The sequence below is a fragment of the Dermacentor variabilis genome, chromosome 10 (assembly GCF_050947875.1).
Source record: "Dermacentor variabilis isolate Ectoservices chromosome 10, ASM5094787v1, whole genome shotgun sequence".
NCBI classification, from domain to species: domain Eukaryota; kingdom Metazoa; phylum Arthropoda; class Arachnida; order Ixodida; family Ixodidae; genus Dermacentor; species Dermacentor variabilis.
This window is the reverse complement of record NC_134577.1, coordinates 51,090,678-51,162,766: the sequence shown is the minus strand read 5'-3', so window position 1 is coordinate 51,162,766 and position 72,089 is coordinate 51,090,678. Positions and strand designations below refer to the sequence as shown.

The 72,089-nt window shown below is 43.9% G+C and overlaps 2 protein-coding genes across 5 annotated transcripts in view; one reads left to right on the top strand and one right to left on the bottom strand.

Annotated features, from left to right (window-relative positions):
* LOC142560535 (histone acetyltransferase KAT6B-like) overlaps positions 1 to 26,669 on the top strand; it is a 35,830-nt gene extending 9,161 nt beyond the window's left edge. The window contains exons 2-8 of the mRNA XM_075672711.1: positions 10,660 to 10,834; positions 12,554 to 12,666; positions 15,363 to 15,444; positions 17,321 to 17,386; positions 17,737 to 17,827; positions 19,149 to 19,281; positions 21,675 to 26,669. Coding sequence (XP_075528826.1) covers positions 10,660 to 10,834; positions 12,554 to 12,666; positions 15,363 to 15,444; positions 17,321 to 17,386; positions 17,737 to 17,827; positions 19,149 to 19,281; positions 21,675 to 21,815 — 801 coding nt within the window. The 3' untranslated portion in view covers positions 21,816 to 26,669. The remainder of the gene's footprint in view (positions 1 to 10,659; positions 10,835 to 12,553; positions 12,667 to 15,362; positions 15,445 to 17,320; positions 17,387 to 17,736; positions 17,828 to 19,148; positions 19,282 to 21,674) is intronic.
* A 7,607-nt stretch (positions 26,670 to 34,276) lies between these two features.
* LOC142560536 (uncharacterized) lies at positions 34,277 to 71,096 on the bottom strand. Of its 4 annotated transcripts, none has more exons than XR_012823390.1 (8): positions 70,250 to 71,096; positions 67,224 to 67,429; positions 63,581 to 63,931; positions 61,517 to 61,601; positions 60,513 to 60,577; positions 59,696 to 60,043; positions 37,391 to 37,510; positions 34,277 to 36,419 (listed from the first exon to the last, which is right to left on the bottom strand). XR_012823390.1 is itself a non-coding variant. In XM_075672713.1 (7 exons), the coding sequence occupies exons 1-7, from the start codon at positions 70,626 to 70,628 to the stop codon at positions 37,454 to 37,456; spliced, it is 1,491 nt and encodes a 496-aa protein (XP_075528828.1). In that variant the 5' UTR covers positions 70,629 to 71,096; the 3' UTR covers positions 34,277 to 37,453. The 4 variants fall into 4 exon arrangements, 2 of the variants coding, with proteins under 2 accessions (XP_075528828.1, XP_075528827.1); XR_012823389.1 differs by having other exon boundaries at positions 34,277 to 36,416; XM_075672713.1 differs by having other exon boundaries at positions 34,277 to 37,510.
* Between the last annotated feature and the right edge of the window lie 993 nt (positions 71,097 to 72,089).

Genomic DNA, 72,089 nt, shown 5'->3' with positions numbered 1-72,089 from the left:
TTTTGGTACACATTAAAGAACGTCCCTGTGACAAAATTAATCCGGAATCCGCCACTACGACTTGCCTCACAATCCGAATGTGGTTTTGACACGTACAGCCCCATAGTCCAAGTTCAATACTTCTGCCACAACGCGATGTGCCATGTGAGGAAATGACAACGCTCAGCCCTCTGAGAGGTTATGAAATGTGGCGCACAACAACGCCTCATGCAAACACCTCTGCCTCTGTGTTTTCTGTACTACGCAGACAAACAGCAGTGGTGCACGCAAGGTAACGTTTAACATCAACTCACCACTCTCGTGTTAGCCTAAACGTTGAAGAAATTAAACTTTAGCCGTCAACATCACCGCTAATTATCGTCAATCAAAAAATGCAGCACGGAAAGCTCCGCTTACGTCGATTCCCACTGTGCGTGGGATCTGCATATTTTTTTCACCCGGGAGATACTGTTTAACGTCGTAAATGCCACTTGTAACAATGACTGATCAAATAATACCTTTACATGTGATTGCAAACCGTGGCACTAAATTGCCAAGTTCGTATTATAACCGCGATTACTCCCACAACAAGTTTAAATAATCATATTCGCGGTGGGCTTTGGTGTTTGCACTACTGCGCCGAAAGTCGCGGTACTCGCAAGCGCTCGTGCACTGTGTCTTGGATGTAGTTATTGTTATGATCGGGCGTTGACCCTATGGAGCCGACGCCCGCGTGAGAGCCATAGTCAGAGTTAGACACGGCCAAATGAGTTTGTCCAATACATTCCTTCAAACGACCTCGTGGTGCCTTTATCTCCCGTCGATGACCTGTGTGCCTTTCTCTTTTTCCATCCCATCTCGGGGTGACTATACATTACCCCTTATGGCTATTATGACTATTATATATTACCCTTACGGAAGGGCAAATATCCCAGCGCCTTGATTGGCCTAAAGGGGGGTAACCATGGGACGCAACTCATCACCAACACAAGCGGGACGAAACACAGTGGTGCCTAAAAATTTTAGCGCTTGTAAGATCCATTTTTTTAGGTAGCACTGAAGCAATATGACCGTATGCGCTATCTTCTGTTAACGTTTCGTCAGTTTCAATAGAAAAAGGCTTGCTCCATATGCCTGTTCTGTGGCTGCATTGATCACTGAAAACTTACAAAAAGACGGCGCCGCACCATGTGTCAGCGGCGAAACGCTGATAAGGTGTACTTCGGCGTAAAAAAAGAAAAGTGGTACGCGACCCTAATCTTTGACTTGGGTGTCTCTTAGTGGCGCTCGTACCCCTGGCACGATATGCGGGCGAATAGCGAGGAAGGACGAAGCGCAGTGAGCGCTACCTGGCGGGGCGTAGCCCCCAGCGAGCGGCGCACGAAGCGCACCTCTCCAGTGCTGACGTCAGAGAACGAGCGCGCGCAGCTAGGGTGGCTAGCGCAGCTTCTTGCGGGCGAGTGAGCCGGGAGAGGAGAAGCGAGAGAGGAGGGAGTGACGTCACATCCGCTCTGCTAGGCATATGCTCAGTCTATGCCAAGCAACTGTTTTCCATTAATTAGCCGGTTAGGTATTCCTTCTTCTTGCGTGCGACGTCATTACTTCCGGGTTTCCAGGAATTTCGCCAAAGTCGTGCTCACGTGGTGGGTCTCTAAAAGCTACGATTCTGGGCTTTAGTGTGTGCTAATCGGTAATTTCTAAGTAACTCTAATTATTCCAGACATTTCAGTAACTAAAGTTATGCTCGGATATCAAATCTACAATGAAACCCGTGAATTTTGTACTGTACTATTTTCTAATTTCGTTTTTTTTCATTTTTATTTATTTTGAATTTCGTCCCTGGTCGTCTCGGAGGTGAACCGGAAGTGCTGCGCAAGAAACAGGAGTGTCGCTCTATGCTCGTGCCACTAAAAAGAGCGGTTTATTTCACAGGACTTTAGGTCCGTGTGTCATGGGTATGAGAAAAGAACGAACCGGACGCATACGGCCCTTCATCATCATCAGCCTGTTTTATGTCCACTGCAGGACGAAGGCCTTCCCCTGTGATCCCCGATTACCCCTGTCCTGCGCCAACCGAATCCAGCTAGCGCCCGCGAATTTCCTAATTTCATCACCCCGCCTAGTCTTCTGCCGTCCTCGATTACGTGTTCCTTCTCTTGGTACCCATTCTGTAACCCTAATGCTCCAACGGTTATCTAACCGGCGCATTACATGACCTGCCCAGCTCCATTTTTTTCTCTTGATGTCTCGAGAAGTCAATTAGAATATCGTCTGTACCCGTTTGCTCTCTGATCCAAACCGCTCCCTTTCTGTCTCTTAACGGTTCCTTCAACGCGCCCAAACTGCCACGTCCATGTCCTGGAGACGAGGCCAGTGTGTGCTTCCCTCTTTCCCGGTTCATGCACAGTGACGTGCGTATTTTGGCCAAGCTCTTCTCGGAGGAAAAACGCTGCGAACCTCCGGATTGACCGAATACGATGTCACGCATCACACCGGATTGGGGGAAGGTGACGTGACCGCGGAACGAAGGAACGGTTAGTTACGTACTCTTTGTGATCATAATCGGCAGCTTGAACTTGAAGTGAACTTTTTCTCTGCACCGTTTCTCATCTTTTGTACAAAATTTAAATACAAGTGTGTGTGTGTTCTGAAACGTCCTGAATGTCGGGCCAATAATACCTTACTCCACCATGGTGCAGACCATGGTGACATCATCGGACTGCCGGCCGCGTCGTTAGTCAGAATTATAAGTCCCTCCACTATGAGCGTCCCTCGTAACTCGGCCATTGCGCAGTTTCGGGACGTTAAAGCCCAATATTTAACAGCAACACAACGAGAATAGTAATAATGCTTTTTGTGACCAAGTGGCTCAAAAGAAACCAAGCCACTTTACTGCTCCGCATTCGCACGTGCTCTGCTCGTACCCCTGCGTGGATGTATTAGACTGGCCTGGCGTTGTCTCCATTATGTTCAACGTGTGGTGTGTGCGGTGACATAGAACATTACCTTATGTGCTGTACTCTGTATAACGCGGAGTGTGTTATTCGGGCCCCTCAAGAAGACAGGAGTTCCTCACATTTCTCTTCAGGACATTGTTTTCCCGCGCGGGAACCAGTTAGATAGGAAGGAGGTTTCTCGCCTTCTCTTAAATTACCTGCAGGACACGGATTTGGCCTCCACATGGTGACCTTAGGAGTGACTATGTGTAGTTGTGAGGTCTGTGTCTGATTTATATGATTTATGTATTTTAAGTGTCGCTACGGTGGAGTAATTGCCAGCAGCAACTGCAAGGCTAATCCCACCAGTAGCCTACAACCGCTCAACTCAACAACTATCCCATTTCAGTAGCTGGGGTGCCTCGATGCCCCCTCCGCCGTAACTCTAGTTCGCCACGACAACTTCCACGCGGCGGTGGAGTGAATCGCTGATTCGCTCGACCGTCCGAACAATACTTGTGGGGCTGTGCTTATGTGAATCCGACAAAGTCGAGTCGGCTTGGCGGGTCAAAATTCGTTCGCCGGTTCATTGAAACGCTATAGCGGTTCGTGTCGGGCCGCGGAAGCGTCGGGGCAGATTGAGTCAGCTCTATTGCGAAGCCTGTGTCGACTGCAGGGTCAGTCGTGTCAGCCCAACATCTTACTCACCCGCTGGCGTGTCGAGTCAGAAACGAAGCTGCGTGCAGAAGCGTGCTTGCAACTTTTTTATGGCGTGAAAAGAATGATAGCAACGGAGGTGCTCAATTTGTATAATAACAAACATATGAAGCCGTAACAACCATATGAAGATTTTTTATATTATTGAATTGTAGAGTTATGAATGAGAGTTAAATTTACGATTAATTCTGCCCCACCAATCGTTGAAGGCGGTAATGAATATTTTAGCACTTTGCCTCAGGTACTAATCTTGTGTTCTAGAAAACTCGCACTATGTGCAATAGAATTGGCCACTTTGGCGGCTACTTGTCTCCGTGACGTCACGTTATAAACTTCAGAAGAACAGACTGGCGGCCCAATTAGTACTGGCACGCAGGACAGGGGAGACGAATACAAAGCGCTTTTGTCTCCTCTGTCATCCTGCGTGCCCTTTTGCGCCATACCTCGTTATCAACTTGTCAATCACCCGAAGCAAAGTGGTATGATATGAGAGGTATCTACTTCAATCATTAACACTGCCTCGCATCTCTAAATACACACCCGCGCGGATGGATTGCATCGCCATCTTTTGAAGGTTGCAACTGCTCCCAATACGATATGATGGATGTTAACAAACGTCGCCCAGTAAACACCGGCGATTCGCGAGAGCCAAACAGTGGAGCGAAGGCTCTGGCAAGAAGCCAAGCAAATATCGATGGACAACGAAGTCCGTACGGCGCCGATAGTGATTTTTGAACGCTCCCTCTTGCGGAGGTGCTGCGCGTGGCAGCAAATTTTGAACCTGGTACAGGAATGATGATAGAAGGAGATGCGCGGGACTCTACTGGTTGCAACGACTGGTGTTCAAGCGAGACGCATTTTCAACGCTTTGGCGACGCACTGTGGATGCTGCCGCTACAGCGGTCATCGGTGCGGTCTCAAATCGTAATTCGAGCAAAAGCCTAAGCGGGGCATACAGCAGGAGCAAGGGTCTTGTTCAAATGGAAAAGCAACGATCGAAAAGGACTGGTCCCGCCCTCTGTCGCAAGCCTATGAAGTCAACAAGGGCCTCAGTGATTCCGGCGCCCGTATTTTACTTCAGCTTTGCTCTCGCGCGGCGCTGTCGTTCTTCCCGAAACTACCGTGATATCTCCAGCTGTTTCTCCCCTGACGTCGTTAATCCACCGCTTTCTCTCCTCCCTTTTTTTCTCTCTCTTCCGATCTCCTCAGTTCGAGAGAAAGGAGAATGCGCTCCTTATTTTTTTGCTCCTCCTCGCTCGTCTCTCGTACCGCAACAAACGGTGAGCGAGGAAGCGAGTAAAAAAGAAAGGGAGGAAGATCGCAGACGTCCGTGGTCTCATCTGAGCCAGGCGTGTGCGGAATACCGTTCAGATTTGGTTGCCGAGAGGCCGTTCCGCGATGCTCAAGGGAAAGCCACCAGCGCCGAGGTAAATTTCCGACATGCTTTGAACGGCGAAACTCGGTACGGCGCTTGCACCTTACCAACACCGTCGCCACCCTTTCGCGCTAGCTGCCGTTAAAAGTGGTTTTTCTTTTTTTATATATACGTCTCCTACTTGCGATCTCTCCGCGAGCAAACGCGGACTATGGAGACGTTCGTGGCGATGTCATCGCTGGTTGGTCGCTGGCCGACGAGACACTTTTCGAGTCCGCGATCGGTTCTGGTTGTTTCGCATGGACGGTGCCAGCGTAGGGCAGTCTAGTTTCTCGTCGCGCTCTATAAATGGCCTTGGTCGAGTCCCGCACTCCTAGCTATTTTTTGTTTCATTCGCCTGTCGCTGTATGTCGGAGTCTACTCGCGCTCTTCGTCTCGCCGCAAGTGATTGCGACGTGCGAAGCTGTTGTATATCTCTCGGGTCAGCTGCGCCGCCCCTTGGTTTAGAGGCTTGTGTCTCGCGTTTGTGTTTCCTCCCGCGTACGTAAACAAATCGAACGTCCAAGCTAACCGGAGTCTGCGCACTGTAGCCCGACGCTGTGCCGGAACGAGGTCACGGATATTTATTTGCTTTGCTTGCTTTCCCATTGGTTGCGTACGACCCAAGTCAGCTGTTCCGCGGCTCTCGCGTGTCCCAAGTGCAGTTTGTTGACAACACTGGTGCACTTATGTGCTGACTGCACATTTTGCCACGCCTTCACATCCGTATAGTTACAAATTGATAAATAGGTCGTCTCGAAGAAAATGTTTTCGTGCGTTGCATTTGCCGCGTAAGCTAATTTTCATCAGCGCATACGCGTTCAATTGTGCATAGGCGCCAGCACTGGCACGCGATGGGGCGGGCGAGGAGGTGAAGGTGGGGGAGGGGTTTTTTGCACAACCGTAACAGTTTGTGCATCCGCTTCGTGTGTATTTTGCAAATATCTACGACACTTGGCATCATTTGAGAAAAATGCTGAAGAAATGTAATTATTCGATCACCTGTTTTATTGATTAGTGAGCCACTAATCAATTGAATGTTTTGAGGTGAATGCATTTCGATAGGGGCGAAATTCAAAAACACTTGTGTACTTAAATTTAGGTGCACAGTTAATCGAGAGTCCCTTACTACGGCACGCCTCATAATTAGACCGTGGTTTTGGTACTTAGTGCTTCAAGACTAAATTTTTAATTATTTTTGTTTTGAGACTATTGAAATCATGAGGGCTGGCTTGGCACAGGAAATAAAGTCCCGATTGTATTGGCCTGAAAAGCCACTACACTCTGCCTGCCTGAATCACTCTTTACAGAGGGCCAATGATCTACTGCTGCGTTCCTTTTTGCCGATCATCCAAAAACAAAAAACAGCCTGGTGTGATCTTCCACGAGTTCCCGTCTGACCCCGTGACTCGGCAAAGATGGCTGAAAGCAGTGGCTAGAGAAAATGTCTGTCCCAAAGGGGCTTCGGCCACTAGCGTCGTATGCTGCCTGCACTTCACGGCAGAGGACTATGCCGATGGGCCTGTCGTCTGCCACAACTTGAAGCCAGGAGCTGTGCCATCTGTCTTTCCTGGAAGACCACCATGTGACCCTCCTCCTGTACAGCGGGCTACCAGTGGACGAGTGGTCTGCTTCAGCCTTCTACTCTTGACTTTCTTTTTTCCTTTTTTTTCTTTCTTTGCTCGTTTGATTAGTGGCGTCATTTAAGAGACATTTTGCTTCTCTTTGCTCTTGAAACAGCTCGCGAGCAGTGACTTCCTACTGATTACATGCATGGCCGGCTGATGCAGATCAGTGCTGATGCATTTGAGAAAGTCATAATTCGGCAATAGCTTGTATGAGCCTGTTGAGAAATCGGTGTCGTAAGGTACTTTGCATAGTCCAGGTTGAACCAAACTTGATCACGACAGAGTCATCATGTCCCATGACTTGCCGTCAGAAGTTAGGCTTGCACGTTTTACAAGTGTATTGCAAATCAGCTATAGTTTCTTGGAAGAAAAACTATTGTCTTCTGCACTGTGTACGTGCCCGTCATGGCTGCTAGAAAGGCACTGTCTTGCCTGTCTTGGCGTAATGTTTGGTTCTAGTTGTCATTCATGTGTATTGTGAAAACCTGCTCAACATGCACCTTTTATAAGCTAAAGCAATCTTATTACTTCAGTTTATGCATCAATTTCTGTGTGACTTGCGAAGGTGGTACATGCAATCAATTCAGTGGCTTCCTTACACGCTAAGTCGGTAGCTATGGCCACATGTTGTGTACCGAAGCTTTCAAATATGCCTTTCTTCTTACATCTGAGCACCGAGAATGTCATGAAGGTGATTTATATGACTCTGGGATGGAAGTGCTGCGCCATGTGCCAAACCATCAAGGTGTGCCATCCTGCACCAAAACAGTAATTTCAAGTGGAGTTGCCAAATTTAGCAGAATGTGCTTGTTCATTGGAAACCACACATGAGTTGGCTAGCACTTAGCCCAGCAATCCAAGCCTAAGCAATTCGTTTCAGCGTCAGTGTCGTTGGAGTGTGGGTTTGTTTGGTGGTATAATTGTAAGTAGGCCACAAGAAAAGGAAAACTATGTTGTGCTGTACAACGAGTTATGAATGTTTTATAAAGGTACTACACGTTAGCGTATATGTGCGCAGACTAGCGAAAGATGATTTGAACTGGTACTGATTTCATTTCATGGGGCAGTAGGGAATGAAAGCCACGCTGAATGAATAAGGTTGTACAGTCTGCTCAACGTGTAGCTCATCAGTTTCATTATATAGTTTAGCATTTGATTTTGCAACATATTGGTACTGCATTGATTAATGGGCGAACGCCGTGCGTGATGTTCTAAATCTATTTCACACCTGCACCACGTCCGGTTACCAGGATGATAGTGCGGCACGCCGACAAACGACCTGCTTGCTTTCATGAAACTTCTTGGTCACAAGTATACACTGGCATCCGCAATCAAGTTTGCACGCACAAGGTACACTAGTTTCTGCCAGGCCACACCACACACAATCAGGCTCTTGCTGCTGCCAAACACAAGCCGAGGATGTAAAGTTTCATATTTAGTCAGCCTTAGCAGCCAAATTATGATTGTAATTAAACATTTGGTGAAACCGCAAACCCCCAAAGATTGTTCGCCCGAATAATCGAGCTTATTCAGAATATTGGTCACCAAAGCAGACCGGAAAGCCAGTGAACATTTTTATCCCTTTACTGTTTTCGAAAATATCTTTGAGCTTTTTCTTGGCAATCGATGTGAATTATTGGCAAGCGTGCAATGACCAGTATGTCACTTCGCATTTAATCCGCAGTATTCTGCTATCTTGACTGAAGGTTGCCAAGAATTAATGATTACCCGAGAGCACTACGCGAACAGCATTCACTGCACCATGGAGGGTGTTGCTCATGCTGGCCACTGTGAATATTTCTTGTTCATTGTGCACAAATAGTCTATTTAGCCAAATTTATAAATTTACCCAGTCGTTGAGATGCAAGTGAAAACGTTGTGGATAACGTTGACAGATGACCGATAACAGCACTTAAAACAACCTAGAATTCCTGAAAACTTTTTTGCCTAGAAAGGGGCCTCCTGAAATAAATAAATTTAAAAGAAAAACGCTGTGACCGTGACAGTGCTTCAGCATGCCAAAGATTGCATCATTCTTTACGCAAACCTCATCAAATAGGGGCACTGGAATAGGAGTTCGGAAAGCGAACTGTTATAACATCGTGACCCAAGTTTGCACATTCATAATATCATAGAGTTTGATACAGTGATTACTAGAGGGAACTCTGGTGCTAGTCTCTATGAGAGCTGCAGCGGGGACGGTTCATCCAGCATGAAAATTATGGGGAGCGTGTGGATTTGCCTAAACTTCATCCTTCTGGCTTCAGACAGCTTCGTTACTGTATAAAGTGGTCATTTTGAACAAAGTACTAATAAATCATTAAATAGACATTATCGAAATTGTTCAACGGCAGGATTCAAACACAGGACTTCTAGCACAGAAGCCTGATAGTGAAACCATTACGTGAAGGACGCATGTATCGACAAGCGACATAAAATGCCCTTGTGCTATTTATCGCGGGCAAGCCGTCCCCTAAGACGCTTCGCATGTTTCGATTTGGCCATTTCGACTAGCTGAATTGTTGCAATTAGTAGCAATTACGCATGTTCACAGCATTTTCTGCACTTCAAAAAGTATATGTTGCTCTGAAATCCACAACGCCTCAATCCACGAGCATGAAGATGAGACAAATCCATGTACTTCCCATCATTCCCATGGTGGCTGAAGGACTGCAGCGCCAGAGTTCTCTCTAGTAATTATTGTATGAAACTCTATGGTAATATACACAATGCACTGATGACGACATTTACGTCTGAGATTACTTACATTACTGGTGCGGAGACACGTCATGTGGACTTAAAAGAAGAATTTGCAGTCTTTTCCTTTTTTTTTGTCAGAAAAAAGGACCACATAAGACCTAGGTTGCTATATACGCTGTTATTGTTCATTTCTCAGCATATTCTACAACCTTTACATTGGCACCTTATTGAATAAGTAAGGTAATGAATTTTAGTTCATTAAAATTAAATATTAGTAGTTTGCTGTCAATGAAAAGACACGACTGGCATTAAAACAAGCCTGTCAGCATAGAGTGGGCGCTGTTGATGGAAAGTGTCCAAGGTATTTTTTCTTGGCCACATTTAGTTGGCACAACTGGTATGTAATTTAGTGTTGGTTTCTGAGAAACGTGTGGGCTTCCTTTAGCTTCATGCTACAGTCGGGTGGATGACAATTTTTTCCTGTCATAAATTTTGCTTGCCTTGCGGCCTTCCGCAGAACTGACCTGCCATAACCTAATAGTGTTCTGCTAAGTCAAATAAAAAAGACGTTTTCTTCATATGCCTGTATTTCTTTCACATTGACATTTGCCAAGCTGCTCCAATATGCATGTTTACTGCTCCAAAACGTACAATTCATGCCCCAGTGCTCCAAACCTGCTCCAAAGTGCCGAATTTGCTGCTCCCAGAGCTGCTATAAAGCTTTCTTGGCCGCTTCTATCCCTGATTACTCCTGCCTTCCTGTGTGTGGCATTCAGTGATGTGCATCAAATGTCTCAACATATTTTGAGTGACTTGACACAGTTGCCACAAGCTACATCTTGAGGAAGGAATAGAAAAATATGTGCACTTAGGCAATGCAAAAATAACACGTACATTACTGTTTCGGTGCTCGTATGGGTCCCTTGACCACAAAACCTTGACCTTTGCACAGGCAAAGTGATGCAATGTTTCTTTGACGTTCAAGCTCAATTCATATGCCAACAATGTATCATGGGGGAGAAATCTGCCTTGAGGCAAGTTAATCCGAAATGAATTGGCTTGCTGGAATGTTGCATGGACTCTTCTGTGGTCCACAGCTGGAATGTGAATTTTTATTCGTGGAGAGAGAAAGAAAGAATGGTGCTTGTTCTGAAGGAAGACGTGTTGCCAAAAGTCATTGGTTAGGGACACGGCATATGCTGCAGTCCTGGTGGCCATGCCGCAAAGTCTTGCCTGACTAATCTAATGTTGTCCTGTGGTGTTTGTTGGCCATATGCAACCACAGAGGATCAAGAAGACGCATGGGCCGGACTTCCTGGAGAACCTGGACAGTCCGACAATGGATGTGACCGAGTTCTTCGAGGAGGACGAGCCGCACTGCTTCGTCTGTTACCTCTCTGTGCCGCCAACCAGCAACGACTACAAGACACTGCTCATCTGTCGAGACTGCAACACTAAGGGTTAGTGATGAAACTGCTAAGGGGGGGGGGGCAGCACCCTTGTTGGCTCTGAGTGACTGTGATACCAAACTGGTGGTCACAGAAACTTTGGTGCTTCATTTTATTTAATGATAGCTCTGTTAGGGTTGTGCATGGTGGGCTTAGCTAAGTGTAGATCCACAGGAGTCTTCGTAGTCTCCTGTGGATAGACAGTAGAATTTTTTTTACCTACATGAACATACACATCTTATAATAAGTACAGTTTTCATAAGTGTAGTCTTCATATTTAGCAATATAAATGCGACAGCATAAATTTGCTGCCCCATAACAGCACGAAACTATGTCTTTTGTTACACCTGTTGCTGTGACCTTCGACAGTGTCTCTGCTGCTAACATGCTATGGTTAGCACAACAATTTATGGTTGTGGTCTCTGTATGTATCGTACTCACGGAATGAAACGTGTCAATTTAGGGCTGATGCGCAAACTTTCATTTCCATCATCTCCAGTTTGTCTGTCATTGGCATAGTTTTGGCTTGTACGCTAAGATCAGAGTTCACATCATCTTTAGTAACCAGATTCATAGCAGCATCATGTCACCCTCTTGAGAAATTGCACGTATGGGGTGTTCTTTTCAAAGTTTTTGTTGCGTTTCATTCCACCAATACAGTACACAACAGGTGTCAACACCAGTGGCCCTAAAGACCTTTAGGTTTCTAAGTCACTAGGTATACTGGGGCACCTAGATTTGCGATTACCATTTTGAAATGTTCAGTACCCAATATTGCAAACCCCTATATGCATATGTGCAATTTATGCCATTGGGTGTGGCCACCAGTAATTGATTAATTAAGAAAAATCACCTTTTATAATTGATTAGAACATCATGGCCAAAGGTTTTGAATGCAAACTGTGAAAAAGTATAAGTTTAGGTGAGAAAATGCAATTAAAGCAGTTGGACAGGGCAGAATGCAAATGCATGTTGTGCTGTGTTGATGTGTGTCGGTAGAGTACGGCACACATTGGCTGCAATGCTAGAGACAATGACCGCTCTTGGACAGTAGTGGTATATTAGTCGACCTTTGAGATGACAGATGGAACACATTCACAGGTGCACTAAACGTTCATGCTTGTGTGCTTCTCTTGAAGCACAATTTCTACAGTTTGTGCCGCACTGCATTCTTGTTTCCACGGTTTTCGTGCCGTGCAAAAACGTTTGACATTCTTCTTTTTCTGGACAACTTTATAAATCCTTTTGCTTTTTTCTGGATGTGCAATTCTTTAGCTGTCTTAAACTTGTATAAAAGCAGCAATGTGTGAATTCTGTTTCAGGGTGTCAATGCTCTGCCCAAGTAAATGGAGGGCTCACAAGATGCTCCATTATACACACACAATGCACAATGAGGATCTTGCACTGTCTCAATCTTTTGCAAAACTGCAGTGGCAAAGCCAGAGGGAATACAGCTCCTACTCGTGGCAGTTATTGGGTCATGTTGACCTTTGTGTGCGCGCTTGCTGTTGCATGTACAAAAACAACTCAATATCAGTACTGCTCTGCAGCAGTTTTCTTTTGGTTGCCCTTGAAAGAGTGACAGTTTAGCCATCTTCCTCAGTTCAAGGAGCCATTGCTGTTAGACATCCTCGTTTGCTATCGAGCTTGCAATAGTAATGCCCGGTGAGAACAGTGGTTCGGCGCGACTGACGCGCCGTGGCATGTGTTTTCGTCCGTTTCCGCGTGCAGCTCATCCTTCCTGCCTCAACTACTCTGCGGAACTAGCTGCTGCGGCCCGGCTCGCGACATGGCAGTGCGTCGACTGCAAGACGTGCTCAGGGTGCAGCGCGACTGCCGACAATGTGAGTAACTCCCGGGAAACGAACAATCATAGCTGTGTATGGTTTGGCACTGATGACACTGGAGAGAAACCTAGACCTGCAGTCGTTCAACCACAGTGGCAATTGTGAACATTCAGCATTGACTGCAATGTGTAGCATAACACTGCGAAATAATCAACAAACAGGTTCTTTAGAAAATGTAGAAAATATAACCTTGCAGTTGGAATGAAATTTCGTCCTAAGACAAAGATGAATTTTTCTTTTACTGTGCACATTTCTGAATTCTTTTTGCAGTGTCCTCATTATCAACGTTCATCCAATTTGTGTTGGTTTATACAGAAATGATTCGTCATTGGGGAATTAGAAATAATAAATTAATTTTTCTACACTTTGGTATGACTGCTTTGAGAACTGCATTTTGTGGCTCTGTTAATTGTTTTATGTGGTTCAGCTGCGCTGTATGGTGGCCTTGCTACGTTTCTAGAGACTTCAAGCATCTTGCATTCACAGCTAACTCATTCTATCAGATAATTTCCTGCACTTGGCTCTTGACACTGCCAAGTATACATGTCATTACTTGTGGATGACATTTGGTCAGGGGCAGTCACTGCAGCTGGTCACGTTTGATATTCTAAAAAATCCCTTCTGTGCTATGTAATTGCCTGAAATGTCGAATGGTAGCACGTAGAAGCGAAATGATTGTAAGCATCGCTATAAAGTGGCAAATTAGCTTCACAAAGCTTAATGTGGAAAACCACAGTGACCATATTGCCTTACGAATTGCATTCCCTCTCACTATAAGACTTCTTTATCGCATTTCTGTTGTTGCACAAGAATGCGCTCGTGATAACAGATCAAGCATGATTTCAAAACGTAGTAATACTTTCCTGACAGCTGGGCCTGTCATTTACCAGTTTGCGGGCATGGTAAAAGATGATGGTAGCATGTTCTAGAATTTATCTTGTCACAGTGACCGCATCGGGAAGATTTGAAGTCACATGTATAAAAGCGGCCGTCCAAGTGCACTTGCCACTATCACCGCCACAGAGTTGTATCTTGGTTTAGAGGGTGCACATTTTCCCGGCTGCTTGCCTGCCTGCTACTTGCCTGCCTGCTTTTGCCCATCAACACATGTCCACGACAGTCGGAAGCCAGAACGACTCGATTCAGATAAATCTCTAGATCAGATAATCTCGATTCAGATAAATCATCATTCCCATCTTGGCAAACCTGCCATACTAGCAACATTTGCAGGCGCTAGTTCCAGATCTTTCTCTTGTATCCCTAGTGCAAAACGCTATGCCCATATTAGCACTTCAAGATTAACAAGGGCCACTCTTCCTTTTTGATAGTAAAGGTGTTACTGCAGTAACTGACATAACGGAAAGCATGAGGGAGATGCCTTTGCTTCTTCACATCAATACAAAATCTGAAAGTAGCTGCAGTCTGGAAGAAAAAGACAACTGTCATCATTGTATTTCTGGGTTCTAATGTTAAGGCAGGCCAAACAACTGCAGAGGACATACTTTATTTGCTCCTTTCTTATCAGGAGCTTATCACAGGCTTCCTGCCGGATTTTCACTGACACTTGGTTTTGAGAAGATAATAGAAACTGCTAGAGTGAGTGTGATATAGCATTACTGTATGGTATCTGTAACTGCATGGAGTGTAACTGCAATGTAGGCTAGTTAAAGAGCAATATAGCAAAATTTCTTATAAATGAGTAATATATACTATTCAATCAGTTTTGACAAAGCTGCAGGGCTGGTAATTGTATAATTCTTTATTAGAAGCTTTTAAACAATACCTAAGAAGGCGACATGTGCACCTTGTTGTGACCACACATGGCGCAAGTCGGAATGACAACAGATGTCATACTTCTGAAGCGATACTGATAACAGCCTCTGAGGTTTTCCAGCGTGCTGCAGGCACCACATTATCTCTGAGATCTTGCAGAGAAGTCGCACATTCCAGGTCATAATTCACTTCCGATTAGCGGTAATGGCAGCTTTGTTTTGCTTTTTTCTTCCCTAGTTTCGATATAAAAAACAGCTATTTCTTGCAAGCTTTTTGTGACGCACCCACTTGTATATCAAATGTTAAATTTTGCACGGAAGCTATGTACACTAGTGAAAAATTTGATTTTTAAAAGTTCCAAAATTTCACTTCCATCAAAAATTGCTTTTAAGCTCCATTCAATACTCTCTATCTCATTAGGGTATGAGACATATAAAGTGAAGAACAGACAGTAAAAGTTCAACTCATTTTCTTCCTTAGCTGCATACTGCATATACTGTCACCAAACCTGGATCACCGTGTAAAATTTCACACCACTAAATAGCTAATTTATAAGCAATTTGTCTACGTGGTGTTTCTTTCTGAAATTGTCATACTCTATTTAGTACTTGAATTGCATTAATTCAGCATCAGTTACTTTGACCTTTTTGGCCAGACTATGTTTGAAAGTTCTGAAAGGCATGAATTCTCTTTTGTAGAAAGTGGCTTGCTAACCGCACGTGCTGGATAGTGGATCATTGAGCTAGAGCAGACCACTGGCTCTTGATCGGCAAACATCACCTATTATAGTGTGCCAAAAGCAACAACTGTGCTCGGGTTACCACAGGAACTGCAGCCAGAGTGGTAGCGCTCGTGTATCATGCAAGTCTTCACATAGAGCCAGGCAAGCCCTTTCGGTGTATCCTCTCCCTGCCTTCCAGGACGAACTCATCATTTGTGATGGCTGTGATCGAGGTTACCACATGGTGTGCCACAGGCCGAAGCTGACGCACAGGCCACAACGTAAGTGATCCATGTCTACATTCTTCTTGATGTTATGTATGTGCTTCGTTTCGCACATAGCCGGCAATGCTATGGAAGCTACACCATAGACATCTCACTGCATATATTTGCCCATGCATCAGGCAACATTGATGCCTTAAGGTAGCACGTGTGGGTTTATTGACCAGTTGCTGTCACCCCAGATAGATCACATACTCGTGACACCTGCGGCAGAAAGGATGTTCCACATCCACCGCCAAGGTTTGCGAGTGGTGGCGCTGGCTAACACTCACAGGGTTAGTATTAGCAGTAAAACATAAATACCTCAGAAAGTGGATGGGGGAATGGCACCGCGGTAGCTCAACAGGTAGAACATCGCACACGTAATGCGAAGACATGGGATCGTTCCCCACCTGCGGCAGGTTGTTTTTTCAATGCATTTTAATTTCCATTAATTTAGCATTTCTTTAATTCACTCATAAGTACAATTAATTTCCCCTATGTTGTCCTTGGCGTCATTGTTTGTTTGCTTCTTATGACATGATACTACCTAGTAACATTTGGCTTAGGTAATGTGAGCATGTGCAGAGCCATGTTCTTTTGAATAAAGATCATAAGCACAAAACTGTGTTAAATTATCTGATATTCAATATTAAAATCAATCTTTCCATTCTTTTTATTATTTGATTCAATATTCGATTTGAAGTTTATTATATTCAGTATTCTTACAGCACTAATCAGTAGTCTACAATGTGTCAAGCAGGAGTGCAGGCAGCACACAAGAGGCCTAGGCAATCACATAGGGGGACATGGCGGCAATATTGTTCAGCCTTCTGGAGTGGGCACAGGTTTGCATCATGGTGTCTGACCTTTCTTTTCTTCTGGTGTTTCCCATTCATTATATAAAGCAGGGTGGCAGAAAAGGCACAGAAGGACAGCTTGAAAAACCCTCAGCATCCTAAATAAATATCAAGGCAGGGTAAAGAAATTAAAATAATGTGCAGCATGTGTGGCAATAAACTGCAGCACACACACACACAAAAAGGCGCCGTAGACACATGCACTTGAGAATGCTTCGACTTCTGTGGAGTTGCTGCAACAATCTCCTATGGAGCTCCTGTAGAGTGAGTAAAAACATTATTGGAAATAAATAAAATAAGGCGCGATGGTTGGGGCCCCTATTTCAGGGCCCCACTGGCACGAGTAACCCGCTGGGCATGATCCAGAAGCGCCAATTGGCTCTCCCGGCCCTCGTCCGCAAGCCACGTTTCCCACTGCCTATTCCTCATGAGAGGATGTTGGTGGCTGTAGAGATTTTCTTGGAGCTCACCTTAACTCGTACATAGAACTCGCAGCTGATGATGGGAGACAGCTAATATGGCACAATCTCATGAGCATTGCTGAAGTTAGGGGTGCAAAATTTTTTGCGTTCTTCTAATGTGTACATATTATGAAATTGGAACCGCATTCCCATTAACATCATTTTCATTGCAGGTTACTGTTTGTTCAGACATTAGTTCCTGTCTTATTCCTTGATTATTTCTGTTGGAATTGATTGTACCATTTTATGTTTTTATTAATCATTTCTTTTTTCTTTCCTTTCTTATGCTAACTGCCTGTTCTAGTTCTTAAAAAATTTATTATGCCTTTGATAGCAGGTATTTTAAATATCTTTTATGTTTATCTTGCTTGTTTTACAGTTGCATGGCTTGACATATTTTTTGATGCTGTTGAAGAATCTGTAACCCCCTTTTTTTCTACAATGCTTTTGCACTTAATGGTATATGAAATAAATAAATGAAAACACATTTTTTATTCCTTCATTTTCTTAATGTTCTTAGAATAGCCCATTCTGCAGTTTTCATTCTGTTAAAATTTTAAAATAAACTCATTGCAGGCAAGTGGCTGTGCAAGGCGTGCTGTGATGTCACGAAGAAGACTGCTGGTGTCAAGATCAAAACTGGTAAGCAGGAGCAAACATTTAGGCTGTCCTTTTGCGTAGTCCCTTCTGTAATTCATATCACCATCTTAAGGTATTGTTAGCTTGCTTACTTATTTCGTTACAGGCCTCGTATGAGGCATTGGGTAAGGGGGGCATCACAGAACGACTAGAAGAATACATGTAATCAGTATATAACGAAACATAATGTACATACATTTTTAATAGACAGTATAAAATTGTATACGCAACATTTGATGCCAACACTAGAGCATTGCACAAAGACAAAAGATACAGTTCTTTCAGCGAACACTCTACAAAAATAGCCACTGCAATGTCATAGAACAAATGTTTATCTCCTCTCTGTGGTCCAGAAGTGGACAACTCAGTCGGGCTCCCGACACCATGCGACTCCCCCGTGCCAGACGAAGAGCTCAAGGGCTTCGATGGAGAGCACACTGACCTGTAAGTTTTTGAAGTGTTTTTGTGGATTCCTATGGGTTTGATGGTTGGACTGTTTTACTGCAGAGATTACTTTTTGTGCATTCCTGGGTTTAGGTTTCATTAAGCTTTCTTTGTGGTATTTGATGGGTGTGGATGCTTCGGGCAGTGGTGATTGGATGGAAGAGAGGCGAGTGTGGGTGGCTTGGAAGGGGACAGCACAGAGAGAAGGAAAGTGTGAGGTGCGTTATTAGCATGGTGCCTGATTGGTTGACGCAATCGATGCTGCCTCAGGGTGAAGGGAAGACCCTGCACTGCAACGATTAGTCGTCACAAGCGATGACGTTGTCGGGCCAAGGCGGTGGAGCAAATGAGAAAGTTTCGCCGACACCGATTCCCACTGTGCATGGGACTGCACAAACGTAGTATAAAAATGAGAATGTCAGGTATAGCTGCACAGTGGCTTATAAGGGACGCTGTAACGCTGTAATCGAGGGCTTCGGAATAATTTTGACCACCTAGGGTTCTCAGTGTGCACCTAAATCTAAGTACTCAAATGTTTTTGCATTTTGCCTCCATTTAAGTGTGACTGCTGTGGCCAGAAATAGAACTTGCGACCACATATACAGCAGCACAATGCCATAGCCACTGTGCCGCTGCGGCAAGTCTTATGACTGAGCGGTCACAGAAGCTGGTGAACGAAGGACATGCACACTTTATGATAATAAGGTTGAAAGACTCGCTGATGTTGCTTCCTTTATATTAATAACAACAATATGTTCTGTTTACATAATTATAACGATGCCTTCCTTGTGAGGCAAAGTGAAGATTCTGGGACAAGCAGACCTCTGCTGTTTCACTGATGTTTTAACTGAAAGCATTGGAGGTCTTGCAGCCAGCTGGAGAAATGTGTAGCAGTGATCAATATGCTTGCATGGGCAGTGGACTATTGCAGCATTCTGTGTTTAATAGCATGCTCACTTCTGGAAGAAAAATTAGGAGGAGCATTAGCAATGACTTTAATTAGAGCACTAACATTGATTGGCTGTTGTGAGAAAACCTACATGAAAGTTTGACATCTTGCGCATTTAGGTTATTGAATGAATGACCGCATCATCATGTAACCATGATTTTGCATGAAGCTTCGGTGTATAATTCTTGAGCACGTCCCTGCCAGCGACTTGCAACCACCGGGACTATGTATGACAGTTCTACACATGTCAGTGAAACGAATGTTTGACAACCATTCCATGTTTTCAAGTCAGTGATGTGACCAATTAGATGCTGTTGACGAGGTTGTGTCGCTGCTGAGCATGTCACTGAACATACTTTCATTTCTTCCCAGGTCGGCGTACTACATAGCCCTGGACAAATACCCAGATGTGGTTCCTGATGCCAAGGACTGGTCTGTCGAAGAAGTCGAGAAATTCTTTGTGCACATTGGCTTCCCAGAACAAGCGGTTGCATTCAGGGACCAGGTGAGAGGCTTGGATAGAAAATGCATGGGAGAACCATGACTTCTGAGTAGGGCATGTTCATGAAAGGAGCAGGCTCTCAAAGGGGCCACTTCTTCAGACAAAAGTCCCCATTAGCAGTCGCCTGGCACTAGTAGTTCTCAAGAGCGGTTTGCATGCTCTTCAGGCTGTGTTGAGATATTTTTAGGGTCTGCAAAAGCATGACCATTACTACAGCCTGCTCTTTTTATAGCCAAATGACAAAGGTAACATGCAGAAGTATATATGTCAGATGCATTATGGGGATGGGTTTGCACAAGGCTCACCCTATGAGCGATTCAGGAAAGGGCACAACGCTCCTTCGCTCCACAATGCACAAAGGTGTTACGGCAAGGTTCGTTGACTCTACGATACGGCTTAAAGAACGCTCTGAAGTCAGATTGCCAACAAGCTTAGGTTTATTGACCTGAGATATAGCACTGTTTGACAGTCACCGCTCTTGCAGGCTAAGGCTCACCACAATAATGATTGAGTATGCGTGCCCGCTGTGTAGGGCTAACTGGGTAGCGGTCCATCAAGTGCAACAATGAGAAGTCGTGGGAGCAAAGCTTCCACATAACCAACTCGTTGCAGGCCTGTGAGAATCTGCCACGGCAATGAAGCGCTCAGAGGTTGAGAGCTTGAGTGGAGAGGGAACCCGGGGGCCGTCACTCTGGAGGCTGCCACTCGGGAAGCCGATCAGGGATGTATGCTTGCATGGTGACTTAATGCTTGGAGAGAGAAGCATGGTTTGCATGGGAAATCAGCTTCGGCACGTTAGCTGTGCCTTGGGATGGCGGTTCCCGGAGACTGAGCTAAGCACAACGCTTAAGCTGGGGTACAAGGCAAGGCGTGAGAGGCACCTCGATTCTCTCAGCATTTACATTATTTTGCATTTTTCAGACTTGATTACTTGTGCAATGCTGTAGTGCAAGATAGCGAGACATTTGAGAAAGTCATGCAAGCTTCCCTGAACTATATATTGTCTTTTCCTTAGTCATACATGGTGTAATAGCTTGTACGCTGAAAGCATGTGTGTGTATTAATTCGTATCCAATAATGTTGTCACAAGAATACTTCATTTGGCTACCACTTTTAGACAATTTAAGGGGACATACTGTCTTGCTGTGCTTCATGCCCAGTGTACAAATGTGCATAGCTTTAATGCAGAGTTTTTTTATTCCTCACATAACTGGCTATAAGCTACTTTCTGTGCTTCGACACGTGCATGGCAATATTGTGACTGCTTATTTTGCAATGCAGCAATGCAAAGAACTCGTACCCACACTTTAATTGGAAACCTGAACAGCCATCTTATGTACAGTCTAGTGCATCATCATGTATACAAAAAAAATAGCATTTTCAAGCGATTGCACTAAAAGGAAAAGCTTGACCATTTTGGCTACTAGGCGCGAAAACACACACGACACAAGGAAGGAGACGGGACAGAGCGCCTCCTGTCTCCTTCCTAGGCGCTCTGTCCTGTCTCCTTCCTTGTGTCGTGTGTGTTTTCGTGCCTAGTAGCTAAGATGAATTGTGACCAACTCGCCCAACAAGACGTCCTTTTAAGCTAGACCATTTGTCTGCTTAATGAAAACCTTATGATCTGGTTATTTTTTGACGGCCTCTCAAGAATGATACTTAGCGCTCAGAAGCATGATAGATGGCTGGATGATAAATTTCTAATTTTTATACACATGCCACAGTCACACGCTCGTTTTCTTCAGTCATTCAAACCAAATGCCATTGAAATCCGCCTGCTTAATTATGCGAGCTGCGGAACAGAGTCAGTGGACTTGGGGATTTCAGTGCCCTTTGATTTCACTGGTCAGTGAAGGCGAGCATGTGACTAGTATTACAGAACTTCATCTTAATGCTTGAACTCCCACTATCTCACCTGGAAAACTGCAAAACATTTATCACATTTTCTTTTACTTCCCCAAGGAATGAGCATGTAATGTGCTGACTGAAAAAAGTATTAAATATATCCTGGTTTTCATACTCTGGGAAGACATTGAATAAGAAACGATGTTTTGAGTAGGACACATACATTTTATATCGTAATATACGAAAGGTCTTCAATAATATTCCCTCAACATATGACAGCAGGGCAAATATAAACTACAAAATAATATGCACAAGTGCCCTAACTAAGAAGGAGGCATTGGTATGCACGTGAGTTGTTCACAGTGAATAAAACAATATAAACTGCAGTGTGGGCAAATGGTAGTCATTCTTGGCGATATTGGTACTCATTGGTAGGACATGCACAGTTTGGACTTGGGGCCTAAAGGGTTAAACAGCTTATGCAAATTCTTGGGGTTGAAGACTAGTCATGTCAGAATAAACCCTACTCATTTGTTTTCTCCCCAAACTAGGAAATCGACGGCCGGTCTTTGCTCCTGTTGAAGCGTAGCGACGTCCTCACAGGCCTCTCTCTAAAGTTGGGGCCTGCGCTCAAGATCTACAATCACATCAAGAGGCTCCAGACGGGGTTGCCAAATGGACACCTCTGCTGAAACCAGACCAGTCACAATGCACCCGAACCTTTCCCGTTTGTTCACAAGTATGCGCCGCCATTGTACATATGTAGTCTACGAAGGAAGGACTCCCAACCACCCTTGAAATCTAAGCAGCTTAAGGGAGGACATTTCGCGAAAAAGCTTCACTTGGTGATCAAGTGGTTGGTCGGGACGTTGTTCTTTCGTCATGTGTGCGTGTTGCTGAGAAACTGTTGTACTCGCAGAGTTGATTTCAGTAAAGATCGCGAGGTTGGAGGAATGCCATAGGGCAAAGTTGAAGCGGCATTAGTTAGAGCAGGTCACTGATGGCAAGAACAAGATTCAAGTATTACAATGGAAAAAAGAAAAAGATGAGGCATAAAGCAAGAGCTGAGGGGCACACAGAATAGCAATTGTCCAAGTACCTAAGCTTAACGTTCCAGCACTTGAACTGTAGTAACCACATACCTTGGTTCTTATTTTATGTTGTTGTTAAACCAATTCTTTTTTTTTTGTATGTGTGTATGTGTGTCCTCTATTGTGTATATACATTTATTCAGTTATAGGTGACACCTAGTTGGTTGTCAGCACTCCGCATGCCTCTCGTTTCCTGTCTTGCGCCTTCTTTTTTTTTCCCGCATTGTAATATTTAATTCGCGTTGTACAATTTTCCCAAGCCTAAACCTTACTTAAAAAAATAAGTTGATGTTTATGGATCCACACAGAGGTCTTAGTAACAGTCGAACAGTAGTTTCAAAATGTAGATACATGCTTTATCTATCAAAGGTCTGAACTGGCTGACGATACAATCGTCCAACCTAGCAAAGGTCTGGTGGATTGGTTGGCGATAGCAAGCTATAGAGTACTTTGGAACCCAGTGCAAAGGTCACATTAAATAGAAGACAACACCCTGAAGTGTGATTTGCCTTCTATGGCGTTCATTGGCCTCCCACAAAATTTGTCCTTGGTACTTGGTCCCACTACTGTTCGCCACAAGCATTCAACCTGAACACTTGTGTTTCAAAAGGTGACCAGTTACCAGTTTTACAAGCGAGAGTTCGCACTTCGACATAACTGAGAAGAGTGGAAGGTGCATCTGCTCTCTACAGGTTCAACAGCACCACCGTTGACCGTGAAGTTCCGCTGACATGTTTCAACATGCCACATGTGCACTCATTGATGGAATAAACAACCTTCGTTCAGTTTGTGCTGCAGGCCTATGCTGCCAACAGTGATGTTCGATTTGGGGCTGCTTTTTTTGCGTGCTACATTACAGCTTCAGGCATTTTTAAGTCCTTTGGACGCATTGTCCTTGTTTTATTTAAGCATTCTGCATCGCAGCGTTTCTACATTTTTGTTTGTTGTGTTTCTTTCGTGGTGTAAGAAAGTTTTGAGAGCATGGACACGGCATTCGACTGTCATTGGCATGTTGTGGGCAGCAGAGCGAGATTTGTTGCAACTACAAAAGACGACCCCGTCTCTGGGTGGGGTGCTGCAATTGTCAAAATGCATGCAACTTTGTTGCCTTTAGTGCAAAAGGAAAATAACTTTCTTCAAACCTCCCTGAAACAAGTTTGACATTTGCTGCTGTGTTGTGTGGCATTTAGAGCTGGGAAACCTTGTGAGCATACTTATGGGAACTGTGCATTGTTTGCACAGTACGGGACTGTCCAAGTGCAAACCACACATACAAGCTCTACATGAACTTGTACTTACCTCCTTCTTAGGTCTTCTCATGAAACTTAGGTTGACGGCATTTGTGCTTCACTGAGTAGCGTGTGACAGCTGCAACAATCTAGTACTTTGTGGCTTGCCTTTTCATTGAATATACTGTATTTTCGTGCGTATAACCTGTCCATGTAATAATCTGCAATTACAACTCTCATAAAAGGCAAAAAGGGTACCCCTTTCCCCTCCTTCCCATGCATAATTCACGCAAGTAACTGTATGCAGTGTTAAAGTTTCTTTAAAAGCAATCAGGCACAAAGTGATGACCCAGAAATAATTTTGACTGATACGGTGATGCATTGCCGCTTTCACTGCCACTTCCTATTGAAATACAGTATAGTAGCTTCAGAGCAATGTGAAGTACATTCGTAAGTAATTATGTGTGGCTTTATCATTGTTCACTTCATGTTCCTATGAAGCAGCACTTTATGGCAAACGTTCCGTATAGCACACACAACCCACTTTATATGTAAATTTATGAAGTATTTTTAATGCAGATCATACGCACAGAAATATGGTAGGCATGCAGCCAAGCTATTGCATATTTCCAGGTGGCACCGCGACGCCAGGCAACATTGCAATGCCTGGCTGCATTCTGGCGGGCTGTAGTCAGACTCCGGTGCTTGTCTTGGCTTTTGCCTATATATTTATGTACAAAGTAGAATGACTCAAATGAGAGTGGTCAAAGGGATCAAGGAATGTATGAGCTTTAGAGGCATTAGCATAGGCAGGTGCATTTGAAGCAATTTAGTGTCGCAACCATTTTTCAAAGGGGGGACATCTCCACTTCTCCGCCAGCATAGCTGTCTTTTGGATGTTTAGCCAAAGTTACCTGCCACATGTTGCACACTAAAGTTTTGTGTGGATTCTTCAGTGCGGCTGCTAATGACGGGCTAGAGCCACTCGTTGTGCTCTACGAGCATGCGTACATGTTTTATGCAACATTATTTCAGCCACGTCAGCTGCCTTACTTAGTCCGATGCATTTTGCGTCGTCTTGGAATATTGAACTGCGCCGCACTTTCTTCGCGATGGCGTGCCCCTGGGTGCAGCTACTCGGCTTCTACTGCACACTTGGAATTTGTCGCTTTTGCCCTCAAAGTGTTGTGAATGACATCGCTTAAACTCCGTTTTGTCACCAGCAGTTGCAACTGCAGTGAATTCGTGAACAAAACTTCACTGTGCAACACGTGGTGATTTGCCTTTGCATAGTGGATAGTGGGATGGGCCAAGCTGAACTGTATATCAAAGTTTGTGCAATAATCATAGATGACAGTGACAGGTCTGTGCACTTGTTTTGTGTGACTTGCTGAGTCGATGCCATGCGTGTGCTCAAATGTGCAGAGACTGTGACAAGACTGGCCACCTCTTGCCAGAGGCATTGCAGCGGCTTGTAGTTACAATAGAATGTTTTCCTCCTGTGAAGTTGAAAGGGACATGACCAGCTTATTCAGGTGTTGGCGAGATGGTTGCTGTACATAATGTTTATAGAACACAGCATAAGCTAGCACGTCGTTATAGTAGTTAGCAAACTTTCTTTATAGCTTTCCCAGAAAAGCACAAGGTGCTCTGATACTAATGTACGGAATACCAAGCTTCGTCCTGTTGATTGTGCCATTGCTTGGGATACAGTTTTGAAGCAGGCCGATAAGCAATTCAATTACAAGAGTCTACTGTTATAAAACTGATAATGAATGATTGATCACAGCATAAATTAGAAGAGAAAAAAGAACATCAGGCACAGTAAAAACGAAACGGTTGAAGACAATGTTTCAGCAGCCGCACGGGAGCCTTGAGAAGTACTTCAGTTCTTTGCCGTTTTAGTAATTTACTGTAGTGAGTATCTTTGTGTTCTGCTAGTGCTATAACAGCTTTCATTGCACTATGCGTGTATATTGCCCGAGTCTTGAAGCTAAGGGTACCTAAATTGAGCTCAGCGCCTACATGAGAAGTTCGTTACTTTCGGTGCGTGGCAAGAACACATTGTAACGCTGCAATGTTCTCCTGTCCAGTGGCGACTTGACCGTGGCAGTGTGTGCCAGTGTTGGCTGTCCCTCCCGTTCAACTTCAAATCACATGGCTATTGTACCTGTAGAAACATGACTGGCATCACAGTGTAACAGTCTCACGTAAGCTGGGCCCCATCGACTACGAGAGCTGCTCTCGCGTGCCATTCTTTCTGTGTTCACATCCCAGCTTTCATCGTGCAGCTTAGTTGCAAGCCATTTGATCATGTGTGAGCACGATGATGTCTGTTAAAATGCCATTAAGTTGCATTGAATGTTCCGTAAATAAGGGAGCCTTATATAAACTACTTTTCAGGCTAGCTCATTTGTGCCGGCATTATGTAACGAGGTGGCATTCAGATAAAACAGATTTAGCATAGTGCCTGTGCTCTACCATTGCCCCTACTTTCTTGGCCACCCACCAGCATTATGCATACTAGCCAAGTCACACCAGGTGTACACATGCTATGGACAAGCGAGCCTGCATAGAGCTGGCAGATAACCAATATGGCAGGGGTGACGCTGTGCATAAGGTATCTCATGCTGTCTTTTGCAGGTAGCTCTTGCCTTTTTTATGCGGAATGAATCAAAAGTATATATCTGTTTTCGTGATTCTGGACTAAAGAATGCAATTTTATTCATCAAAAGGAACGGTGGCTCCCTCCATCCCGAAGAGTGAAGCATTCGCGACGCAGGCTGTAGAATGTAAAGTGCCTGCTGTTCTTTGAAACAAGAAATATTAAAATTTCCACCAACCATTGGCACAAGTGGCCAGTAATTTTTATTCACTTGCATGCAGCAGGCATGTGCTGCGTACGAATGTGGTACTAGATGGAATTTAACACTGAATGCAACCTTCACATGAAATGCAAGTGCAAATGAACAAGCAATCAAGCTGGTGTGCTTGATTGTTAAGCCCTTGTGTGCTATACTCCCTTATTGAAGCAACATAGAATATTCTTGCCTGGCTGTGAGATTTGCCATGCCTGAGTGTGGCTGGCCTCTCTTTGTTTTTTCTTGTGTGCCATTGAACAATTTTTCACTTGTCATTGTCACCTGCCTGGCAAAAGGGCGAGAGCATTGTATAAACAAGACAGACATATATGTTGAATAAAGTTTGTTGAATAAGTTAACTCTGACTCCTGCAGACTCATGAGCAGCTGCATTAGCAAAACAATGCAAGAACATTGCACAATGTACCTGTTTTTATTTGCACATTTACTAATCGCACTACTTCTCGATGCACCCATGTTGGCTTAGAAAATGTTTTTAGGCCATTTCAGTAAGTGATAAAGCTTTCACACGTACAGCTGAACCTTCATATAACCGACTTCCAGTTAATTAAACCCTGTATGGGCCGACGAAATTGATCAAATTATTCGGCGGATCCAATTAAACCAGATGCAGAAAAAACGTCGGAACACACCGCTGATTCATTTGGCAGTATGTGCCCAATGCCTCCAAATCAAATGCGCACGCACTTTCTGTGTTTCCGAGGTAGAAAAATAATGTAGAGGTTGCATTAAGGCTCCTAAAAAAGGTAAAAATATAATGTGCACACAATGTTTTAGCAAGAAAAGTCCCAGTTCCACCTGACGGACAAAGCATTGATTGCGATATCAAATTATTAAAAAGCTATTCGAAATATCTTTGGTTGTTTTATCAGCTGCATAAACTGCTGTAAACATTTGCTTACTAACTAAATTAACACGCACGTTGTGATATGCACACAGGCAAATGCGAACATATCTCGACAATGACTGCAGAAACTCGCTGTCGGAACGCTTGCATGGTGAACAGCGGCAGCAGCGGCTAGCGAATTCCCCTTCCCTGCTGCCTCTCACTTCAGTGTGATCTAGGCGTGCAAGAACACATCACACACGAAGCCATAAGCTATCTCTGGTCAGCTAGCCTTCGAACCCAGCACAGATTGCCTCCAAGATAGGCCATGCTCAGCCCCCACAGCTGGAGAAGAAGAGAAGAGGCACACTAACCTGCTCCCTTCTTCCCCTTACCCCTCCCTGCCTTCCTTCTATGCAAGCGCAAGCACATGAAGACATGTCACTGCATCACGCCATCAGTTAACCCACCATCATTTTCGGCTCACCCTCGCAAGCTTTCACTCGCACCTACCGCATAGGGTGCACGCCCACGATGTTGTCGCACTTGGACTAAAAGCAGCAGACACATGGTGCGAATTTGTGTGCAATCTGTTGTACGGCATATCAGGGTCCAACTTGCCACGTACGAAGATTTGTGACATGGTACGAGCGAGCGGGTGGGGCGCAGCCTCGCCAAGAGACAGCGCCCCTGCATTAAAGTGAGAACAAACGACTTTGCCTAGCTGTCTTATTTTTACACAGATGATGCCAATAAAATCACATTTATGTGAGCAGCAAATTTTCCGCAAGGACATCCGCTATGTCGGCTCTGTTGTCAGCCGCCAATGGCCAGGAGCCAGCAGGCCTAGCTCATTGGGGCATCGAATCCGAGACCGGTGGCGCTTGTTACACGACCACATGCAGCTCATAATAAAGTGCCTATGTTGGTCAGCACAACGGTGCACAATTATGTCGCGCTTAAATTCGAATACATTTGATTTTATAGACGCTGACAGTAGCGAACGAGCAAGCCAGGTAAGCTGGCGATTGCTGGGAGACTGTTCTCGCGGCTTTCGGCAGCACACCGCACGGTAATTGCCTCAGAAAAAGCGCTCGAATACGAAGCCATTACCGCTTTAGCTCCATGCTTGCTACTGTGTGATCAGCTTTCGGAAATGCAACTGGGTGTTCGATAATGCAATGCACTTCACTCATGCTCCAATATGTGGAACGGTAGAGGGAAGACGTGTGCAGTAGTCGGCTGCAAGTGAGTGGCCTATTAAAATGGAATTAATGTAAGTGACCATGCAATTTTACGGACTGGTTCTACATACGAACTGGAGTGCCTGCATTGCCAGCCCCTTGCGATGCACGGCATTGCTCGAGGAAAAACAAATTCACTCGTCTGCCAGCGAATTATACCGCTAACCTTGAAAGAAAGGACTTCAACCCGGAACTTTGGCAAGAGTGAGTACCCGCTTTTTACACAGGGCCAAAGGGAGTTGTGCTGCTTCGTGGCATATAGTAGGTTTCTCGCACGTTAACCACACTCGTCTACCAAAACTCGCGCCCAATCTACCTTCTACATATCAGGATTAAGTAAATGGGCGTATATCTGGTGCCGAAGTATGGGCGACGGCAACTACACTAATAGTGCACGAATGTTGGAAGCTAAACATTTCATTCGTGATGGTCTTCAAGGTAAGCTCAAGTGAATAGCGATAATGCGTCTTTTCTACAAGCTATTGCAGAGTACAGAACATCTACATTCTAAGGCATGTGCACAGTAAGAGTGAATCTATCGCAATTGGGCACACCCGTGAGTGCAGTTAGGCAGAGAAAAAAGTTGCAATTTCGCCCAAAAGTCAAAGCACTGATTGTGATAGCAAATTAGTGGACAGTTATACGAAGTAAGAACAGTAGCTTTATTGGCTGTATAAACTTGTAAACATAGGCACAATAACTAAATTAACAAGCCTAGTGCTATGTGTGCACAAGTAAGCATGAACACATCTCACTCAATGACCGGGGACACTCTCTGTCAAAATGCTGGCATGAGAAAGAGTGGCAGTAGCAGCAAGGCGCATTGCCGTTCGCACTGATCCTCGCTTCAATGTGAACTAAGCTGTGAGAACACAGTGCATACGAAGCCATCAGGCCTCAGCAATGCCGAAGTAAATCCTCCCTCCCTTTCCCCCAGCTGCCTTGTGCGCAATGGAAGACAGTGCGCTTCGTCCCTGCCTACCTCACTCACACCCACAAAGTTAACATATAGTGCACAGTCGCGATAACATCGCACTTGGACTTTATATGGAATATTACAGCGATGCCAACAACAGAAATGTGCCTGGAATGTTCATAAATAGGGTCTCCAATCCACGCTGTGAAGATGGTTGGACAGTGAAGCTGTAAACGACAACTAGAATGAGTACCCATTACGACATAGGCTGAAATTATTCATGTGGCGACATTCACATGTACTTAGCCTAATTGTGCCTAATACGTTGGCTTGTGCCACTATTTCATACACCTACTAAGACGTTCATTTGAGGAATTGCCTGACATTTGCCCACAGGCGCGAGTACAACAGGTGTGAGAGAGAAAATCTGGGGGCTTTTGCTCCTTCAACATCAGACTGCCTAGGTACTATGGTGGAGAAGTTTCTTTGCTTGTTTCTTATGCGTTTGTCATGGCGTTTGTCCCTAGGCGTGCCGGCATTGTGGTGTGAGGTGTAAATGTTTTTCTGGTGTGCAGCCTTTAGAGATACCACAACTCTGTGAATTTGTATATACGCATCTCTTCCTTATACCATCATCATTCATCAGCCCTTTCCCTCCCCGTCCCTTTTCCCCAGAGTAGAGTAGCAGGCCAGAGCAAGTTATAGCTCAGGCCGACCTCTCTGCCTTTCTGTAAATAAATTTCTCTCTCTCTCTCCTCCACATGTGTTCCTCGTGGTCCTTGGATGTTGCTGTTGAGTTTGTTGTGTTTTTTTTGTCGCAACGATAACATAAGTAATTGTGTGATAGTCGCAAGAAAATTAATGAACCTGTGGGATTGACGCCGAATTGGATTATTTTAATGTCAGATCATTATTCCATGTCCATGCATTGGTTATCCGTGCACACTGCATCGTTCAGGAGATTCACAAGAATGAAAGCACTTCCACACATTGAAACACATTTAGCAGGCAGGTAAATCTAAGAAAAAGCGAACCTTGTTCTGCCATTTATAGCCATAGACCATTGTAAAAGCTGATTTTATGTGTGTGACTGCAGTTATAAAACATGTTTAAGCTACTCGGCTAGGTTTTAGTTCACCTTTACCCGTGCCCATTGCATGGGAAATATAAGGAGTTAACAAATTTAAAGGATTAACGCTAAAATGGTCTGGTGACGTGCAGTGTGTACATGTGTCCACACTCCTGTAAAAGTGGCGAGTGTGGAGTTGGATCAAGCCCATGGGAACAAAGCATGCTTATTACCAAGTGCGAGCTGAAAACTCTGAAGAGACTCGATGATTACAATACATTGTTATTGCTTAATTTGTGGACAGCCAGTGACGAAGGCATTGCACTGAACAGTGAGACTCTGTCTTAATCCTCAAGCCTTATATGTTGAGCAGGAGAGAAAAACTGAAGCAGAATGTTTTTAGACAAGGCAGACTGCCTTCACGCATGTAGTGGAATCATGTTTGCCATTAGTGTAACGTTGCTGCACTCACGCTGTTGAACTTTTTCTGCAACTTTGTCAGCCCTGTTTCAATAACTTCTGGCCGATACAGGTGCTTCTTTACTGGAAACAGCAACTGATCAAATCAAATTTACTGTTTTGCAGTTACAAAATTCTTCCTCTAGTCTTGCATGTTCTGGAATCGGGAATAGCTGGCTGAGTGCAGTGTGCATCAGATTTAATGGTACATTTCACTTCAAGGTAACTTCCAGAATTTCCCAGAAGCACAGAACAGTACACTTGGTTCAGTGTAGCCAAGTACTGTGAACTCTGCCATCTTTATGACATACCTCCTGCTGCTGCTATCTCTTGCCATAAGTACACCTTTCAATTACTATTACTGCTCTTCCTCCACCTGCCAGAATTAATACTGGTGAACTGGTAAATTCTAGAATGTGCCACAATCGTCTATGAGTGCACCTGCAAACTGAAACAACAGGTCCTTCCTAAAAGAAAAATGAGCGTGCGCAACACATACATGCTCTGACACCGCTAACATGACAATGAAAATGCCATAATAGAGCTACACAGTTAATGGCAGTGTGCATGTTTGCTTGCTTGATACAGAGCAGGTGTCTTTGTATACGAGTACATTCCAGTGTGTAAATGAGTTTGTTTGAAGCACCGTTCCACACAACTTCATGGCTTGTCTTGTAACCTTGCTAGCATTGCTCATAAAAGCTGGACATGAAAATAATAAACGACTCATTTGTAAGTCAGCTCCACGCACTACTCGAAACAGCTCACTTCATGTGCCATTTGCAGACTACAGCAGAGGAGCAAAGGATGCTATGATTTTCATTCTCGTCTTCTTACCGGACTGCAACAGGAGCCAAAAAGATATGGAGAAATAAATAAGGGCTTTTATTGCCCTCGATGCAATAGATGATGCTTAAAGGGACACTAAAGCGAAACAATAAATCAGTTTAGACTAATGAAGCATTGTTTGAGAACCCTGCAGGCAATCATTTCAAAAAAATTGTCTGAATATTAGATAAAAAAATTAAGGTCCAAGTATGAGTATTCGAACTTCGCGCCGAAACCCAAGCGCCAACACGTCAGGGATTCCAAAGTATGTTTTCGCATTTGGACCGCGTTGGATGAATAAAGGCTTTTGAAAATTGCCATGTTTAACATTTGGTTCCTTTAGAACACAATGTAGTCCATCTGTACCGCTAATAAAATTAGTAGGCCCTAGAAGATGTCATCAAAATCCAAGATGTCACAGCCCCCAGGTGCGGGAACTTAAGTAGGCGTCGCCACCCGTATTTCGTTCTTGCGCTTTTTCTGGCTTACCAAACATCTTATCGTTGTAAGAGTGGTGTTTTTGGTGTTGTAGAACGGTAATTTACTGATGCAGAAGAAATCATTTTTCACTTTAGTGTCCCTTTAAGAGGAAGCTTTAGCACGGGGGCTCCTATCTAAATACATGTAAAAGGAGAACTCGTTTTTCTCGGCAACCACTGCACCAAATTTGACGAGGTTTGTTGCATTTAAAAGAAAAGCTTAAAATCTAGTGACTGTTGCTTTCGAATTTTCGATTAATGTCGTCAATGGTTTATTAAAAATTGGCAAAAATAGAAAATTTTCAAAAAACGAAACTATCAAGTTTACAACTCTATGTCAACAACAAAAAATGATAATACAATTCTGTGAATTGCATCTAATAATGCATCTAAAGTGGACAAAATTGAAATGTTACACATGAATACCAAAAAAAATTAGTAATATGGAAACACAGCTTTTGCAAAACCCTTGTAAACAACGTAACAAATTCACGTAAGATGTAAAATGACAGATCGAATTTGTCTGCTTTGAATTATTTAATGGATGCCATTTACAGAACCACGATATCTGTTCTTGATGCAGAGTTATGAATTTGTAAACTTCGTGCTTCTATTTTTTCCAAGTGTCACATATTTCAAAATCTTTTAAAGAAAATTCAGGACCTAAATCGAAATTCTGCTTCCAACAATCACTAGAATTTAACTTTCCCTCTCAACTGCAACAAATTTCATTAAAATCGGTCCAAGGGTCCAGGGTTTGCATTTTACATGCATTTGAATAGGCCGCGCCGGAGTTGGGCCCGAGCTGAAGCTTCCTCTTAAGAGTTTACTAAGGTGACTCACATATAAGTTAAAAAGAAGTGGCAACAAAATTGAGCCTTGGTGAACTCCTCATTCCAAACCAATTGTTTTGCTCTTTATTCAACCAAGAGAAACTACATGTGTCTGGTTAGTGTAACGTTTTAATACACACTGAAACTGGGCTCAAAATCTGTAATTATATAGCTTCTAAGATGATACGAATTCATCAAGTGAATTAAATGCCTTTGAAGTGGCTACCGAAAGGGCAGAAACTGCTTCAATGTTGTCCATGGCGTAGTTTAATAAGTCTAAAGGAAGCTGGGTGTCTTGACTTCTGACAAAGCTGTATACATGAGATCAGACTGACAACTCGAAACCACAATTGTCACCAATGAAACGTGTCTTTAATTATTATTGCAATGATTGAACATATATAAATAGCGGAATAGTTCTGCACAACCCTTATTCTGCCATGTCTATATACAGGAAGCACACATGCCATTTTCAAGCTCTCTGGTACAAGTTATGTATTCAACGATTGTCGGCAGTACAGTCTTCAGGTACTCAAAGTTCTTGTTCAACATGTCAACAGAGATAACGTCTGGACCTGGTGATTTCCGGTTATTAAAGCTGAACCGAATACTGCATGATGATGATAAGTAGAGTTTTATGGCAACAGAATACTGGAAAGATGATCCTCTGAGTACCTACGGTGGTAGAAATGTCGAACCAGGCATTGACTGCAATGAAACAGTTATTCGGTTGCGAGCGCAGATGCTCTCTAAAGCACAGGTGAAAGATGTGTCAAATTGGTCCACGAACCTTGATAAAAAGTTATTACTATTATGTTTGGTTAAGTAACACAATTACGACCAGTGATTTCATTAAAAGAAGAATGTTCTGTGAATTAGAATGCGATTCCCTAAATTTGTTAATTTGATGGCGTCGTTTTGTAGCATGAAGCAAAGCAACTGCTCTTATGCGAGCTAAATAAAATGCACATCGCAAAGTATAATTTTGGGAAAAATACCAGCGACATGACCTTGCAAATTAGCTTTTGACTATATCTAATAAAGTGTGCAAGTTGATCCAAGGGCACTGTTGCTTTCGTCGCCTCAGTGAAACTTAACTTTTACCAAAATTTGATAGTTAAGAGTAAACTTGAACAAATCAATCATAGATGCAATTTGTAGGCATTTTTGCTAGGAGTGCACTCCAATTGCAGTTTCTAAGAGATAAATAAAGTTGATGTCTATCAGTAATCTAAAACATACCAAGGCACTTGTACTTTGCACATCATTAGCCTGCATGAAGCTACAAACGAAAAAAAAAAAGTGATAAGACGTTTATTGTTCAACAATAAACGAAACTGTATCATGTTGCTCAAGTCGCACATTCATATGGTCTAGGCATGATGGCGCCAAGATATCGCCTAGAAATTTTACACGTGTAAGACAGTTGATTGTGGGCTCAATCCCTACCACTGGTTAGAGTATGCAAGTACTCAACAGTGATTTGATATTCAGTTATCAATAAGTTGAACTTTACACCACTGTCCCCGAATCCAGATCTAACTGTTCTGTGAACCAGCCAGAGGTAAAATTTGGAGGTCTATAAATTGCCTATAAAGGAAACTGCAAAAGTTAGACGGCACAAACGAAGCCGATGGTAAAGCAATGTTAACAGGCAAAGATAACCATTTATTCTTAGTAACACAATGGTGCCACCACCCACTTTTTCTTTATGCGTAAAAAAGTGTTCATGGTAGCCAGACTGCAAATATTATGTTGTCAGTTCGTGAGGAATGTTAATTATCGTTAATAAGAACCTGTCAACAAATTCGTTAATAATGCCAACAACCGTAAGAAACGCAGGCAAGCGTTTGTGAATACTTCTGTTGACATGGACGGTACTAAACTGACCTTAGACACCATTATAAGCACATTTCTCAAGCTAATAAAATGAACAGCACAAGTTGTTCATTGTCATATACATATACATACATATACGTACATATAGGAGCAATCAATTTCCATGTACCTGTTATAGCTAGTGGAAATCAGTGGGTTGCAGCACACAAATTGCCGGTCACCCTCTTTCATGCATGTAAAATTTTTTTCTTTCTTGATCCATGCAAACTTGAAGTTCTTTGCATTTGCTGTTGCACATGTGGCCAAGAACAGTTTCCTGTACATCTTGGTCAAATTTTCTAAGAAAGACACAGTAGGTAATTCATGTCTCACTGACCATCTGCAGCTTTCCTCGAGCAACGACCCATCCGTCGCACAATGCGACATTAGTAAACCTGACAATGACTGTTGCTGGTCTATTACCAAAGAATGGCAGCCTGTGTGGTGCAAGCACCTTACTGCGGTCAAACAAGGTGACGCTGAGCTTTCTTGATCAGCATTAGCCGTAATGCCACCAACTATCTTTTCATTAGAATTTGCTGGCATACCATGTACTTCCAAGGCTTGACGAATTGCTGTATTGCCCAGAGTCCTTAATTTTGTCCTGCAACTTCATAATGGCTGACTGTTTGCTGGCCATAGGTGACTCTAGAACTGCTACTTGAGATGACAAGGACATCACATTGGCGTCGCCAGCTTGACAAAGAGCAAGCTTATTATAACAACCGGACACAAAATCAAATGACTGCATTGCTTCTACAGTTATTCACAGCATTTCTATTTCAGACTTTAAAGCTAACGGTTCGTCTGGCTTTGCGTGCACAAAAGAAATAGAAGCAAGCCGCTTATCAATTGAATCCGGTGCAGACAACCACCTGTTAAACACTGCAAACTGTATATGCGCATTTAGCAGAGAGCATGTTGCTGTTCGACTTGACTTGCAGCACCACTTCTCACATTTTTTTCACCCCCAACTCCCTCAACCCACTAAATGTTGTGTCGGTTATGCCAAAGCCTTTATGCCTCAGGTGACACCAACCAAAGCAATTCATACATACTGTAGGCTTATGCCTCAGGCGGGAAGGAAACAGACAGCTGACCCAAATTGATGCCAGAATAGAACTGCGAGTTCTGACTTCGCGTGCCACAACCAGGCACCGTCTTTATTTTCTTCTCATGCAGGCATGCGCTATCCGGGTTCTAGGCACCGCCCAAGGTGCCTAGAACTGGTCTTACGTTTGTCTTGGGTATGTCGGCGGGTTCGATGGGAATTTGGTGGTACACCTTAACCAGGTCCACTTTGCTAAAAATGGCGCGACCGTGGAGGCATGATGTAATGTCTTCGATGTGGGGCAGCGGATAGCTGTCGTTGAGAGTCTTGGCATTTAACCCTTGGTAGTCTCCACAAGGCCACCAATCACCGGGATCACACTTGGGCAATAGGTGCAGTGGAGAAGCCCACGCACTGGACGACAGGCGTATAGCCAAGCTGCAGCATGTGGTCGAACGCCCATTTGGCGATAGCCAGACAGTCCCCAAACAAGTGGTGTGGACGAAGGGCTGCTGGTGGACCATGGGTGACAAATGTTCTGTGTCACCGTATGTTTAGGTGGCTGAGTGAGGTTGCATAGCTTTGTTAACTCCGGAAAATTCACCAAGATCTTTTCGAACGGAGAGGAAAGTATCAGCACGCAGATGCCCATGGGAGCAAGGTCAGACAGTGCTCCAGATATGGAGAGACGAGTCGGACCGTCTGTGAGGCAACTGAAAGAACTTGTCCCCTACGGCCACCACTGGGATTCGAATCGAGACTGCATTAATGTTAATTTCACTGCAGTGCTACCCACTGCATTAGCTATTAGGCAGTTATTATTTTTTTTTATTCCTCAACAGTGGTATTTATTGTGCAAAGCCTCATGAACAGGCAGCTTCGACACTTATAATTACAGACACCATGATGCAACTATGCAATGAACACCTATGCAAACAAGTAACATTCACTCTCACAAGCTCTAAGCACTTAAGGGCCACCATAAAGCAACCTGTTTACATTTCGAGGGAGTTCTTCAAAAATACTTTTTTCACTAGAAAGTTGACAAGCACGAGCACTTCACTAAGATGGCCGAGACTAGTCTGGCCTAATGTCTCGTTCTCCATAATTTTTTTTTAATAGTCATTTCAAGAAAAGGCATTCTTGGAACAAATGATCTATTCTGCGTTCTGATCCTGCATTTGTGTTTTTTACAAGCTGTGCATTTACATAAGAAAAAACAACACAAGAAGTTGGTAACAGGTGCAACACAGTGGGGGGATTGATGCTAAAGTCCTTCAGAGTGCACTGAAGGATATTTCAAAACAGGACATCAGCTAGTCAAACAATGTTCATTTGTCTCCGGTAGATCACATAGTACATCCCCAGGCGTGGAGTGGCGCCTGACAGAGGCAAAATTGCCGAGAGCTGGCGGGGCTACACTAATCCAGGTACAACCAAAGTAGGAAGACCCACTAAGCTTCAACAAAAGACACTCCCTCACCAGAACAGGAATTGGCCTCCCTGGAGCAATATTCGGTCACTACCTTCCAAATGACTCATTCAATCAATGGCCCTCAGTCCCCAGCAGCTGCGGAGCACGTGACCAAGGTGGCAGCCAGACCTGCAATGCAGCAGAGGGTTCTAAGCATCTCTGGACCCGGACAGGCCACCAATGGAAACTGACCCTGGCAACCTTTCACACTCGAACTGTCTCTAGTGAAGCTAGCTTAGCAGGGCTCTTTGAGGACCTATCAGGCATTGTTTGGTATATCATTGGCCTTAGTGAGGTTAGAACTGGCGAGGCTCATGCAGTGCTGACTAACGGCCATGCCCTCTGCTATAGAGGTCTCCCAGATGAGAAGCAGTACAGAGTAGGATTCCTAATCCTTAAGGACATAGCGGGCAACATTGAGGAATTCTACACCACTAATGAGAGGGTAGCAGTAGTCATAATAAAACAGCAAGAGGTATAGAATAAAGGTAGTACAAGCCTATGCTCCAGCCTCCAGTCATGATGATGATGATGAAATAGGTGAGTTTTATGAAGATGTTGAATTAGCGATAAGTGCAAACTCTGTATATTATAGTAATGGACGACTTCAATGCGGTAGTGGGCAAAAAACAGGCTGGTGAACAAGCACTTGGCAACTACGGCATTCATTCTAGGAACACTAGAAGAGAAGTGCTTGTAGAATTTGTGGACAGCAATGAGCTTCTAATAACTTTCTTCGGGAAGCGAAGCAACACAAAGAGGACCTGGGAAAGCCCTAATGGTGAAACAAGAAATGAAATAGATTTCATACTTTCTGCAGATCCCAGAATAGTGCAGCATATAGAAGTGTTAGGTAAGGTAAAGTGCAGCGATAGTAGGTTCGTGAGGTCTAGGATTCACCTCAATTTGAAGAAAGAAAGAGTAAAATTGTTCAAGAAGAAACAGGCCAACCTAGACACAGTAAGGGTAAAAGCAGATCAATTCAGGCTGGTACTTACAAACAAATATGCAGCCTTAGGACAGAGAGATGAAGATAACATACAGGTAATGAATGAAACCATAACTAGGCTGGCTTCAGAAGCAGCAATTGAAGTGGGAGGTAAGGCACCAAGGCAACCAGTAGGTAAGTTCTCGTAAGTAACGAAGGACCTAATAAAGAAACTACAAAGAATGAAAGTGTCCAACTCAAAAGATCAGATAAAATTCACAGAACTGTCAAAACTAATCAACGAGAAAATAAGGGATATTCTAAATTATGTGAAAAAGACTAAGGAAGCAGTAAAAAATGGATGCAGCCCGAGAACAGTGAGGAAAAAACTGAACATCGGACAAACCAAGATGCATGCATTAAAAGATAGATGGTTATATCATCAGCAAAGTAAAAGCAGCGGAAGGATTCTATACTACCTGTACAGTACCCAAAACAGCCACAATACCTCTATTCAAAGAAGTAATGAACAGGTTACAGAAGCTCCTTCTTTAATTAGCGATGAAGTTAGAAGGGCTTTGCAAGACATGAAATGGGGAAAAGTGGCAGGAGAAGATGGCCTACCAGTCGATTTAATCAAAGATGGTGGAGTCATAATGCTTGAAAAACTAGGAGCCCTTTATACAAACTGCCTATTGGCTTCAAAGGTCCCATAGAACTGGAAGAATGCCAACGTTATACTAATAAAAAAAAAGAGACGTTAAAAAACTGAAAAATTATAGGCACATTAGCTTACTTCCAATATTATATGAAATATTCACCAAGATAATCTCCAACTGAATAAGAGCAACACTGGAATTCAGTCAACCTAGAGAACACCTTGGCTTCAGGAAGGGATACTCTACAATGGATCACATCCATGTCATCAATCAGGTAATCGGGAAATCTGCAGAGTACAATCAGCCTCTCTATATAGCTTTCGTAGATTACGAAAAGGCATTTGATTCAGTAGAGATCCCAGCAGTTTTAGAGGCATTACGTAATCAAGGAGTACAGGAGGCTTACGTAAATATCTTGGAAAATATCTACAGAGATTCTACAACTACCTTAATTCTCCACAAGAATACCTATAAAGAAAGGGCTCAGACGAGGAGACACAATCTCCCCAATGCTATTTACTGCACATTTGGAAGAAGTAATCAAGCTATTAAACTGGGAAGGCTTAAGAGTAAGGATCAACGGCAAATATCTCGGCAACTTTCGGTTTGCAGATGGCATTGTCCTGTTCAGCAACACTGGGGACGAATTTCAACAAATGATTGAGGACTTTAACAGAGAGAGTGTAAGAGTGGGGTTGAAAATTAATATGCAGAAGAAAGATAGTGATCAAGAGCCTGGCAAGGGAACAAGAGTTCAGGATCGCCAGTCAGCATCTAGAGTCTGTGAAGGAGTACATTTACAGAGGTCAATTACTGGTAGGGGACCCCGATCATGAGAAGAAAATTTACAGAAGAATAAAAATGGGTTGGAGCTAATACGGCAGACATCATCAGATCCTGACTAGAAGCTTACCGTTATCATTGAAAAGAAAGGTGTACAATCAGTGCATTCTAATGGTGCTAACATATGGGGCAGAAACATGGAGACTGTCAAAGAAGCTTGAGAAAAAGTTGAGGTCCCTGCAAAGAGTGATGGAACAAAGAATGTTAGGCACAATGTGAAGAGACGGGAAAAGAGCGGTGTGGATCAGAGAGCAAACGGGGACAGCCAATAGTCTAACTGACATTAAGAGGAAGAAAATGGAGCTGGGCAGGCCATGTAATGCGTATGTTAGATAACTGGTGGACCATTAGGGTTACCGACTGGGTGTCAAGAGAAGGGAAGTGCAGTTGAGGACAACAGAAGACTAGGTGGGGTGATGAAATTAGGAAATTCGCAGGTGCAAGTTGGAATCGGTTGGCACAGGATAGAGGCAATTGGAGATCGCAGGGAGAGGCCTTCGTCCTGCAGTGGACATAAAATAGGCTGACGATAATGAGATCACATAAACCGCAGTTAATTGAACAAACTAAAATACCATTCTTTACAACCACATTTTCACAGGCAAGTTTTCAGAAGTTCAAAATGCAGTTAATAAATGCCTTCTTTTATTAATTTCATTCTGCGCTATTACACAGTGACTGCACTGAATAATTACTCTAATGTTTTGCACTTCACACAGAGTCTGAGTGCAGTGGTGGTGATGGTGGTGGTAAACTTTATTGGAAAGGGGAAGAGGAAAGGGGGAGGTAGCTGAGGGATCGCGCTCAAGTAAGGCCCTGGGCCTGCTTGGCCTTCTCCGCCCAGTCCACCAGTTCAAGTTGCTGGTCAACATCCCCGGAAATGAGCCAGGCTATCCAGTCAGTTTCGTTGCTGACGGGGGCATGAGCCGAGTTCAGTGGCTCCTGTGCATTTATCTTGGAAACCAGAACATGCAATACTGTAGCGTATGGAAATTACATTGTGTGCACTGCATAAAAAATTGATTTTGACAGGACGACTGTATACTGCTGCGCACTTCTCTCCTGCGATACCCTTGAAAACAGTATCGGTGGCACAACAAAGGAAGGACGTGTACATGACAATGATGATGATGATCAACCTCAAGCAAGGCACATACCCACAATACAAGATACACCAACATTAACTGTACATTTGCGGATTATGGCCTTTCTGAAGGTGGTACTAAGGTGTCTGTGTTGCTGCAGGTTCTGCATTGCTTATGTACAGTTGCCACATTCACTAAGAAAGATAGTGTTTGCCGCCTTTATTTACTGTCTCCTGGAATACGGAGCCCAGTCATCTACTGAAGGTCGTGGACAGAATTTCTTGCTTTGTTTGCTGCACACTTCTTATACAAGATGGTGCTGTTGGATGCCTGGCTTTATGATAAAGGCAAGGTTTCCCAGCATTGTTGCATTTTCCAGTACATCTCAAGCCAGTACTGAAGTGTATGTCTTGCTTAGGTTGAGGTAGTACTCGTATATACTCTGCTTTGCTGCCACCAACTACATATATACAATTTATTGCTTTGATAGTGCCATTATGTGAACGTAGGCCTGTTATAAGCATGCACAGCATGGACATGTGGTGTGTCCTATATTTTCATATAGACTACAAGCTGCACATTCTACAGCACAACCTTCCTCCTGTCCTAAATAAATACAAACACTGTACACATTGAAACCTCAATTACGAACACTTGTGAAAATGCTGCAAGAGTTATTTGATATATGTGGCTTATATTTCTGTCTGTTTCTTGTGCTTTGGTTGAATGAATGAAAGTGCGTGCTATAGTGAACTCAAGTGTGCTCATTGCCAACAGCGTCTTCCTTCAGATGGCAGATACACAGTATGTAAATTGCTTTGGTTGGTATCACCTGGGGCATGAATGCTTTGGCATAACTTATGTAACATTTAGTGTTTTGAGGGGGTGAGGGGTGAAAAGATGTGAAAACGGTGCTGCAAGTCATGCCAAACAGCACCATGACTTCTGTAAGATGCGCATTTACAGCTTGCAGTGATGATGATGACGATGATGATGATATGTGGGGTTTTATGCAGCAAGGGCCACTCATGGCCAAAGAGCGCCAAGCAATGTTTTAATGGAGTCAGTGATGCAAATAATGATCAATGGCGTCGTGGTTAAAAATTAAATTATGGGGTTTTACGTGCCAAAACCACTTTCTGATTATGAGGCACGCCGTAGTGGAGGACTCCGGAAATTTCGACCACCTGGGGTTCTTTACCGTGCACCTAAATCTAAGTACACGGGTGTTTTTGCATTTCGCCCCCATCGAAATGCGGCCGCCGTGGCCGGGATTTGATCCCGCGACCTCGTGCTCAGCAGCCTAAGATCATAGGCACCGAGCAACCACGGCGGGTCGTCGTGGTTGGCTATAACTATGGAACCTGGCTGTATAGGGGCCTTAAAACAATAAATATATATATATATATATATACATATATATATATATATATATATATATATATATATATATATATATATATATATATATATATATATATATATATATATTAAAATTGTCACAATGACTTTTCAGATGTACTATGAATTTAAAAGATATGTTCTGATGGAAGGAGGGAATAAAATATGTAAATGCCAATAGCACTATTGCCTCAAGAGGCCCTTAAATGCAAGGGCCTGTAGGCACGTGCTCTATAAAATGCGACTATCACAGCAGCAGCGTCTAGTAAGATGCTGTGCTACGAATCTCTTCGGCCTATAACTTGCAATGAATTAACATCTTGCAGAAAGTTAAAAACTGACTTTCTGTGAAAAAATGGCTCAGCACCAAGCAACATTGCTGGATGAAAACGTAGGCTAAAGGGAAGTGTTTTTTCCTTTCAGTTTCCATTTTTCTACACTCCAGCAAGACATGGAGGACGATTAGTATCTGACCACATCTACAGCATATGAGAGGTTCGCTACCGGTCAAGAGATAAGAACGCGTGCCATACGTATGACCTATCCTGAGGCGGCAGAAAATGACATCGATTCGCCTTATTTTCGTTATCGGTGGCAAATTTCCTAATTGTGGCTCGATCAAATAGAGTTTATTCGAGGTTTCGGTGTCCCACTTGTGTTGCCAATGCCTTCGAAGTTTTTTGCGCAAAAAAGGCTTTAAGTCTGAGGCAGGGATACCTACGGAACAGTTGCCAGCTTTTGTTGCAATGGATGTGGCAATTTCATCTGCAAGCATGTTGCCTCTGTGCCCAGGTACCCAACATACTATGAAGTGCTGATTAGATGTATATGCTGTGCACAGGAGTGAATATAGCTCATTGAGTACAGGATTGCGTTTCTGGAGTGACATTAGAGATTTTACGACACTAAGGGAGTCTGTGAATATAATGACCTTTTGCAATTTCATTTTTTTGATATGTTTAACAGCTGTCAGTACAGCATATGCCTCAGCAGTGAATATGCTTGTTTCCGGGTGCAGGACGTCAGATTCTGAAAATGATGGGCCGACAGCTGCATATAAAATGCCGGCATGCGACTTTGAGGCATCTGTGTAAAATTCTTGGCCAGAGTACTTCGACTGAAGTTCAAGAAAGTGCATTTCAATGTGTACCTGGGGAGCGTTCTTTGTTATTTCAACAAACGAAGTATCACACTCAATGAGCTGCCATTGCCACGGCGGACATGGCATGACAGGAGCCATAAGGGGATTTTCAAAAAGTGGAACATCCATTTCTTGACTGAGTTTCCGTACATGCAGTGAGAAGGGTTCTCTAACTGCCAGTCGATTATTAAAGTTGCAGATGTCATGTTGTTTACACCTGGGTAAGAGGGATGTTCACGGTTTGCATTTACCTTCAGAAAATACATCAAACTTGAGTACGACCTCTGAAGATGAAGCGACCAGTCATTAGCTTCAACGTAAAGACTCTCCACAGGACTTGTCCTGAAGGCACCGGTCGCCAGGCGGATACCTTGGTAATGGACAGGATCTAGCATCTTCAATGCACTAGGGCTAGCCGAATGATAAACTATTGCCCCATAATCTAAGCGTGTTCGAATGAGGCTCTTGTAAAGGTTTATGATGCATTTCTTATCACTACCCCACGTTGTGTGTGACAAAATTTTTAGAATGTTCATGGGTTTTAGGCATTTGTTTCTGAGGTACTTCAGGTGTGAAATAAAGGTTAATTTCATGTCTAAAATAACGCCTAAAAATTTGTGTTCTGTGCTCACAGGTATGTGCTGTCCCTGAAGTTCAACTTCAGGATTTGCTATGAGACCTCTTTTTTGAGTGAAAAGAAGACAGGTACTCTTGGTGACATTGAGCGTAAAGCCATTTTCATCAGCCCACTTAGACACCTTGTTTAAACAAAGCTGTACTTGTCGCTCGCAGATAGCGAGATTACATGACTTAAATCCAATTTGAACGTCATCAACATATACTGAATAAAATATACTATGCGGTATTGATGAGCGCAAGGAATTCATTTTTATGATAAAAAGTGTGCAGCTAAGCACGCCACCCTGCGGTACCCCAGTTTCCTGTAGAAATGGTCTCGAGAGAACATTACCAATTCTGACACGGAGTGTGCGATTTGATAAATAGTTTTCGATTACATTAAGCATTTTTCCGCGGATGCCCAATTCTGATAAGTCACGTAGAATTCCATACCGCCACGTGGTGTCGTAAGCCTTTTCCATGTCTAAGAATACAGAAAGAAAGAACTGTTTGTGTATGAAAGTGTCGCGAATATATTATTCGATGCGAACGAGGTGGTCTGTAGTCGATCGGCCTTCTCTAAAACCACACTGATATGGGTCAAGGAGCTTGTTTGATTCAAGGAAGTGTAAGAGCCTACCATTAATAATTCTTTCAAAGAGTTTACATAGACAACTTGTGAGTGCTATGGGCTGGTAGCTTGCCACAGAGGACGGATCTTTACGTTGTTTCAAGACAGGGACTACAATCGCCTCTTTTCATGCCAACGGAATGTCTCCTGTTTCCCAGATAGTGTTGAAAATAGACAATAGAGCCATCTGCATGTCAGGGTGAAGATGTTTTATCATTATGTACATGACTCTGTCGGCTCCTGGTGCCGATTTCGTGCAGCCGTTCAAGGAAGCTCTGAACTCAGCAATGCTAAAAGGATGATTGTGTGGTTCACTTCCGCTAGCCTTACGGTTCAGTGCCTTACTTTCAGCTATCTGTTTGTGTTGCTGGAATGACTGCGAGTAGTTCGCAGAGCTAGAAACTCGCTCGAAGTGTTCTCCCAGAGTGTTCGCCTGATCTTGAAGGCTGTGGCCTTTATCATCAACCAAAGGCATGTTGTAGGTTTGTCAAGTAATTAATTTTCTTAGCCTGTTCCAGACTTTTGCTTCTTGTGTATAGGAATTTATGCTTGTGACATATTTTTCCCAACTTTCTCTTTTAGCGATACGACGTGTTCGTCTGCCTTTGGATTTCACGTGCTTAAAGTTGATGAGGTTTTCTGCCGTTGGAGATTGACATAGTAAACGCCAGGCTTTGTTTTGCTCCTTACGCGCATTCTTGCATTGCTCATTCCACCACAGCACTCGCCTCTTTTTTGTAGTCCCCTTCGTTTGTGGAATGCACTCTATTGCAGCGTCAATTATAAAAGCGGTAAAATAAGCAATAGCATCGTTCACACTAATATCTGCATTTCGCTGCATCTGGGTGATTTCCTCAAATTTTTTCCAATCTGCGCATGCAACCTTTCATTGAGGGGGGTGTGGTAGGAATTCATTTTGTTCAAAAGTTTTGAGGCAGATGGGAAAATGATCACTCCCATATGGGTTTTTGACTACCTCCCATTCTAGGCATGGTACAAGTGTAGCCGAGCAGATAGCTAAATCTATCGCAGAGTAAGTGTCATGTGCTGTGCTATAGAATGTCGGCTCCTTTTTATTTAATATGCATGCACCTGAAGAAACAAGAAAATTTTCTATTAAGCGGCCTTTGACATCGCATCGGGAGTCTCCAACGAGTACGTAGGGCTCAGGCAGCTCATCGATTAGACTAAGAAATTCTGTTCTTTGGAGACGATAGTGGGGTGGTATGTACACAGAAGAGACTGTAATGAGTTTACCTAACAGTAAGGCTCGAACCGCAACTGCCTCAAGAGGCATTCGGAGTTCCAAGGCCTGACATGCTACACGCTTATCAACTATAATCGCGACACCACCGGATGAAGCGAAAGCATCATCACGGTCTCTGCGAAAAATGTTAAATTGTGGTAGAAAGCCTGTCTGTGTAAGTTTTAAATTCGTCTCTTGTACACACAGCACCTTTGGATTATATTTACTCAAGAGTTCCTTGACATCATCGAGGTTATGTAGGAGACCCCTGACGTTTCATTGTAATATTTGTGTCTCCATAGTTAATAGTGTGTGTGTGTGTGTGTGTGCTGTGTGTTTAGAGAGGAAAATTGATTTGGATTACAGAGCCTTCCTAGGCCCCGTAATGCAGAGTTTGTCTTTCTTGCCGCAGTCCTGAGACTGGCGGCGGTCCTTGGGCGCTGGCTGCGCCGTCTGGCTTGAAGTAGTGTCCAATGCCTCTTGAGAGGCATTGGACGTCCGCTCTTGTGAGCGGCGCCTTTGTCGTGAAGGCTTCACCTGAGCAGATGAGACCTTCGTGCCTACCAACCCTGAGGTCGATGGGCCCTCTTTCTGTGACGGCGAGGCAGCGCTGGCTGCTATCGCCGAGGGGGCTGGTGGCACAACCTCCTCGGCCACACTCTTTGTGGGCCGGGCAGATGCCGGAGTCTGCTGCGGCGCTGCCCCATTACGCGCCGCACCAACATAGCCTGCGGTATGAATAAATGAAACACGTTTCCGTGCTTCTTGAAACGATATATTCTCTTTAACTTTTAGTGTAATAATATCCTTTTCTTTTTCCACGTCGGACATGATTGGGAATATGTGGCGTGATCACCGTCGCAGTTCACACAGTGGAGTGCACCAGTGCAGTTGTAGGAAGCGTGTCCTTGACCACATTTTGCGCAAGTGAGACGGCCTCGGCAGCTTTGTGAGCCATGGCCAAATCTCTATGACATTTGAAACATCTACGTGGATTTGGAATGTATGGTCTTACTCGTGTTTTTGGGTATCCTGTATCGAGAGATTCTGGCAGAACACTTGTAGCAAACGTGAGAATGAGATGTTTTGTAGGAATTTCTTTGTCGCGCTTGATCGTTATTTTTTGTACTTTGACAACTTCTTGTTCCTTCCATTCTTCGAGTAGTTCTTCTTCACTCAGGTTCAAAAGATCGGCGTCTGATACCACACCTCTGGATGTGTTCATAGAGCGATGTGGCGTCACTGTGACTTCGACATGAAATCTTTTCATGTTGGAGCTGGTCACGTACTTCAAGCAGTAGGTCGCCGCTAGCCATTTTTGTGATTTTGTATCCAGGACCTAGAACGTCAGTGAGAGCTTTCGCAACGGTGAATGGTGAAAGGATTGTTACTGTCTTATCGGGGCACTGACTATGTATGACGTGGTAGCGCGGGAAGGATTCCTTGCGTTGGGCAAAAAATTGAAAAGTTCCTTCGGTGCGCCCTTTTTCCGAAAGAGGGCGATCAGGAATTTGGGGAAAGGTGCTTAAAGCCATCAATAACTTATAACATTTCGGCAGCTATGCCAGCCACCCACCACCGAGCCCAACAAGGGGACGCTGCGAGACCCGAAGGAAACACAGATGCCAGCTGTACATAGCTACTATAACCCAATATAATAGATCCAAGGTTGGATGAACTACACCAGGTTAACCCTTGCTGCCTGGAGAATTGGAAGTAAACGAAGTGAGAAGAAGACAGGACAGGTGGAAAGTGAGAGAGAAAGACGAAGGTTTAAGAGAGAGAGAGACAGGAAAAGGCAACTACCGATTTCCCCCGGTTGGGTCAGTCCGGAGGTGCCTCTACGTGAAGCCGAGGCCAAAGAGGTGTGTTGCCTCCGCCGAGGGGCCGTAAAGGTCCAAACGCCCAGCATCAGCTCAACCCCCAGGATCCCCTTTTCCCCGGACACGGCTAAGCCGCGCACAGTTAGACCCGGGAGGGGCCAACCCTCGTATGCTCGGGTACGTGGTGTCGCAACACACCAAACGCCTGCTGACGCAGACGCCCCTGCGGGGATTGCAGTGATTAACAAGCGGTTATCTGCAGTGGATCCAATCGATAAGCGGCTTGCTTCTATTTCCCTTGTACATGCAAAGCCAGATGAACCGTTGGCTTTAAAGTCTGAAATAGAAATGCTGTGAATAACTGAAGAAGTAGTGCAGTCAACTGATTTCATGTCTGGATGTTATGATGAACTTGCTCTCTGTGAAGCTTCCGACGCCAAGGTGACATCCTTTTCATCTCAGGCAGCAATTCTAGAGTCAACTCTGTCCAGCAAACAGTCGGTCATTATGAAGTTGCGGGACAAAATTAATGACACCGGGCAACACAGCAATTCGTCAAGCCTTGGAAATACACGGTATGCCTGCAAATCCTAATGAAAATCTAGTTGGTGGCATTACGGCTAATGCTGATTAAGAAAGCTCAGCGTTACCTTGTCTGACCCTAGTCAGGTGCTTGCGCCACATAGGCTGCCATTCCTTGGTAATAGACCAGCAACAGTCATTGTCAGGTTTACTACTGCCACATTGTGCGACGGATGGCTCGTTGCTCGAGGAAAGCTGCAGATGAATTAGCTACTGCGTTTTTCTTAGAAAATTTGACCAAGATGTACAGGAAACTGTTCTTGGCCACATGTGCAACAGCAAATGCAAAGAACTTCAAGTTTGCATGGATCAAGAAAGAAAAAATTTTTACATTCATGAAAGAGGGTGACCGGCAATTTGTGTGCTGCAACCCACTGATTTCCATTAGCTATAACAGGTACATAGAAATTGATTGCTCCTATATGTATTTTCTGATGACAATGAACAACTTGTGCTGTTTATTTTATTAGCTTGAGAAATGTGCTTATAATGGGGAGCCTAAGGTCAGTTTAGTACCATCCATGTCAACAGAAGTATTCACAAACGCTTGCCTGGGTTTCTTACGGTTGTTGGCATTATTAACGAATTTGTTGACAGGTTCTTATTAACGATAATTAACATTCCTCACGAACTGACAACATAATATTTGCAGTCTGGCTACCATGAACACTTTTTTACGCATAAAGAAAAAGTGGGTGGTGGCACCATTGTGTTACTAAGAATAAATGGTTATCTTTGCCTGTTAACATTGCTTTACCATCGTCTTCGTATGTGCCGTCTAACTTTTGCAGTTTCCTTCATAGGCAATTTATAGACCTCCAAATTTTACCTCTGACTGGTTCACAGAACAATTAGATCTGGATTCGGTGACTGCGATGTAAACATAAACTTACTAATAACTGAATATCAAATCACAGTCAAATACTTGCATACTCTAGCCAGTGGTTGGGATTGAGCCCACAACTGTCTTACACATGTAAAATTTCTAGGCGATATCTTGGTGCCCTCATGCCGAGACCATATGAATGTGTGACCTCAGCAACACGACACAGTTTCGTTTATTGTTGAACAAGAAACGTCTGATCACCTTTTTTTTCGTTTGTCGTTTCGTGCAGGCTAATGATGTGCAAAGTACAAGTGCCCTGGTACGTTTTAGATTACTGATAGATATCAGCTTTATTTATCTCTTAGAAACTACAATTCGAGTTTCATTTGTTCATTGTTCAATGATTCATTTGTTATATAAATACCTTTGTTATATACAATATTCATCACAGCAGAATCTCGATAATTCGAGCTCCAAGAGGACCGTAAGTTTATTCGAATAAAACGAAGTTTGAAGGGAGAGCCCCTTTAAATACAGTACCCGATCAATCCTGCTGTACAGCTTGCAAAACTGAAACCGTCACTGGGATCACATTTAAAAAGCCTGATCTCTCCTCCATCAGCGCATGACAACATATGGAGGCTTCCAGCCGTCGTCGGCAAGCGACATCTGACCACCCCGTGGATATCGCCCAGCGAGCTGTTGAACTGGAGAGGGTCCAGAATGCAACGGGCATCACACTGTCGAAATCAATGTAGCGACTGCATTCGTGCCCTGTCCGTTTGTGCTTCGCCGCTGTGCATTTTCGCGGCGTCTCTTTGCATGTCTAGCATTTGTGCTTTCCCTGTGGCACAACAGCCATTGCACTGTCGAACGATGCGTGTCTACCCAGGCCTTATCACAATCATATCTAGCCACCGACCTAGACACAGCCGTCATACCTGGCTTAACAATAATTGTATAGCTAAGTATATTAATTACAGCTAAATCAAACGTTAAACAAGTGAAACCAAGACTTAATCAGGCTAAACCAAGCTTCTGCTTTGCATATCCGGGGTTAGCTCAGCTAAGCTGCAGCCAACTTTTTTCTAATAACCGCTGCGTCGTTTTTGAGAGTTCAAATTTGCGGGAGCTTTTTGCATGGGTCCCGACATAGGGCTTCGTAGGGGCCAGCAAAGCAGTTCGAATTATCGGCATTTCACTGCGCAAGTGTACATGCTCACATCATCTAAACAAATTGCGATTGGTTCTCTGCAAAAGAAGCACAGGTGTGATCCTTTGATGGGCCAGCAAAGGTTCTCATGTCAATTTTCACTTCATATTACCATTGGTATAGTGCAACGAGGGTAATATACAACCATACGATTTGTGTAACCACATGGGGTCAGAAAACTGCTTCGCTGGCTGTAGGTCAGCTTAAGAACTGGCCAAAGCGCGCACATAGGTCTGGAATGTGTTGCTTCAAATTGCTCTTGCCAAGTATGTGACATTTTTGCTACCAGAATTACATATTTTTTAGCTGTAAGTGAACGAAATTGCCCTTCGCTGTCATGTTGCTACAGATCTTGAATTTTTGGTTCTGTTCTAATGGTGCAAAACTCATTGAAATAAAGCATGGCCAAATAAATTTTCAATTTACTTTGTTATATCTGTTTGTAACATCAAGGTTTCGCTGTGGTAGTGCTCACATTAGGTGAATCTTCAGTGCAGCAAGCAAAATGTCAGCACTTGCTTGTCATTGGCAACAGGCTGTTTTAGGTTTTGTGCACCCACGGTGGAGGACGGAAGCCGCCAGGCATACAAAACGTGAGAAAGTATATAAAAGAATGCAAAAGGAACACACAAAATAATAAACAAGCAGGGGGGTTTTGGGTCTGCAAGGATGCTTGGGTGCACTTGTTTCTAAAGCTCCCTAATACCACTAGTTATTCCGGAGAGGTTAGGCAATGAACAACGTCATGCCAAAATGACAGCATCCCTGCCATAAGTGACCAATTGAAAATGCAGTGCCAGTGACCTACAGCACATTATGTCTATCCAATTTATTAGGCAGGCCCTCTACTGGTCCGTTAGATGTGTCTAATTGTTTTTCTTTCCTCAAAACACAGACCTCACCTTTGACAACAGTCATTGCTGCAAACTGTGTAGAACTGTACACATGGAGATGGCCTATCAGCTTTTTTAAAAACATTGCAAATGTCCTGAAAGGAGTGCTGACACATCATTAAAGACTTGTAAAACACCACGTGCTTTTCACATGTAAAGTATATGGTTTGAAAATGCTTGTCATTCGACACTAAAGTTGGGTATCAAAAGGCCAAACTTGTCATCAACATTATCGTGACATTGTTTTGCATAGCTAAACTTGTGACTTCATGTAGCAAGGCTATGCATGATGTTCATTAAATGATGATGTCCTCATTGTGGTGTGACTTGCATTTGCCTATATATATGTGTGTGTGTTCATGGGTGAACAGGACCGTGTGCTGTGGATATCTCGCTCAATGACGAGGCTTCTTTTCATTTTCTTACTACATATATTTTTTATACTGTTATTTCTGTTATGCGAAAAGCAGTAGCCATCAATATTATAAGGCGACTATATCTGTTTTTGTTTTAATTTCAATAATAAAAAACATATGTCCATTAAAAAAAGTTTGAAGGCCCAATCCTCTCTGTGAAGGTGGATTGCCAGCGAAGCTGTGACCATCCACTTAACCTATTCTAGCCTAACCAATAAAATGAGTACAACGTAAAATGCGTTGTATAACCATTTATTGCACAACACCAATCACAACGGCTTCATGATCGCTGTGGTATACAATGCGGTCTTCGGTTCTGACAGTTGCAACATTCTTCGCCAACGTTAGTCAACACAAGAGGCATGGATGCTGGTTGGTAGTTTCTTTTCTGTGTAACACTTTGGTACCAACTCGTCGAAGACAAAGTCTGCAAACAACTTGTTTTCCTGTTTCGAAACGTCGACGTTAAAGACCCCCACGATGACGAAAGGCGAAATCTTATCTCTCGTCAACACAGTGAAGTGCGTTTGCATGAACCACTCTACGTCGGCCTTGGAAGTACTCGGCAAAATGTACACTGTGAAGACGACGATTCTATCGCGGGTTTTCATGGCACACACATCGCCGCAGTCGACCGGGTCAGACTTAAACGTGGCGCGGTCACGCACACTTCTTTTCTTGCGTAGATGGCGACTCTGGCAGAGCGGTTGTCACTTCGTTTTGTGGCCGTTATTCCAACGTAGCCGGTCACTTCGGCAACTATGTCCGTCCATGTTTCCGAGAGACACAGCATCTGAACCTTGTTGAGCACAAAGTCATGCATTAGGTCTTTGGAACGAAGACCAAGCGATCTCACGTTGAGAGAGGCAAGCGAGATCGAGTGCGGTTCCCGTGACGGTGGCCAGGTGATGGAGCCGAGTTTTCCGTGGACCATGACAAGAAAATCACCGGTTGGTAGAGGTAAACAGCTTTGCTGCAAAAAAAAAGTGAAACCCGCTGCCCTAGCTGTGGCATGCTTGATGCTCTGCAGAGCTAAAGATCATGGGCTTGATCCCGGCCGCAGCAGCCGCATTCGGATGGTGCCGAAATGCAAGGCCCATGCACTTAGATTTAGGAGCTCGTCACAGAGCCCCAAGTAGTCAAAATTAATCCAGAGTCCTCAACTACTATGTTCCTCGTGATCTGATTGTAGTTTTGGCATGTAAAACCTCAGAATCGCATCTCTTTAAATTACACAGTAAAGAGCGCTGTACACAATTCTTATGGTTGTGCTCTTGTACAGCAGCTGCAGTGGTCACAGAAAACGTGACCCTGCGTATCTTGTGATGTCATGATGCATCTACCTCCTGGGTGCCAAAATGGGTACCGAAACTGGTACCCATGAGGTGTACATGATGAGATGCACTGGATCACCCCTTGGGTACCCCAAGGTACTAAGAACAATAGTCCTGGACACCAAAATCGAAACCCATTTTATAGGAAACTAGCTGGGGCACTTTGGCACCTGCCAGTATATTCTTCAAGGTTTAGATCCAGGTTTTAGGACCTTCAATTACTGCAAAAGAATGAGAAATAGAAATGTTGGGTTGGTACTCCTTTAATGCTATCTGAATGAGAAGATGAAGATCAATGCTGAAACAGCCATCAAAAATGTGCTTCAATATTAAGAAAAAAAGAAAAAAAGTGATGACTTGCATGGCAAGTACACAGTGCTATGTACATTTAGTCAATATCCAAAGTTGCTGCTTTCTGAAATTAAGTACGAGTCAGCTGCCACAAATTCAATTGATTCAATTTTACCCCACTTTATTCGACGTAACAGAGTGCCATGAGCACACAGACAAGAACCACAATAACTGGCTTGATGCATCTGCGTTATTATGTACAGGTCTGCAGTTCAGTAGTGAAGGGAATAAAGGATGTCCGATTTTCAAGATGCATGTAACTGGTGCATAAAAGCAACGAGTATGGCAAAAATGAATATTTGCAAACTCCCCTCATGGCGAACTTGACAGTATATGAGCTAGTTCACACAAATAGTGAACAGGGAGTTAGGAAATGCGTCAGAAATGCTGATTTTGTTAATGTGCTCACTCCACTGTGGCATGCATAGAAAAATGCGACAATTGGAACTCAACAGTCCAGATGTTGCATGACGCAAAAACCAATGTCTTAGCTTCATGATTTTCCGCTTGGGGCAATGGGAGAAAGCAACCCTGAAGTTCTGACAAGTCTCCTTTTGGCACCAAATAGACGATGCATGAAATTTGTTAAGCAGGTTTCCCATGCACATAAGCTTACCCTAAGCAAGACGAATAGATTCTCTTCCAGTAGCACTGTTGAAGATGAAAAGTGTGCTTTAAAAATCTCGGATGTTGCGAGAAATAGAGGGCTGCAAGGTTGGTGGCACAGGCTGACCACTTTGACTGCTCATTTACAATTCTAGTGCGAGAGCTCAGCCGCCTTGGTTAGGTCAGACGTGATGTATGAAAGAACACACTCGCGGTTTTAGCATGTCATCTATATTGAGCTGTGCAAGAGGACAGTGCTGCAAAGGATGAAGGTAGTAGCCATCTCTGGCCTGCTGCCACCTCTGGCGTTGGCCAGAGAGAGCAGATTCAGAGGCCAGGCATGACGTAGGCGATGTTGTTGAGAATCCTGGTGAGCGTTTCCTTTGAACATCCGTTCATCTCCTTTCCGACAGCTGTCAGACAGAGGAGTGGGCCTAGGGCGCAGAGCGTTGAGTCAAGCAGGACGGAGAGACTCCCCGACACTGCTATCTGGCCCTGCGAGAGTAGGAGCAGGGTGTGCTCGTCAAAGTTGAGTGCGTGCCAATGCTGAGTGCTATAGTTTGGTGCAAGGTAAGGAGTAGCAAACATCCACAGTCAAAACCCATTTTTCCTCCAGTTTCTTCCTCCAGGTTACACCGTATTACGCAAAGGTAGAACCACTGGTAGAGGAGGTGGTGTAGACCTATTTATTAGAAATCATCTTGAGTTCGCCATGTTACCAGATTTCTTGCCCCTGGAATCGGTCTGGTCTAAGATAAGGTTTCACGCTCTTGTTGTTGCTGTTGGTGCCATTTACCGTGCTCCTCACACTGACAGTGATGCCTTCAATGAAATGAATGATTTATATCCATGAAAATAGACTTAACTGCTGTAAGTTGGTTATTTGTGGTGATTTTAATGTGCTTGGGATAGATTGGCTATCACTCTCTCCAACTGGCTGTGATAAGGCATTATGCGATTCGCTCATTAGCACAGCACATTTTTCTTACTTGACTCAAACCATGACCACACCCACCCGCAAAGCCTCTATCCTGGACCTCATATTTATAGACGCACAACTAGCACAACATGGTCATAGCTGCAGTGTCATCGATGGACTATCTGATCACAAAGCTGCTTTGATTACGCTTAATGTCGCATGCGCACCTTAGGAGCCATCCTATAGAAACGTTCTTGATTTTTCCTGTGCCGACGACAACTCTATTACTGACATGCTTGCTTCATCGTTTGATGACTTCTTATCATGTAGTAATTCTTGCAATGTTGACAGACTGCTGGCGATGTTTTGTGGCACAGTAAAGCATTGCATACATCATTACATCCCCTACAAGTGTATAGAGTGCGACGGTCAAAAACCTTGGTACGCGGGAGAAGTAATCCAACTCATTCGCCGCATTAAGAGGCACCGGAAGTCTCGTAGCTTTCCTTCTCCCGACGGGACCTGCCTACTGACATCTCTAAAAGCTACACTAAAAGCTAAAATAACTGAGGCAAAACATTTTACTTAAACAATACTCTCGTCACTTACATGAAAGAAAATTCAGCCAAGTTTTGGAAAGCAGTTGTTGCTCCACATCAGAAGCCCTCTTCATTTATTCTCAATAGTGTGCCTTGCTCTGATTCTTCCACCATTTCTCAGGCCCTCAGTGATCACTTCAAGGTCGTTTTCACTTTGGATGACGGAACCACTCCCCCTTTTAATACCACCACAATATTATCCCCCTTCCCAACCATAGAGATAGCAGCTTCTGGTGTGCACAACCTATTGCAAAATTTAGACACGAGCGAAGGTTCAGATGTTATTCCAAATGTGTTCTTAAAACGTTATTACGAATGGAGCTCGCGATACCTAACAGTAATTTTTAAGCAGTCATTGGAAACATCAACTGTACCTCTACTCTGGAAAAATGCTCGAATCATTCCAGTTCGTAAGGATGGCAACAGGCATATCATACCAAACTATAGGCCAATATCCTTGAAATCATCCTGCTGTAAATTGTTAGAGCATATAATTCACAAATATATTGCGGAGTACTTCACCAAACATAACTTTCTATCTCAGGCTCAACACAGATTTCGGTCAGGCTTTTCTACCGAATCACAACTAATTGAATTCACTCACGACATTGCTTCGGCATAAAACTTGAGAGGACAGATAGACGCAATATTTATAGACTACTCAAAAGCATTTGATACAATATGTCACAATAAGCTCCTCTATAAACTCGGATTACTCATTAAACAAGATAAGTTCTTTGCCTGGTTAACTGATTATTTACATTCAAGGTCTCAGTACACTGATTGTAATTATTCACAGTCGGCCACAATCTATATGACTTCGGGGGTCCCACAAGGCTCGATCCTGGAGCCACTCTTGTTTCTTATTTATATTAATGATGTTGTTGAGGCCACTGCTGACTCTTCCATTAAATAAGATTATACGTCGATGATTGCGTGCTTTATACCAGTGTATATAACCGAACTGATCAACAGAAACTAAATGAGTCGTTTTCACTCTTCTATGACTGGAGCGAAGAATGGCAGATGGCTATAAATTTTAAGAAAACTGTATCAATGACTTTTACAAATAAGAAACAAACTCTTAAGTTTTACATATAGTTACAACTATAATATGCTGGCCAGTACTAAGCAATATAAATACCTAGGCGTAACCTTCACGACTAACTTGAAATGACCCAGGCGCATAGACATAATGTGCGTGAAAGCACAGCGAAAGTTGTGCTATTTAAGGCAAACCCTTAAGAGTGCACATAAGGAATGCAAACTGACTGTCTACAAAAGCTTGGTAAGACCAATACTTGAATACATGTCCACTGTCTGGTCCCATAATCTAGTCTGTGATGTAGACAAACTGAAATCAGGGCAAAAGAAAGCTGTTCGACTTATTTTTTGCCGCTATGATCACCTTTTCTCACTTTCCTTTTATGCAGTGGAGCTATCACTGTCACCACTAGCAATCAGACGTAGGGCGAGCGCATTATTCTCCTGCACAAAATAGTTAATCAACAATCCCACATTATATCCCCCACTGTTTTCACAAGGTGTACAACACCCCATACCAGGCAGACCCATCCGTTGAACTTTGTTTTCCTTAAACCATCCCTTCCTTCCTTCTCCCCCACACCATTGAACTTTGGAATAACCTTGAAGCGTCCTTGCGTGAATTGCTTCTTGATCAATTTGTTACGCAACTAACCAATTATGTGTATTAATCTTTCTTTGTTTTCAACAATCACGTACCCACTACTTCTATGTCTTGCCTATGCAAGATGGCAGTGCTTGTAAATAAATAAATAATTAAGTAAATAAATAAATAAATAATATAATGAAGGTGCCCATTTGACATGAAAATGTATTTTTTATCTCCAATATTCATTATGTAACAATACACATCAATACTTACAAAACAAAAAAAGCAAATGGGTCTGCACAAAATAAATGCAAATGTACTAATGCCTCAAATGGACCAGCAAAGGGCCTTCTGTTGATTTTGATGGCCTGTAAATATTGCACTGTATCTATACAGTAAAACCTCGTTAAACTGTACCCGGTTAACCCTTTGAGGGTCAATGACGTGAATATACGGCGCCGTGAACAAGTCCAAAATGGTTGATGCCGTGTACTTACGGTGCAGTCTGTACGTTTAAAAAGCGCGCGGGCAGCGGTTTGGGTTTTCTTCTGCAGGTGGTTTCGGCTTCTTGTGCTCGCAAACTGATGGCCATCTCATTACTAATCGCTCAAAGGGCGACCGCCTGTGTCTTGTTCGTTTAGTGCTCACAGGGGTGCGCATAGGAAGCATGCCGCCGTGCATGCGCTTCCTTCCTTCATTTTTTTTTTTTTTGAGAGTCACGAAAACTATTCGTCTCTGGTTGGCAATAAGATGAAGATTAGCGAAAGTTTGTCACATGTTTTGCTTTTTTGACGGGCACACAGTTTTCTTGAGTGCGCTCACCTACACAGTTCGATTATGCTATGGGCATAAATATTAGTGTAAGAGCAGGAACATTTGACACTTGCAAAATATTCTCGTGTGCGCATTTTCTAAGCCTTGAACTATGCGTATAACAATGCATCAAATTTTTAATTCTTATAAGTTTATTTCCTTTTTTTATTGTTGTTATTCATGAATAAACAGTAAATATATACCAATGCAAAATATTTTTTTCTCACTTTATGGTCACCCTAGAAAAATTACAAACTTTTTTTTAAGTAGGTCCCTCAGAAGAATTGGAATCTGCAATAAAAATATCGACCCTGAAAGGGTTAAACAGTAGTTTGGTTCAAATCCCCAACTCAGCGCCCGTTGAACATAACGCATTTTGTATCCGCATAAACCGTACCAGCTTATTGCACACGTATTGGTTAACATGTAGTGTTTCTACTTTTTGTCGCAGAATCACGGTGGTACGTTGGCCCAGCAGAGCAACGAGCCTCAGAGATCAGAATGGCCTCCAAGCGCAAACTCAGAGGGCGCTTGGAAGGGTGAAGCCACATCAACATCATTTCGGTGTCGTGCCAGAGTTGGTTGGTTGGCATATGGTTGTGGCCAGTGTTGTGGTGTTGTAGCTAGGACAAAAACAGGGTGCTTAGCATAGAAGAAGAGTTGGACATTGTTCGTGCTGTTGAATGTGGCAGGAAGAAGTCGGCGCTGGCACTCGAGAGGGATCTACCGTTGACTACGGTGTGTGGCATTTAGAATGCAAAGGAGAAGTTGCTCAGCAATACTGCTGCAACTGTGAAGATACGTCAGTTATGAGGTTCATCTTTTCAAAGCTCAACTTTTCGCCATAGTTGCCTCTGTTATTGCCAAAGTGTTGCCTAACGACAGTAATGAGGACAGCACAGAAAGTGACAACACGGGCGATTCAGGCCCGACAGTGGCAGATGCTGCTCGTTACATCAGCCTCATGTGGGTGTTTGCCGAGAAGCGGGGGCTGGCGGAAAAGCTGGCTCATAGATTGAGTGAGTTTGAGGTCGGCATCATCGCTCCTAGCCTGCCTCGGCATCAAACAAAAATACAACATACTTTTGTCGCACGAAGTGAATAAATACTGCATGTTTTCTGCCCTTTCATCACACTCTCTCGTAGTTCCGTTTTGGCAGGTAAGTGGGTGATCTCGCGCTTCGATTTAGTACAGACTTTTTCCAACCTCCGGCCAACTACACTTCAATGAGGTTTCACTGTGCATGGCATGTGAGTAATGCTACATCATTTCACATGAACGTAGCTCCGTCTTTAATGTGCAACCGTGCGATCACTTTTTTGGCTTCTCATTCATCATTGGTATTTTATCACTTTCTGAATGGCCTATTTGGTGTGCAGAGGATGACAAGTGGTGGTTTCTTTTTTCGCAACATAGGTGGCAGTAGATATGCTATCCCCTTCACTTTTGTTTGGCAAGACTTTCAGTATTACATATGGCTTTATGCATTTCATGTACTGCGGGGCATCACTATACTTTTCGTGACAGTTGATAACAGTGAGCCACGACTTCTTAAAATTATGTTATTGAAGTAATTCATATGATTCAAAACTTAGCCAATGTGGCACTGTTTCTTCAAAAATCGAAGAGTCCTTATGGGGTCAAGTCTTTGACTAACAGGAATAGTCAGCTTAGAAACTTAAAATGTAATAACTATTACTGCTAAAAAAAGTAATGTACCAGAAGCAGGAACCAAAAGAGGCATTGTATGTACCTCATGCTCAGTCAGTCGTTGACCGATGGTGCTCAGTGACTCGCCCAGGAGCTTCAGGTGAGCAGCTACGTCGACCGGGCCAATGCCAAGTGACCGTGGGCCCTCCCCGGTAGAGGCCATGGCTCTGGCATCTTCCTGAGCTGAAACCAGAGTCGTGGCCGGCGTCGCGGCTCCCGAGGGGGCCGCTTTCGTGGCTCCACCTGAAGCCCGTCCCTGTGAGGCGGCCGTGGTGGTTGTGGAAGGAGCGGTGGTCGTGGCAGGCGTTGATGTGGCTGTGTTTGAAGGCCGCCCGGTGCTGATCAGCATTGAACCTTTGGTGGCCGGAACTTTGGCCTTACGGCGCCATGCCTACAATTCAATGAAGAAAGTAAATATATCCAGCACTAACAAAGTCCAAGAATAGTTGACATGAAAGCAGGGGCTATATTATGGGCCATCATTTATGGTATAAGTATTGCTTTCAACGGACACTAATTGCTCAAGCGAACATTCGAAGGAGTATTGACGCAAAAATTCTTATCTGGCTTCTTATGCTTTATTAGATAGCTGCTGACTCTGTAACGATGATGTGGTGCCAAAATTTCTAGAATGCACGACAAATAGTGAATAATATGATCTTTTAATGTGACCAGTTCGAAATGCATGTCAAAATTAGTGCAGCTTCACTGCATAGGGCGCATTGACAAAGGCCTCTCCTTAAGTCATAAATATCGGAGCCAGTGGTAACCTGTGATCAACTGACAATATGGCCCCAGAAAACATTTAACTACTGAACAGACAAACATTTCTCATGTCCTGAAAAGAAGAGAAAGCTTACAATTTTCTCCTTCTCTGGTAGCATCTTCCAGGCTTCTCCCAGCTTCTTGCTTATAGAGACAAAATCTGGAACATGTCCAAGGACACATTGTTTAAGCAATGGCATGCTCTGCACAGCTTTTACAGAGTGCAACTTTATATTTATTCAATGGAATGATGTTCAGATAATCAAAAACTGCCATACTCAACTGTAACTGACATCTACATTATGTGAAGCACTGTGCATTGCAGCACATGATGACAGTGCATATTGAGCTGGTGAAACCTCAGCGGCCCAAGACGCGCTTTGAGTTTTCCTATTGTCCACTGTTTTAAGACGTTGAACAAGCAAACTAATGGATCAGCGAGCAAATGAGCAAACGTTTACCTTTTCAAGCACTCTACTACCTCATTTAAACTGCCGGGTACATCAAAACGCACGTGCCGCAACGTCAGAATATACAATGGCACCAGAGCGAAACTTCGTGCTGACTTCGTGTTGCTATTCAAGACTGCACGTTGACACTGTTCTTGCTCAATGTGCTTGGCTGGTCCTCCCCTGCTGTCTCATGAGCAGCTGCCAACCAAAGTGTCAGCTACTTCCCCATCCTTGACTGCAGATGGCGATAGTTGAGCCTCAAAAACAAAGAGGTACAATAAAACTGGCTTGACTCAGAGAAGAATGCGTCACATTAACGCTGAATGATGTCTAGTTCATGCTGCTTTAGCTTATTTTGCTTGGGTGGTCCCTCATCATAACCAACAGGCGTTCTGTTTTAGTACTCAAATTGCAAACAATAAAGCAACATAACTTTGTTTTGCCATTTCTTTTTTTCTTGTTTAATAACTACACACATGTCGTAAGGTAGGCTACATTAGAGGCAGCTATCCCAATGAAACTTAACGTGATGCTCCACAGTGTCTGTCGTACATTTCTCGTTCACCACAACCGTGTAATAGATAGGCGCTGAAAATAATTAGCATTCCATGTCAAATATGCAAATGCAGGTAAACTGGCATGCGTACCCAGGTCAGGGTTGTCATTGACAATCCTGCGACGATATTCCTGGCACCACAACATGTACGCAGTCATAGGCCTCGTCTTTGCTTTCTGCAAAAGGAAATCATAAGCAAATAAAAGCTCAACTACAGTAGAATCTCATTCATACATTTTGAAAAAAAAAAAAGACATGGAAAGGAAACATACTATCTAGCAAAACACACGATCCAATGCCACTAAAAAATGTTGCAGTTACCCCCAAAAGGCAAAGTATTCAACTAATACACAGAGTAAAACTCATAGTTTTATGGGCAGTGTAAATTGCAGTAGACATCCACTTACTAAATAAAGTGTGGTGTTATGCTCCTTAAGACCTTAAGACATATGAACAGAGTTCACTCATGACTGCGAGTAGTTGGCGTCAGAACGCAGGCATAGTAAGCAGGAAGCACGCGTGCGCTTTTTCCAAAACAAACATTTCGTTCTATCCCGTGCCTCAACATTTCAACATTTTAAGGCTGGAAACAATGCATGAAACGAGAGCACAATACAAAAGGAATGCAGTGATGATTCCCATGTTGTTCACAGAAGTGACTCACGTGCAGGGTGTGGTGACAACTTGCATGCTCACGATAATGGTTTCCAGCAAGTACGGACGCGAGCGAAGAAAAGCAGTTTAGCAGAGTAGTTTGCTGGGCCAGTTGGAAACCATTATACGTTCACCATGCACCAACTGGCCCAGCAAACTACTCTACAAAATTGCATGCTCACAGCAGAATCAGCTGACATGTACACAAACGACGAGATGAAAGTGATCAGCTTCTTGCTTTCATTACTGAGTGGATTTTGCCAAATGCAGAAGTAGCATAAGGTTTTGAAAATACCAAGGCACCATCGATTAGTCCCAGTGTGTGCTCAACAGAAGGAGTTGGTTGCCATTTCCTTATTACATGATGGGTAAGTTCAGTAAAATCCGTACAGACTCTGGAATCTTCTGTTTCGGGAACAACTACCATCAGAGCGCATCACTCCGCGAGTTCAACAACCGGTGAAAAATTTAATTATTGGGTATTACGTGCCAAACCACCACTTGCTTATGAAGCACGTATTAGAGGGGGACTCCGGAATAGTTTGGACCACCAAGGGTTCTTTAATTTGCACCTAAATCTAATACACTTTTTCTTGCCCCCACAGAAACATGGCCGCCATGGCTGGGATTCAATCTCGCGACCTTATGCTTAGCAGCCCAACACCATAGCCACTAAGCAACCATGGCGGGTCATCAACTGCTGAATCATCTCAGGTGCTTTGCAACCGCTGTAGCTCTAGCCTGGTCTTCTTGTAGAGAGGTATGGGAATGGGAAGTGACCTAATTTAGTCCAGCAGTTGTTTTCAAACCTAATTCCCTCAGCACAGCAGCCCAATGGTCTACCAAGTGACCATGAAAGAGGTTAGACACTGACAGATTGCAAAATAGGTTAGGTTAGGAATACCAAGGAATACCAGCTGTGCGATTGTATGGCAAAGGTACACTCTATCTAAAATGTTCATTCTGTTCACTATTCTTTCTATGTCTAACCTGTATACGCACAGGTTTTCATGTGCTCAAATGTTTCCATATTTCGCGCACTTGGCATATAAATTTATTATCATCATTTTCACAAGGATGTTTGTAAATGCTGTTCTCTGGACAAATTCCACTGCGATGGCTCAATCATGTTTTATATCATAATGCTCAGTCACCACAATATTTTCATATTTCTTGTGTTCTGTCACACTCCAGGGGTTCCTTGGCCCTATCAAGATATTTGACAAGGTTTTCTTGCCAAGGAGGCAACCAACAAATTTATACATGTTCGAAACTAAAATTGAACTGAAAATTGAAACTGGCATGGTGGCTAAACTCAACAAACATTGAGGGGAGAAAATGGGGGGGGAATTCTTTAAAATTCGGGACAGAATAGAAGCGCGATTTCGAATACAATTGAAGGTGCTCGGTCGAGCTGATACGTTCACAAAAAAAAAAAAAAAAAAAGTGCCACACTGTTTTCGTGCAAGCACAAATTCGGTTAGCAAGAATGCAGGCTCACCTCCTTGGCAGGTGCCTTCTTGGATGCGGCTGGTGCCTTAGGTGTGGCAGGTTTCTTGGTGCCCTTCTTGGGAACGGGCTCCTCGTACTCCGGATCATCGTTGGTCTTCTTGACTGGGCGGCTAGCCTTGGCCCTGGAGGTAGTGCTCGCTTTTCCTCTCGCAGATGGTGCTGTCCCACCCCGTTTGGGCGGTGGCCGCCGCTCCTCTTCCGCAATCACCAGGTGAGAGTCCCGTGTGTCGTCATCGTCATCATCATCGTCATCATCGTCGTCGTCATCGTCATCATCATCATCATCACTTTCCTCGACGTTGATCATGTCGGCCCTGGGTTCCAAGTGGTGCATGGCTCGCTGCATCATTAGAGAACAAATGCAGCAAGCTTAGCCAGCAGCAGTGAATGACTGAAAAAATATTTTGAATAATTTTTTTTTTCATGGCTGCACTAGTTAGAAGGAGGACTCTGGGAAATAACAGCTTTACTTGTCTTCTGGTGAAAGAATCCAGGAGCATTCAGAGCTAAGGGAAGATGAAACAGAGTTAAATTACTTCTTTAATTTTTCTTTACAAGACAAAGGGCACATAATTAGAAAATGTGCAGATACGGAGGTCTTCCCTCACAATGGGCAACATGTTCCTGTTTTTTACAACTGGCCCACAAATTTAATCCTGGGGAAGCAAACGGTATGAAACCAACTTTGAATGTTCAGACTTCATGTACAAGTACTATTAAACATAAGACAGAAGTTTTTCTTTAAGCAAGAAAACTTAGGCAAGGAGAGATTCAATGTGGATAAATGAAAGCAATGATGCTAAATTGCACCTTGTCACACCTCATCATAACAAAGCCACATGTGGCACAAAAATACCTTTGTTACATATTCAACACCTTTAACAAACATAGGCACAGATAACGATAAAGCAGATTTTAGATATGCCGCATTTGCTTGATTCCAATGCTACCTCGATTGTAATACACACCCAACTTTTCATGGCCAGAAATGGAAAATGCAATAAGCTTGACCATAACACGCAGCCCAATTTTTATACTTCCAAAAATGCAAAGTTCAGTATGATCCATTGTTCCCTTACTAGATTTTCATGGCAAGATACAGGAAAATCAACTTGTGTTTGCTTGGAAAATAACTTCAAAAAACTATGAGGTCGCTGGATGTGCAATTTGGACACCACGGCCTTCGAGATTGGAAGGTGGGACTGGAGGTCGGGGAGTGGGATTTCCACCACCTATTACCGTTTTGCGATCACACTCGTATCTAACATGTTTCACACCTTAGCGAAACTTTTTGGAAAAAAGTGTGTTAGGATTGAATGAGTACAGCACTTTGTTATGTCTGATAACTTGAATTGACAGCAGTGTTGCCAGTTCAGTGTCGGCATTGTCATCAAAGTGTCCAATACTTGCATACAGCTTTTCTTGACTATGAAGCAAAAGCTATGGGGGTACACGCACTCATATGCAATGTAGTCCTACAGAGTTTGGCACCAGTTTTAGTTTCAATTTCTTTACCCTTGCACAGCTCCTTTACTTTTGAAGGCAAACACAGCTTGGCATGAATTTATGAAGCTGGTTGATGTTTACAGACATCTCGTATGTATCGAGTTCTGAACAGCAGCCAAGGCAGCTTGCATTGGAGCCTCGAAGCGGCCATATGACCTCGGCACCAATGAGAATGTGCTACCGATGCAGGCATCAGTAGAGTCAGCGCAGCACAAGTCAGCTTGCTAACTCGTTTGACACAGCAACGGTTGTGATATTCAAATAGGTTTGCCTGCTTTCTACATAGATATTGCGCGCACTTCTTTTGTGTGCTTCGACAGCCATTTGTTGCTGGAGTTGGTCTTCAGTCTCTAAGGAGAGCTTACAGGCAGGACATCAAGCGACGAACACTCATGTGTAAAGTGTGCGACAGTTTCACGTGCATGCTAATCAAAAAGGGCAAACTAAAAATACAGCAGTTGACAGTAGTGAAGCAGGAATAGATGGAAAGACAGGGAGGTTAGCCAGTTCTCAGACTGGCTGGCTACACTGTGCTGGGGAAAGGGTATAAAGGGAATAAAAGATAATAGAAAAGAGATGTTATAAAGAAAAGGAAATAAGAGCAAAAAAAGAATAATGAGGAAAAAGGATGGAAAGGAGAATACAGCACAGTTTAAAGTCTGTCTTTAGGACCAATTCTCCGTAAGAAGCACAACAACGCTTTCAAAGCCTTCTGGGCTGAGGACGGTCTCGACCAGTCTCCCAGGACCCATTCCTCGAACAAAGGGCGTTTGTCAGGACTATCTAACACTTTTGAAAGTTCTCTCCTGGGTGCACTGATGCAAGGACACTCACAGAGAAGGTGGGCGATTGTTTGCTTGCATCTACAGTTATCGCAGGTAGGAATGTTGGCCATTCTAATCCAAAATGAGTAAGCATTCGTAAAGGCTATGCCAAGCCACAAGGGGCGCAGAAGCATCTCCTCAGCTTTACATAGTCCTGACAGAAGATGTAGCCATAGATTTGGACCCAACTTGTGGAGACAAGCGTTGGTAAATTCCGTCGAGTCCACTGTGCAAGTGTAAGTTCATGTGCAAGCGCCCGAAGCCCTGTAGCTGTGCCTGTTCTGGATAATGGTATAGCCACATAGTGGAGGCCATCATGAGCAGATTGGGCAGCCTCATCTGCACGGTTGTTTCCGTAGATACTGCAATGGCCCGGTATCCACTGATAAACTATGTTGTGTTTTTTCTCAATTGTGTGGTGAAGAAGAAGCCTTATGTAGTTGACAGTAACTTTAGCATATGCTAAAGAGGACAAAGGTGAAAGCCCGCCCATTCATGAGACATTACATTAATTGATATTTTCATTCTAATGCATGGTTACTTTCTATTGTTTTCTCACACTAAAGGTCATGGGTATGAGTGGCTTAATTAACTATACTTTAATTACATGTCTCTTCATTAACTTTCACCCTAATTAACACCAAAGGTTGCAGGTTTGGCTACCACCAAAGCTTGTAGGTTCAAGTGCCTTCATTAAGTATATCTTAATTACTCGTGCCTAAATTAATTTCATCATAATTAACACCAAAGGTAATGGGTTTGACTCATGTCCTTCACGATGTCAAGTGGAATCCAACTTGGAGACGTGGCTGGATCGCTCGTGGTATCCCCACGTTGGATTGAGGGTTCGAGTGCCTTCATCAGCTTCAACTCCCACCAAAGGTCGTGGGTTCGACTCTCGGCCTTCGCGATGTCAACTGGAATCCAACTCGGAAATATCGCTGCGGTTCGCCCCTATCTCCAAGCGGGTTCAACTCCCACCAGAGGTCAAGGGTTCGTGTGGCTTAATTGACTCTTTCTAAATTAACTGTGCCTTAATTCACAAGGATTCTGAAATCTCAGAAAAATTATTTGAAAGGGGCCTGTAGTATGCACAGAGGCCCAAAAGCCGGAGCACATCACATCTGTTGGCTGGTTGAGGAAATGCGACAATATCCAGTCTTTTGTGAGTCTGGCCAAATACCACAGTAACTAACAATGTCAAGGTTCAAATGTAAGTTCAATCTGCCACCCCAGAATGCTATGCAATGAGTTCCTGCAAAACATAGAAATGAATAAAACAGAAAGCGAGTGCATGCTCACCTGTCTAGCTTGCTGGCTGGCCTCAAAGTCAGTGTTACCAGCCGCCACGGCTTTGGCCTGGGGAAGCATTTGGAAAGTCGGCTTTTTGCCCTTCTGCTGCTGCATCTGAAGGTGTGGAAGTGGCCTACCATACTCCATCGAATCATCCGAATCTGAATCTTCCTCTGAACTGGTCTCACTGGACTCCGACGATGAACTCGATGAGTCTGGTGGAAAAGGGGAGGATCAGGGCCAGGTCAGAATCGCATAAGTCCAGAGAAATCCATTTGCCTTGGCACCGGTCATTAAGAAGCAATCGAGGGCTTGCTTCTACACCACCACACGGAGCATGTGGTTTAATGGTTAATGAAGCTTCCCAATGCTTTTAACCAGTAAATTTATTCATACTATTTATTTTAGTTCAATGCTAAGGAGAAGGTAGCTCAAGTTCGCATCCTACAGTAACCTTCTTCTACCATATTATTCTGCTGACAAGTCTTTTGCAGCCATTGAGTTCTGGAACAAGATCCCATTAGGTATCAGGCAAATAATAATTTTGACAATGTGGAGAATCTTTATTTCACATTCAGTACTTACATATAACAAAGACAATTGATCATTCATTATCGCTTTTTAGACAAAAGCTTTTTTCCATGTACTAACACCTTAAAGGTTTCGTAATCCAAATGGTATCTTTATTTTTTGTTGTGTTTACTATTATCCTTGTGCCTTTTGTTACTTGATTACTTGTATAATATGTATTTTACTGGTATTTTCCACATATTCATTTCGTTATTATTCTATCTTATATTTTACGCTGTAGTGTTGCACCATAGTCTTAAACTAAGTTCTAGTATTCTGTAACAGGAGGTCTTCTGTATACTCGCATATCTATGCATGTATTTGTTCACACATTGTATGACTAAACGAATGATTGATTGATGCCATCTTGCAAATCTCATGCCACAAAAATTTTTAAAATCCTTTAAGTGTAAGTGGAGTTATTGCACCAATATGTGGCTTTCTCTTTTTCCGTCTCTGCTAGCACACTGGAAGCTACACAGGGAAGATGCCAAGGGGGGCAAAGCCCCGCCGAAAATTGAGTGTCCTGGTGGTGAAAGGGCTTGTTGCAGCACCCCGAGGTAACCACCGTAGACTACACTACACGCCACCGCTATCTCGGAGGCTATGCGCAGCCAACGTAGCTATGCAAAACTGTTGTGCATAGACAGGCAGTGCAAAGGTGAAATGATTTTTCTGTTTTTTTGAGATCGCTGACATGTAAATGTTTCATTTATTTAGCTAAAAATTGGCAATTATGATGCATTGAGAATGTTCCCACGATCGTGAAATAAGCCAGCTGCTGTTGGTGGGTGTAGCTGCTTGCAATGATGCTGCGTGACGACATTGCGAAAGTGAGATCAAGCAATTTTTCGCTCTTTTCAACACGGAAGTGTAAATTTCCTGCTACATGCAGTGCGCTAATATTTAGCTCACATGTTCACAAGAGCCTCTTGTACAGATCGGCAACATTCTTTTACTATGTTCAAAAAGTGTTTCAGGGGCCCTTTAACACTGAATGTAATTAATTTTGACGTAATTTCTTCTTCCTCGTGTATATGCACCACATGACGGCCACTAAAATTGATGTATTTCTCAATTACCTTTTGAAATTGCATGACCAAAAGCTTAATGTTATGTGAGGTTATATATTATTCAATTGTACTGTCATAATGCTACATTAAAGATGTTTTAAAATCAAGTAAAGCAGAACTTGCGCTCCTTATTTACTTCAAAATGTCTTCCAGATTTGAAAACTAGAATGTGAACAAAGAAAACAATCAAAATTACTGGTGCAGGTTGAACATGCTCGCACCCAGCAGGCAAACTGAATGCAAGCACGCATCTGTCTTTGGTGATGACTGGCCAATGACATGCACTGTACCTTCAGTTATGCCTTGGGCATGCACTCTGCTGCTTGCGTTTCATTCGGCGCAGATAGTACTTTGAATGTTACTGCGCTGCATGAATTTTGGAATACGACAGGCCAATGCAGACACATGAGGATCAAATTGCCGCCAGAACACTTGCCCCCACTGGATGGGCCAATGCAGGCCCAATACAGTGCACCCAGAGCTCCACGTACTTTCGTTGCAAACGGGGCCTGAATTTCCCTCCATCACTTTTGACGACACTTTCACTTTGGTGCAATGCAGTGTCTGGCACGATGACTCACTATAGGTGTAGCGGGCATCCTGTCAAATGGTTAGCCAACCATAGCCGCTACAACTATAGTGAGTCATCGTGCCAGACACTGCATTGCACCAAAGTGAAAGTGTCGTCAAAAGTGATGGAGGGAAATTTAGGCCCCGTTTGCAACGAAAAAGTATGTGGAGCTCTTGTTGCAGTGTATGGGACCTGCGTTGGCTGATCCAGTGGGGGCGATTGTTCAACGCGCAGTGAAAGTGGTATTCCCAAAAGTGATCCATGGTGAATACAGCTGCAGCTCACTCAGGTGTTGACGACGAAATGGGACCAATATCGGGCAAGCAGACTGGAAATGCTCCAGCCAAGAAGATATGTGTGACCAGGTGCTCGTGCATCCCTGCTATGTCACAGTAATGTGACAACACATATATGGTTGCTGATGCCTGATCACAAGAGGAAAAGAGGCAAATGGTTTAGATTCACTTTGATCCTGATTTTCTCACTCTGCTTTCTTATAGGGCGTCAGTTTCATGTAAGGATCGCATTAACTTGGTGCAGCATGCTAGGCGGGCGGCCCGTCATAATCTCTCCACATTTCGTGAAAAGGTTACCCTCCCCCCCTCTCTCTTTATACCAGACGTGATCCTCTTTTCATCTGGCCAAGAATCGTGTCCGCCCTTCACAGTGAAACGTGAGTCTCTGTGCTCGCAATCTAATCGCGGCCAGCGAGATTTAACTTAAGGAGGCTTTGATTAATTGATTCATGTGGTTTAACGTGCCAAAGCAATTGCGGGGCTTAAAGAGGCCACGCTGAGGGCCGCGGCTAGCAGAAAACGTACCGTCCGCGACGTTGCCGGAGCCGTACAACTGCTGGTGCTGAGCCACAGGCACCGCTTTAGGGGCCGTCGGAACGTTCAGGTAGCCGGACTCCTGGATGTTCTGCAAGTTCTTCAGGTGTATCACCCCGTCCACGGCCCTCGCCTTGACTGGGCTCGCCGCCGATTGCGCCGCTTTGGTCGCCGCAGCCTTGGTGATCTTGATGGGAGCCACTTTCTTCTCCGGCGGCTCGACCAGCGGGTCCGGCTCGTCAGACCGCGGCCTCTTCTTGCCCTTCGAAGGTGCGTCGTTCAGGTCGAACGCGTCCCAATCTTCCATTTCCATTAACTTGGCCGACTTCTTGCGAACACGACCCGATCTTGAGATGCCGCCGCTAGCCATGGTTTCGTCCTTTTCTTCCTTCCTCTGGAGGATGCTTGACGAACCGGCTAGTGGTCACCCGAGAAAAGTGAAAGTCGCCCTGCACAAGCAATTTGAACAAGTTTGCGGAAACTGAGCCTCGTTTAATGATGTCGCCCGACGACGCTTTCAGGTTTTCTTCGAGAGAGTCCCAGACGGAGGGTGAAATGATTTTATGAGCTTCGATACGACAAACTTGCGGACCAAACTCTTGTAGTGCGCGCCGCGCGCAGTACCTGATGAGTAGGTCGCCGCCACAATGACGCCATAGGCACTCGGGTCCCGCTAGCTGGATAGCTCGCTCACAGGACGTTTGAGCCGAGAAAAGTAGCGTCCGTGGAGCGGTAATCACAGCAGGACGTTAAATATGAACTGCGCGACGACGCGTCAGGTCGATTTGCGACGTTGAATTCTTGCCAAAACAACAACAAAAACAAAACCGCCATGCGCCGAACAACATGGCCGGAAAAATGAAGCTCGAAGTTTCGTATATGCGGAACGTGTACAAAATTTTTAAATGTAAAGCGCAGTTGCATTTCTTCACACTTTGCTGCTGAAATGTTAGTGCAAATACCTTAGTATTGCATTACAGACCTTTAGCGCTGTAGGACGAGACGTTCATTTGAGGGATCGCCAGCCATTTGTGCGCAGGCGCGAGTAAGAGCAGGCGCGAAAGAGAAAATCTGGGGGCTTTCGCTCCTTGAATATGCGACTCTGGCGACTCTGCCTAGGCACTACTATGCGATAGGCGGTAGTGCTAAACCTAGCATCGCAAGTTGGCGGCTCGACGCAATTATATTTATTCAATCGTGTTGTTTGCTAATTAAAAGAACGTGTCACTATTTCGCATTATTGGCGGCGCCTCCAGGACACCAACGCGCCAACGGGGACATCAAAGCTAGAAGCCGGACTGGTCCGTGGGTTAGGGCTCGCAGAGGCCTGCGCGTGCCAGAAGAGTATCGGCTGTCCGCTATCGCGGACAGCCAATTTTTTAAGCGAACACCCCCTGGCACGCTTCGGCCTCCGCGGCCCCAACCCACGGGCCGCCCTGCTTCCAGCTTCGATCCCCCCGCTACCGCTTGGGTGCCCCGGAGATCCTGCGCAGCCTGCTTTAATATAACCTCAGGTGCTCTCCTGAGGCCTCCGTTTGCCGGTTACATATGCCCTCCTGGAGCAGTGCTTGCAAAAAAATGCGATCTATCGTCGCGACTAACAAAAGGACCCGCGACTTATACAACACAGTCAGAACCTTGCCCCTTCGGAGACAGTGATTACCAAATGGGGCGTCCGCGCCCACTGCCTCACCGCGCGGGCAGTCAGCGGCGGAGCGTAAACAAACTCGGCCTCCCTGCGCCATGCCAGCGCGGAACGCGTGTTTTCCTCGCATTTTTCCCGGCACGCCTAGGGACAAACGCACGCTACACGCGCAAAGAAACTCCTCCA

Excerpts from the sequence above, each read along its gene's own strand:
- LOC142560536 (XM_075672712.1), bottom strand. The coding sequence starts at position 70,628 with ATGGCTAGCGGCGGCATCTCAAGATCGGGTCGTGTTCGCAAGAAGTCG. Across the intron at positions 61,602-63,580 it reads AGAAGGCACCTGCCAAGGAG|AAAGCAAAGACGAGGCCTAT; the intron begins GTGAGCCTGCAT and ends TTCCTTTTGCAG. Across the intron at positions 54,473-59,695 it reads AACGACTGACTGAGCATGAG|GGCCAGATAGCAGTGTCGGG; the intron begins GTACATACAATG and ends CTACTCTCGCAG.